Source organism: Cupressus sempervirens, chromosome 4 (assembly GCF_028749045.1).
Source record: "Cupressus sempervirens isolate cs-2001-9-10 chromosome 4, ASM2874904v1, whole genome shotgun sequence".
NCBI lineage: Eukaryota > Viridiplantae > Streptophyta > Pinopsida > Cupressales > Cupressaceae > Cupressus > Cupressus sempervirens.
In genome coordinates, this window is record NC_143121.1 from 267,653,927 (window position 1) to 267,726,015 (window position 72,089).

A 72,089-nucleotide genomic window follows, 5' to 3' on the forward strand; every position below is an offset into this window, starting at 1 on the left:
TTATCATGGCTTTTTCTTCAATAGCTCTTTTCTTTTGTTCAGTCACTTCACAAAGCATTATGGCTAGTGATTCTTGTGCAATCTTCAGGGTTCTAATTTCTTCAGCTTGAGATCTATTCTTTTCCATCAATTCTACTATTGTTGCATCAAACTCTTTAGTATCACCATTGGCAAACACTTTTGTGGTATCAAACTCCTTGTAGTTTATATCATTTTTAGCTATGGCTATATCCTTCCTTCTTTTCAAAGATTTTTGTAATTCTTCTCTGGCTTCCTCCAATTTGTGTAGAGCAAGTTGAACATCAGTCACTTGATTTTCTATTATCTTCCCAAATTTGAAGACTTCCATCTTCTAACCTTTTTCTCCAAGCTGTTAGGCTTCTCCTTGTGAGAACCTAGGCTCTGATACCAATTATTGGAATAGTCAAATGGGAAGAATGCGGGTTGGGGGGGTGAATCAGAACTATTACACTTTATCCATTAAAACTTTTAACTAGAAGTATATTGTATGCATGTAAACATATGAAATAAACATTAATTAAACACATGCATCAACAACACATAACACTAGATTTTGGTAACCCAAAAACCCTCTAGGAATAAGAAGGTAAAACTAGGGTGGGAATGATACCCACAAAATCACTACAACAATAATTGGTTTGACCACTTTTGATGTTTTGCCCTATGAAAGGCCTGCCCTGTTAAAGGCTTTACACTATATCAATAGTGACTTGGTTAAAGGATTTACAAACAATTTTCATTAAGTGTCACCTTGTTAAAGGATTTAATCACCTCTTCAAAGGATCTACAACCTAGTTGTTAAGCTAACCTATCAACATAGGATTTCCATTCTAATACAATTGCTAGAGAGTATTACGTATGATAAACCTGATAGCTTAAAATCCTTGATTGCTGAATTTAGGCACTTGATCTACTGTCTCTAATCTTGATTCTCTAAAATTTGATATCTATTCATATCCCTTGCTTTGTTCTGATCAATTGAATATGTAATTTCTGCTCTCTTCCTCTAAGTCCTTTCACTCTTCACTCTAAATTTTACTATATTTTCCTCACACACTTCTTTTTCTCATTTGCACAATGAGATTTTGTCTTCCTTATAAATACTTTTGAAGAATTAAGGTTAGGTATGGATCTATGATCCATATTGAATCTTTATTTTCCACTCATTCCTTGCACTTTTATTATTGGTTGCATGCCTTTTCCATTTTTCTTATTGGCTGCATGCAAATTGCATAGGAAGTAGAAAATATTTGATCTTATCACTTAGATCCTTCAAGATTCATCATATATCGGCCATAAAAATGGTTTACACCTGAGTTTGTGCCTTCTCAAATTCATATGTGTATTTTGTGTTACTCGGCACTTTCTAATTCTTGATGATTGACACATATAAGAAAACTAGCTCACTTAGCTCTTGTAGTAATTCTATCCTACTCAACATCATCCATGACTCGACACTTAAATATTACTCAACACTTGAATTGTTCTCGACACCTAAATTTACTCGGCACTTGATCTTCACTCGGCACCTAAAGATCACTCAACACCTATTGGAATTTTGACTTGGCATACATAGTGTACTTGGCTTTAATGTAGAAAGTGGTTAAGTGTGTTGGAACTCAAATGTCAAAACAATTCTGAGACTAATAGATTTTTAGTTTGATTCTATTTTATATAAGCATATTGATTCACCTTTTTATAGTAAGCATGATGTTGAAGTAGATTTTGATTGGTATATGCACTATGAGACTTAAGGGAGTTATTTTGCTTTTCCTAGTAAACTAATGTAGAATATTGATTTTTTTGGTGAAACTAATGAGAATTATGTTTGTAGCTTACCTCATGAAAGTGGAAATGAGAATTAGGTGTATGAAGGAGGTAATTTTTTTGTTGAAGTTTGGTGGCCTAGGGCCATTGTCGATATAGTTTAGGAGTCATTTTCTTGTTTACAATAAAGTTGTTTGAGAGATTTGTTGAAGTGATTTTCTTCTTCTAGATATTTCAATCTATTCCATGCCTACAAGAGACATTCATCACCAAATATAGCCACTGGCGGACTCAAAATTGTATCACTTCTTTTGAGTACCATTCTAAATTTTGTGTCAAATTGAACCCCTATAAGAGCTTTTTGTGCATATGTGTTGTTTGTCACTTTGATTCCTATGAAGTTTTTTATGTTTCTAACGCATTTTATTCAGCATATACATGGATCTCATGATGATAAATTTCCATTATGAATTATTTTGTGAAGCATCATTCTGAGCATTGTTGATATTTGCATTTTACGTTTGTCAAATAGCGACATGAGGCCTAGTTTACATTTGTATATGTTGCACCCAATTATGTTTCATGAATCAACACTCTGGGAGTTTTCAAGTCATTTCAATATGTTTTGACTATGTTTTGAATCCCTCAAAGTTGGTTGTTTATTGTTGTCATGCTAATGCATATTTCTCAGAATTCTAGGAAGCCTTGTTTGTCTGATTATAACTTTGACCCATTTGACCTTAATGATAAAATTTCTTTTTCATTGCATTCTAGGGTTTAGAAACTTTTTATTTTTAAGATTTAAGCCTATGATTAATTTTTTGGACTAGTTTTCAAATATGATTCCAAATGCAAGTTATGAAATTTTACTGGTGTCTAAAAGTGCAGATTGATTGGTAGCCCTGTTTAGGATGTCATGATTCTGAATTCATAATAAATCAGACCAAATGGATTATAACACTATGTTATACTATGAAAATAATTTAAGTGTGCCAATTTTCAAGTCTTCAAGAATCTATTAGCGCACTTTCCTAAGTCCTTTCCATTTGTGAAAATCACTATTTTTCCAATGTTCCCAGTTCTATAATTCTTAGTACCTAACTTTGAACACATGCCAAATGCACCTAGTTATTCTTCATGAGCACAAAGAAAATATTTATACTCTTCTCATGACATTGAACTAGTGCCCCAATTTTCGTGCCTCTAAGTGACAGCTTGACCTGTTTCCAAAGCCAAAACCAAACACACTTTATCATTTTTTGACATGTTTGTTTGCAAGTAGTTTAGAGGTCACTTTGATAGTCAATATCTTCTAACCTAGGTGTTTTCATTACAAAAATTTTTGACAAGGTACAAGAATGTGGAGTAGAGAATGCTAATGTCATATCTCATGGTTCGGTTGCTGGTTTTGGTCAGTTTTTAAAGATGGCTTAGAGGCCTTCCTAGTAGAGATTTGCAATTTTTAGAAAGTGGTAAAGTGAATTTTAAATGATTAATTAATGGTTTCTTTTAATCTAGATCAAATCCAGTTATTTTAGGGAGTCAAATCAGTGGATTCCAGGAGTTAGGCATTTCGGTTGGAAATATTTTTTAGCCAAACCCACTTTGGGGCCTAAATGGTTCTATCAAGCACTTTACCTTTCATCATGATTGTAAGCATATGCCGCATCTAATAGAAAATGAATTTCTTGAGTATTATGGTCTAAAGGAACATGAAGTAAGCATTATTGAATTCCAGAGGTGACTCAAGCTTAATGGAGTTGAGATTGAAAAGTATAATATAAAAATATTTTTTTTGGAAGCCCTAAAGAAGAAAATTAAAGAGGAATTAGTAGAAGCTTATTTAGTTAACAAAGAGTTTGGAAGTGCTCAATCAATCATTGAGGAGCTCCAAAGATAGATACAAATAGACGGTAAAGAGTCAAATAGACAACTTCATTTTCTTCAACAAAGAATCATGATACTTGAAGATAAGAAGAAACATGTTTTTGAAAATAATTTTAAATTGGAGAAAAATTACAAAAATTGAAAGAACTAGAAGTGGAAGTAGTTGAACTAAGAAGGGCCAATAGGGAGCTAGAACAAGAAAATTAGGAGTTGATAGTGAAACTAGACTATATAGAAGCAAAAATAATTTCCTTTCTAAAAATTACTAATACAAAGCTTATTGAGAAGGTAGAACAACTTATGTTTGAATATGTTGGGCCAAATTTTTTTATATTGCATGAAAAAGAGTTCATAGATAATGACTTTGAGAGTGCATCATCTAGGAAATCAACACCTTCTGAGAGTGTTGATTTTGATGACTTTTCTTTGGATACTATATCTAGTAGGCAAACCAAATTAAAAACGTTTAGCTTGATCCACAAACTTAAAAGATGGGGAAGAAGTAAGGATGACTCTCTAGGATCTCTAGGTGGATCAATAGGGAAAAAATAAGGAAATGGTTCTATAAACTAGAAAAAGATCCCACAACATAGATATTCAATGTCGAATGTCAGTTTGAAATGGGAATTACTGAGAGGGTGGGGGGGTGAATCAATAATCGACATACTTTAGTCACCAAATAGATAATATTTGTTACTTTAAACCATACATAAGAAAGTAATAATGTAATCCTAAATAATAATAGTAACCATGCACAAAGCTAACTCATAACACCATATTTTATTAACTAAGGAAACCCTAACAAAGGGAAAACCCTAGTGGAGATGATACCCACTAGATAATATATTGATAGATAAGTTCCTTATTAGAGGATGGATCTCATTAGGAGTCAATGAGAAAATTTACTATAGAGAGTCCATGTTAGGAGACATTGAATCCCTATTAGGAGATTCCAACCCTGTTAGGAGTTTTAGTATAGTAGATGCAAGATGAGCCAACTACCCAAACATGCACTTCTAATTACACGAATATCTCACTGCCAAAACAATTAATTAGACTTCTAAAATAAAGATTCTATAGCTTCTTTCTTTTCTAATCTCTAATCTTCAGCATGATCTCAGATCACAAAAATAGCTTCACAAAACTTCACATATATCACTTCCACAAAAGTTCGCATATCACAAAAGTTACACTCTTCATTGTAAGATGTCTTTTTCATAAATACCATTCCTTTTCACAATTTTTTTTTGGGTTTGCTAAGACCACAATATAATTTTCCAACTTAGAGTAAACATTTGGGATGTTAGCCCTAATTGGTCAATTAATTATTTTCCGAACAAAATAATTCCTTTCTTTCAATTTTGCTATCCTATTTTATTGGTAAAACACAAATATCTCTTTTCTGTATAGTTTGTACTAACTTCCAAGGTTACAATTGTCATCATCAACATGTATACTATCTCCATCTAAATTTATTAATCATAATATGACATCAGTAACAAGTTACATACAAAACTATATACTGATGTAATCCAAATTCATACTTAGACAATTTTCTAAGTACCAAAAGCTAAGTATAATTATTTTTGAGGTTTCCTATAAGCATGTACATCATGTGTTTCATAAATTGCAAAAATTACATATCTTCATTAGCCAATTGTCAATAATCTCCCATTTTGTATTGATGGCAACAAAATACGAAAAATTGGCTAAGTATCAAAAACTTGAAAAAAAATAACACAGTAACATTACACCTATTACAAATTGTCCATCTTACATATGATCCCCCTTACAAAATGATTTCATAATTTAAAATTTTATCTTTTCTTTACCTGATTTACAATTTTCCTATGCATCCCCATTTGACATCAATGACAAAGGTTAAAATGTCAAAAAACTATTAAAAATTTGCTATTAAAAATGTTGTTCTGTTGCCTTTAACCTAAGAGTATCTTCATGCAATCACCAAAGCTTGCCTTAAGATTTCTCTTAAGTTTTGTCCATGTATCCTTCGCTGATTTATTAGAGGTGAGTATTGAACATAGGGCATATAATGCAATCTCAACTACATTACAATTAGAGTATAGAAAGTTGGAATAAGTGTCCTTGGCCTTGACACATTCCTCCAACTATTTCTCAAAAAAAGATATTTTTAGAGAAATAGACTCTCTAAAATCTAATACTCTCTTCAAAATTTGTTCCTTTTGATGTTCAAGTTTCCTGATATAATTATGAATACTGGCCACTTGTCCTTCAAAATCATCAATTTTACTAGCTAGATAGAGCCTCTAGCTCACTCATCTTTCCTCCAATCTAACTGTCAATATTGTTAGTCAGCTTGTGAGATAGAGTAAACTTGATTTAAATATCTTACCATCCTATTGAAACTTTCAAATTTCTTTGATACAAGTATAAAGACTTATCAAATCATTCTTAATATTCTAACAAATAGTGCTAAACAAGTTAGCATCATGTGTGATTTGTGCCTTTGTTTCTGCAACATTCAACAAATTTTTGAATTCTTCATCAAAAGATTTTAGCACTCCTTGTGCCCTCTATTTAGGATCTACCTCTATGTGCTAGACTACTAGAGTACTATGTAATTTATTAGTAACCTCCATCAAGGTTCTATGTAGGCTGTTCACTATCTTGTTTTTCTCCATAAGTTTTGACAAAGATGAGATCAAGTCAATTCAATCATCATCATTAGTTGTCAGGCTAGAAAGAAAAAGAAAATTAGATGAACTAGAAGGTTTAGTGTCATCTTCCCTTTACTTATTTTTAGTTGGCTCTTTGATTGCTCTCTCTTCTATCTCTTTTTCTTGTCTTTCTTTTCTTTCTTTTTCTCTCTTTTCTTCCTTATCTAATCTCTTTTTCTTATCTTCCTCTATTTTTCTTTTCATTTCTTCTATTATCGTTTTGTCCTCTTCAATTTGTCTTAATTATTTTTTAAATATCCTTAGTGTGAGGTTCATTTTGTTCAGAACTTTCAAATGCATTAGTATCATCAATGTTAATGGTAATATTGGTTTGATCTATCTGTATTATATCACCACTTATTGACACTTCTGATGTTTTGGGTGCTAGTGAAGATGCTTTGTTGGACTCTGTCATCATCTAACTTATGGTTGCCACTATTTCACTTCTTAGTTTATCTTTCTCACTCATCATAAACATGAATGTTCTTAACTTTTTTAACACTTAAGGTGCTAGATTTTTCAACAATCTCTTCACTTCTTCTTCATCATCAATCTTGCATATTGTTCTTATCATAGACTTTCAAAGTTTTATGTCATCTTCTCATGTAAGTGCTTTCTTTTCTATGAGTCTATCATATACTTTCTAGTTTACCATTCCTTCAATATCATTGGATTTCATATTGTTATCTATTATGTATCTCATAGTATAGATATCAATCTGATCTTTCTCAAAATTATTATACAATTCATAAAAAAATTTCATTTGGAAAAAGTTTCCTTCACTAGCAATAGTTGAATTTATCTTTTCTATCTTCAACTTCTAGGGTTGTTGAGTTTTTCTTGTTAACTTTTTAGAAGTAGTTACCTTCTTTATCTATTTAGCTTCTTCTTCTTCTTCTTCTTCTTTACTAGACTCAACAATTTTCAACAATTTATTTTTTCTCTTTTCTTGTCCAATGGCTTATTGCTTGACCCTTATCTTCTTGGTGGTCACAACTTCCACTAATCCTTCTGATTTCCTCTTTAGCGCACTTGTCTTTACATCTGATAGTGCTACATAAGGAATTCTCTATTCTAAAGATGTCTCTACAATAGACAATGAGAAAGGTTACACATTCAATATACCTTGTTTCACAGTTTGTTTGACTACTTGTAACCCACTCTCAGTCATACCAGCCTCTAATAAGGTTTTTTTCATTATTGTTTCAATATTCTTGTGAGATGCCTTCTCCAAGGATTCCTAATGAGATGATTGGGTAATCTCATCATAAGTTCCAAATCTATACTCAACTTGGTCCTTCTCTAATTTCAACAATCAATGTATCCAACTACTATTTCATCACTCAATTCATAACCTAAGGGATCAAGAAATGTTTCCCAAGGTTCTACTACTTGAATATAAGTAAAATCTCTTTTGATTTCTCTATGCTTTAGATGTAATCACAATGAAGTGGTAATTGAGTTTGTACTCCATGTTATTCCTTCAACTTGAGCTTAGATTAATTGCATACATTGCAGATACAAAAAGTTGTCAATTGCATTCTAAAATCAAATATCTTCTATCAGATCTTCAAATGTTACCCTAAGTTTACCATAGCTTACTGCCATCATGACAACACTCCACAAAACTTCACTTCACAAAATTCTCAGTAAGAACATGTAGATCTTCTACTACAAAATTTACTTACTCTTTAATAATAGTAACTCTTAATTCCTTCATAACTAGTTTAGATAAGCTCCAAATTATAAGAAAGCTTAGATATAGTCTAAACGTATCTTGATACACCTTTTCCCAACTTCACTACCCATAATTAGATATCTGAGTGAAGTTTCAAATTCAAGTTCTATGAACAAGCTTAATTCAAGTTGATTGAATCAAACTCAATTACTAACTTTGATATTCCAATTTCATCATTTTCTAACTTTTCTATTGTGATGTCTAATGCTTTTAAAAATGCTTCATTAAGTTCTTTTAAATGTTCACTTACTAGATTTCTTTGTTCCTCATTGTCTTTGTTAGTTCTAGAGTTCCTCTCATGGTTCCTTTTGTCATTTTTGACATTTCTTCCATCATTTCTTCTATTCATGAAGTTTCTTCCATTGTTCCTTCTATCTCTAAAGTTTCTATTCATTTTGCAATACTTTGATGTATGTTTGAAGTTGTTGTATAACTGACATATTGGAGTTCTGCTTCTAGGGTTCTACTAATCATCAGGTGCATGACAATTATGAGTTGTGTGTCCAAAGTTGTTACACTTATAACACATGATCTATCATCTTTCTTCATAAGCTCTTCCTTCTCTTGATCTCCTTTCAATAGATATTCTTCTATTTGTAGGGTTAGTATTTCTATATATTCTACAATTCCTTCTATCATTATCATATTTAGGTTTCATACAATCAAATGCTTTATGACACATACCATAACAATTATGCAAATAAAAGTCCTTAAGATGATTAAATATTGACTTTTTTGTACAATTCCTTTTCATATGACCTATTTCGTTACATGAAAACATACTTACCTCTAAATTCATACCTATTTTCCTTAGGAGATTCCACTTGCTTTGGTTCATCCAATATCTCAACTTCCTTGTCTTGTCCAACTTCTTTAGGTTTATCAAAAGATTGACTAGATTCAATATTATCATCAGATTTATCTTTTTCTTTTGGATATTCTTGGGCATTCATTTTGCACGAGATCAATGGCAAGAATCCATAGTGTAATTCCTCTCTTGAAAAGAAAATCTTTTTGAGGATCCACTCCAAGGTTCAGTGTTTGTCTTGTGACATACCAAAATTTTCTCAATAGAAGATAAATGTGAATGTTCATAAGGAGGCCTTTGCTAGTTCCAAAAACTCTTTTACCTTCCAAGTTAAATCTGTTCATTGTCTCAAAATATCACACCAAAAGAACAATATTTTTGTATTTTCTATTTTTCAATGAATGCAACTCTAACAATACAGCTACTATGAGGTCCTATTCTAATAGAGAGGTTAGCAAAGAAAATACCAAAACTGAAAGCAAATAACATGAAATCAAATAACTTGAAAGTGAAATTCCTAAATGGACATAAGCTACAGAACACAACATGTTGTGAGTTAAACTTTTGAAGAAATCGGTAGGAAACCAATGAAAACAACTCTTCCTAGAATCCACTGATGCAATTGTCGGTGAGAATCTATAACAAATCGAATGATGTTTCACTCTTCATCAAATTGCAAGGCCACGAAAAGTGTGCTCATGCAAGACAAGAGCTATGTAAACACAATTGGGTGATCTCTTCTCAAGCTCGTTACTTCAACGAAATTCATATATCTGTAGCAAACACTAGAACTAAAAGATCGCACAACCAAAAACAACACAATAAACCTTTGGCTCAATCACAATCTCATGAATAAAATCCATAAAACAATGACACATCCAGGCAAGAATAACCACACTCTAAATGCTAGTACCAAAAGCATAATTTTATTGCATAATAATGGCAGCCCTTGTTATATTTTACAATGGGGTATTTATAAGAAATCATCCCCTCAATTTGTGTTGAGAGTGAGAGATATCTCAATGCAATAAAATTCTTTAAACCATTAAAAAAAACTAAATATATACAAATTGACCATCTAACTGGTGCTCAGAGGAACTCCATCCATATTTTATTCATTAATTGGATGCATGAGCCCTTTACATGTCAAAAACAATGAAAGCATGAGAGAGAAAGTAGGAAGAAGCCATCAGTCGAAGTAGAAGTGCATGGAGACACCCAAAAATAGAAGCTAGCCCTTCACTTGATGTGTGTCAGAGTTAACTTTCCATCAAAATGCATTTCCAATGCATGGAAAGTGTTATTTTTGAAACTGGTAGTCAACTATCGGTGACCCTTTGAATTGCGGAGCTGCGTGAAAATGCGGAGCTACAGACTTGTAGACCTGTAGACTTGTAGAGCTATGGAGCTATTGAGCTACAGACCTATGGATCTATGGAGCTATAGACCTGCAGAGCTACGAACCTTGACTGAGTCAAAAACCTCAAAATTTTCTAAGTGTCAAAATTGAAATTCTGGCATCTGGGTTTTGTTCATCTTCATCCTAAAGATATGTTTGGATATTTTCCCTTGAATTTCTCTATAATCTTAGTAATCTTCGTAGAATCAGGAAGATCCGAATACTCATACTTATCTTTAACCTTATGTCTGTAGTTTTCCACCTCAATTCGAGTTTTTACAAAATCTCCAAGTTTAGTATCCAACTCTAAAAATGCTTCTTCTGTCCTGAAGGCTTGTCTAATGTCTTCATCACTGGATGCTTCCTCTAATGTCTTTTTTAAGTTTTCTACAACTACCTCAACTGGTAAAAGCTTCTCTCATTCTTCATCTTCAAAAATATCAAAGCATGCATCAATATATAACTTTTCTACTTCCAAAATTCGCTCTCAAGCTTGGTCCTTGAGCCTATGTATCTCATCATGCAATGTTTCCATCACTTTATTTCCTTCTGCAATCTTTTCTATCCAATCATCTATCATGTCTAGCTCTTCACCATTATATACATCAATCAGAATGTGATACCTTTGTCCTTTTATGGCCTATAGAATTTGCAAATCCTTGCTCCAAACTCGTACCTCATCCATAATGCTGAAGTCCTACCTCAAAATTGCCACGATCTTATCAACATTGTCGTGTGTAGCATGCAATAATTTTAGGCTTCCTATAATTATAGTGATACCCATATCTTTAAGGTTGTCTCGCCAATCCTGACAAGCTCTCAAAAATGGATTGAGCTATACACCTTCCCCTTCTTTAAGAATGGTAGTCAAAGTCTCCTCAGGGCGTTCAGAATCAAGAGGACCAATAACTTCAGCTAGATATCCTTTCAAGATCTCAACTTGCCTTCAAAGTGCTGTGATTTCAATCTCATCATGTTCCATGTGGTTAAGAAACACTTTGACTCCAATAATCATCATTTGTTGAGAAGTATCCCATGTAGGTTTCCATAATGTGATATCCTTTACTTCATAGTCCTGAAGGTGGACAGCTTCTTCATCTGTACCTTTCAGGGGATGAGCCAATTGTGCAAATAAGTCATGATTTTGAGTAGTGGTAATGAATGCAAATGGTGTTGCATCCTGTAATGGAGAGTCAGGCTTGTTCAAAATCTCTGCAATGTTACAGATATCATCCTTTGAAGCAAGGAATTGATGCTTAGCACTTCTCATTATTTCCTTCAAGAACCATCTCAGGATATGTCTTTCTATAACCCTGGCTCTAGATGATGAAGGGATGTGTTCAACTATCTCCTTCCCTATGCTGCTCTTACTTGGAGTCTCCTATTGTGAGGGTTCTTCTTCTATAGTCTCAATTTTCATAGATCCCATAGTTTGATCCTCGATTTCCAGGGACGGCCGTTGTATACATTCCATTCCCTGTGCCTCTTTTGATGGCTCATCAGTAACCCTTGGTTTTGGTTCTTCTTGTAATGATGATTCCTTCTGAACATGTTCCTCTAAGCTCAGAGGTAGAAGTGTCACTAAAACCTTATCTACCATCATAAACTGAGGTGAAGATGGGGGACATTGGATGAGGACCTTGTGTCTTAGGTGGCATCTGCGTCCAATCTTGCTGTTGAAATTCACCTATAGGAGTATCTCTAATCTTATCTCCAACCAATTCTATACTTACTAGCATGAAATCAAAATTTGGAATGGAGAGAATATCATCACCTAGCTCTCTTTTCTCATTAACCCATCATTGTACTTCATCTTCTAATGAAGAGAGCTCTACTATTTTAGCTTGGGTGGGTGGTGGGGTATTTGTGACATTCTTCTTTCTTCCCAATTCTATAGCTTTGGCAAGTTAGGTTCTCCCTTGTAGAGGCACTTTCTCTTCCTCCCCATCTATTTCATCCTCATTTGATTCTTCCTCGGGAATGGTTTTAGGAACAGATGAATTAGGCACTAATATTTTATGAACTCTATATCTCTTGTTCATTCTAACCTTGACCCTCCTTTGCTTCTGTGGAACCATAGGAGAAATGAGCTCTTGATGCATCAGAGGAATGGATGTCTTTGGAATCTCTTCCTCCTCTTGCTAGCTTGACAAAATAGGAGGTAATGGAAAATCAACCTGGACATGAGAAATCCCAGATTCTTGGGGGTCCTGGGGAGTAGATTCATGTTACTGCAAAGGGGCCTATTCTTCAGCATGCTCTATCTGGATCCTCTAAGGAGAGGCTCTCTTCCTCTTTTCTTTCTTCTTCTTGGTGCATGTTAATATCCCACTAGATGATCTAGCTAGTAGACTGTATCTAGCCTGATAGAAGACTAGAGTGCAAAGATAGGAACTGTGACTTTCCTCCCCTTTACCTTTTTTGGGTGAGCATGTATATGGAATATCATTGTATCCAGAATTGGATCAAGTGGAAAGGGTTTCTTGATCCAACTCTTTGTCATTTTGATGAAATTATCTATATTGAATAAGGGATCTAGTAGCTCCTATGAATCTTGTAGCCTTATCTCATTCGAGATGGTCAAATGCAGAGCCTTCTCTACTAAGTACAAAGTCATTCTACAATAGTCCCTAATACTGACATCATAGTCATTTGTGGCATTCACCCAATGATCTTCAATGGCATCCTCGTGGTAGAACTCTTTTCATGCCAAATTTTCCACTTTACCAACACTATCAAAGAATGGTTGGGGAGAGTTATATTCCTCAAGAGGATAGTTCTCCCACTCCCACTCGAAAATTAGGATATCCTAATTTCTCTTTACTTGATATGCCCCTATTACAAAAGGCCAATCCCAACAAGGCCTTCGTTGTTTCTTGATCCTCTCATAGGCTGACTCAATCTGCCAAGAAATTTCCATCAGAACCAAGTTGTCACTTGGGTACCTTTGGAGCTTCTTTGGATGGATAGATGCACCACCAACCCGAATGTATGTGAATGTCTAGAACTGGATAAAATATGCACTGAGAGTTGTGATCTATGCCTTAGCCTCATCAGACAATCTCTTTCCATAGTCACCTTTGATGAATCGAATGATGGCAAAGATAAAGGCATCAATCACAATCTTGTACTCTTTTCTTTGTGGCGAGAGCCTCTTTCTTAACTAACTCAGGATAAACTATATATGGCCATGCATTAGGATCCTGCATACTACCCTTTTTATACAACCCGGGATAGTCAGTGGCTCTTGCTATAAGTAGATATATCACATAAGAAGTCATATAGAACTTCTTCTTATCCTTTACTGTCCACAACTAATCACACAAGTTCTCACTAAGTGGGGTAGCCCAATCCAGTGGCATCTTTGTGTGTCTAATGAATTCAATGAAATTAACCATGAATGGAGCAAGATGACCTGCTGCAGGAAATCCCATAACTTTTCTCAGTAGAATGATTGAATATCCAATGTCATCCCTCATGTATCCTTGAGCCATATCAACTTTGCTGATCGTCTTTCTCCGAGATGGCTTCTCAATGAAGTATGAGGAATATATGATGTCCATGGCCTCATGGTGATGATCCTTATGTCACCTCTCAGATGCTTCATATGAGAGCCTGATAAACTGATCAGCTCTAGGTAAGTGGAAGACTCTCTTGATATTATCAGGTCATTGATCCAAGACTACTTCCCCAGTGACACTCTTTACAACCCTTTCCTCGAGAACAAAATGTCGGGATAAGGTCATAATCAATTCAGCTGACTGAACAGTCTCAGGATGTGATGCTGCATTTACCAATCCAGACCGTATTAAGGCAGATCTCAAAGAAGATCTTTTAGTTGGGTTGTTACAAACCCTCAAAAATTCTCCCAAGTCCGAGTGTCCAAGTTTTGTGTCTTTGATCTCAGAGTGTTCATTGTGCAATCATGACTTCGGGGTCATGCCTTGGAACTTGTATACAACTGGCTTTGCTATTGATTTGGATGTGGATGTTATTTGATTGTATTACCTACACATCACAAAGAGAAAAAATGATTAATTACTAGATACATATAACACATTAAAAAAAAATGATATTCAAAGACCAATTTTATTTTACTTATGATTTTTTTAAATTTTTTTTAAAATTTTTATTTTATTTCACCCTAACTAATTCGAAGAAGACCTTCTCCTTCTTCTAATTCTCGAACTATGAGTCCAAGAATCGGAGGAAAGTAGGGGGTCCCCATTCCTAGTGAGGAATGGGGTGTGTGTTGTGGATACCGCAACAAATAGCCCCAAAAAAAGGAAGAAATGATCAAGGCATTTCTTCATCAGCAAACATTTCTCTGATGTGTGTCAAACACCAACCAAGCTTCGAACATTTCAAGCATCTTTTGGATGACTTCTTAGTCTAAATCTCAAAACTTGAAACCTTCCAGCTCAGTGTGTGCATTGTCTATTCATTCCTTTTGATGTGTTAGGCTGCAGTCAATCAGAGTTTTCTGACAACTTGAAATAATCTCCCACTCCTCCCAACTCATTCATTTAAAAATTCCATGAAGGCATTTCATCAATCAATTGCTTGACTAGATAAGAGAATTAGTTCAAGGGCTCTTGGCAAGATGTCACATTTTTTTAACTTTTTTTTTTTTTGGCCTTTTGCATAATTGCTCTATATCATTCAACACGTTACTTTTGATGAAACAATACTTTTGAATACAAGATACTTTGTTTTGCAACATATCTTTAGCCATTTAAGATCTTTAAAATCCTTCAGACTTAACACTTTCTTTCTTCTTCTTCTTCTTCTTTTTTTTTTAAATTTTGTATCCTGACTATGCTTAGACTATGTAGTCAGAACATTAGTGTCATTTCTTGGATTCGATCTCTTATGAGCATCCCTTGCATTCCTCTTTTAGAACTTTTTAAGAAACTCTTACACCAAACAACAATCTTAGCAACCCTCCAAGGAGACCCCTCCTGTTTGAACCAGTCAGAATTTGGATCATCTCTCGTCATCTTTAACTTGAAATTGAACAACACCTAACACCATGAAATCTTTAAATTTGCAAAGTGTTGAGAGCTTGTTAGTCTAGGCTTCTGATTTCCAAACTGAAAGTCCCTTTAATTCCATAAGAGATGTCTGTTGCTTGGTCTATATAAAACACATAATCATCCAAATGTTTTGACAAAGAAATACCTCCTCCTGAAATCAAGACCAAAGAGTGGTTAGTGAAATCTTGAGAAAAAAATTCCTAGTACACCTTACCCCCTAGGACTAACCTAACTTTAAAAGGAAACACACTTGTAGAATTAAACACTCTTGCCGAAATGAAAATTTAATCTACATGCAAAAATGAAACTTAACTAAATTTTTTTTTTTTTTTTCTTAAGGCTTCAAAATAATGTTTCAGAAATTTCCCATTTACAGGAAAAGGTAGAAACTCCCCTTGTAAGGAACTTAGCCTAAATGTTTTTTCTCCAAGAATTTTTGCAATCTGATATGGGCCTATCCACAAGCATTGAAACTTGGTATGGCTTCTCGACTTTTCTCTCACCTTATCCCAAAGTAGGACTAGGTCAGAAATCCTAAAGGATTTTATTGTGGCCCTCTTATTGAAACATCTCTTGATAAAGGCTTGATGTTTAGCCATGTGTTCTAATGTAGTTGTTCATTTCTCCTCGATTTCTAGAAGATTCATCAATTAGATTTGTACTTTGTCAGTTTCATTAGCATACCCACTCATGAATTTTATAACAGGAATCTTGAGATTGAGCGGGAATACCAGTTCTTGCCCATAAACAAGTAAATAGGGAGAAGCACCCAAGGCCTTTTTCACTCTGACTCAATCTATTCACAAGGTGTATTTTAATTGTGTATGCCAATCCCTAGGGTTCTCCTTCAATGGTCATTTTATTATAGTGATCAAATTTTTGTTTGTAGATTCTGCTACCCCATTTCCTTACGGGTAGTAATTTGAAGAGAATCTAATGATGACTTTGTTTTCAAATTCCCATTGTGTCAAAAATGTAGATGCAAATGTAGATCCATTGTCGCATACAAGAGAAAATAGCATTCCAAATCTGGTAACAATATGTTCTTCCGAAAAGTCTGTCACCACCTTAGTAGTGCAATTTCTGAAAGTCTCTACCTCTGTCCACCATGTGCAATAATCCATAGCTGTAAGGATAAATGCATATCTAGTTGATGATGGTGGATTTATTGGACCAATGAAATCTAGTCCCCACTTTGCGAAAGGGTGCACCTTGTATACCGATTGCAGTGGCATTGTTGGGTGCCTCTCTTTATTAGCACTAGTTTGGCATGTATGATAGGAACACACATGTTCAAACATATATTTCAATATGGTAGGCCAAAAATAACCCGATCTTAAAATCATGTGAGTTGTTGCTTCTGTTGAACTGTGTCCTATACCATACTTATCATGAAAATGTTCAAGGACATCCTTTGCTTCTTCCCGTCTGAAGCATTTCAAATAAATCCCTTCGTAGTTCCTTTTATACAACTTGTTACCAAGTAATTTGTAAGACTCACATTTCATCTTAAGTCCCCTACATTGTAGACTATTCATCCATTCAAGGCATTGATCTTTTGGAGATAATAGACAATATCCTGGTACCACACATCTGTCACTACACCTGGATTGATATCAACTTGTGATACAACCATCTTCTTTTGATCATCTTCATCAATTTCATCATCAAATTTGAATTCCTTTTGAGTTCCTTCTTAGTTGTCAGCGATCATTTTGGATAATCCTTGGCCTTTGACTAATCACATAGGTTGAATCTCTAGATCAAATTCTTGAAGTATTGCCATCCACTTTCCTCTTCTTTCGCCAAGTTCATTTTACATCAAAAGCATTTTTACTACTGGGTCAGGTACAATTGCATACACCTTACTTCTGAGTATGTAGTGACGGAACTTCTTTACTACCTTGATTAACACAAAGGACTGTTTATCAAGATTTGAATATTTTAACTCAGCATTCTTTAGAGGATAACTCAAGAAAGCAATGGGTCATTCATCCTCCTTTTCTCTTTTTTGTGTCAAGATCCCTGTGTAAGAATGTTTGGAAGCAAAGGAATAGATCTTGAAAGGTAACCCGTAATCTGGACTTACCAAAACTGGGGCTATGGAGATGGCAACCTTAATAGCTTGGAAGGATTTCTTTATCTCTGGTACCCATTCTGTTTTAGCCCCTTTTTTGAGTAAATCATTGAGGGGGCACACTATCTCTGCGAAACCACTTATGAATTTGCGTACAAAGTTTATCTTTCCAAAAAAAGATTTCAATTCCTTCTAGCTATGAGGAGGTGTTAACTTCAAAATAGACTAAACTCTATCTAGATCAATGGAAATTCAAACTTCAGAAATGACATGTCCTAGGAGCTTTCCTTTAGTAACACCGAACAAACATTTCTTGGGATTGAGTGATATGCCGTACCTACGACATCTATTGAATACCTGCCTTAGATCAGCAATATGAGTACTTCGATCCTTCAAAAAGATAGTCAAGTCATCCATGTAGATGACTATACACCTATTTATCAATCCTTTGAAGGTTTCATCCATTACTCGTTGAAATGTAGCTCCCGCATTAATCAACCCAAAAGGCATCCTTCTGTAGGCAAACATTCCCCACTTGGTTGTGAAAGCAGTCTTTAGCCTATCTTCTTCATCGACCATCACCTAGTTATACCCCAAGTAACCATCCAAAAATGACATCATCTTTGAACCATTAACAATTTGCAACACTTCATCTAATGAGGGTAGAGGGTAGTTATCCTTCTGAGATGCCAAGTTCAAGTTACGAAAGTCAACACAAAGGAAAATCTCTCCAGTCTTTTTCTGTGCAGGGACTAAATTTGCTACCTAGGTGGAATGACGAATAGGGAATATGATCTTAGCATCCAATAGTTTTTTGACTTCTTTCATGATCATTGGTTCAATTATCAGATTTATCGGTCGTTGTCTTTTTCAGAAAGGTTTAGAATCTAGCTTCAATGGGATGTCATGTGTGATAATATCAAGATCATAAGTTTTCAATTCTTCATAGCTCCAAGCAATGACATCTTTATACTCGATGAGTAACTTGAGCATGTCATCCCATTCCTTTTGGTTGCATGCTTTTCCTATTTGCACCATTTTTGGTTCTTCATCAGTGCCTAAATTGTACAAGTCACATTCTTCGATTCCTTTCTCTTGAGTTTCCCTTCTATGGAGTGTTGATTCTTTATGGTCAAAGATGTGTTCAAGTTCAACCATCCCTTTCAGAATGTTTTTGATTTTCAAATTAAGGATTCCATCATCATCCTCAAGCTCATCATCTTTGAGCTTGTCTTCAGGTGTATCATCAATCTCTTGTCGTTGGAAATGGTGACTGCACATAATAAACTCGAGTATATGTTGATCATCTTGAAAGACATGAAAGTTTGTGATATTTTCAGGAATGGTAGGAACAAAAACTAATTCAACTGAGAATCTTTTCAACTTTGTTCTTTCTACTGGTTGTAAAGTGCTAGCTGAAATTGCAAGGGCGTCTATTACCACATTCTTTTTTCTTGGAATGGATTTGATGTTCAGAGCTTCAAAGTCATCCATTATATCCCATACCCTTTCCCTATAAGTGATTAATCTTTTGTCATTGCATGAGTATATGGATTTTACTTGTCTTATCACTAGTTGAGAATACCCTTTGATTATAAGAGCAGTAAATCCTTTTTCCAATGCAAAGAGAAGTTCTCAAATCAAGGCTTCATATTCTGTGCCATTATTAATACATCTAAACTACAATCAATATGCAACATAGAAAGCCCTACCTTTTGGGTTGATTAGTTCAATACCTACACTGGCTCCTAATCTGCATCTGGACCCATCGAAGCGGAGTGTCCAAATTGTATTTCCCTTGGGTTTTCTGACTTTGTGCTTATTTGTCCTTAACTTTTCCTTTACTTGAGCTTTAAACGGCTGTTTCTTGGACACCCATTGTAACTTTTCTTTTGTAGGGCTTGATGAACCTCCTTCATACCCCATGGATAGAGGAAGAGTGTGTTTTTCTTGCTCCTCTTGAATTTCGTCCATTAGCTCAGTGATTTGTTCAACCTTAGGTTCTGGATGAATGACTATTGAGGTCCATCCTTTGCCTTTAACATATTGTCTTCTTCTCTAAAATTTAATCATTCCAGGAGGAGGAGAAGATAAGCCTCCACCATCCGAAGAGGTATTGTTGTATGATACATTTAAATCTTCACTTTCCTCTTCAACTTGCATAACAAGGTTGGATGAATTCACTGAATTTAGGATTTGGATAACTTCATCTCTTGAGGTCTTCATACTTTTGTTTCCCATTATTTGTGTCAAAACTTTTGCTACTACTTCTTGGCATGTTGAACATTCAAACTTTGAATGACTAACTTTATGCAACCGAAAAAATCCTGGAAGGAGGAGGATATTGGGGTCAGCTTCCTCCCCTAAACACTGTAGATTAGTCACCATACTTTGTATGAATTGTGTCACTATCTCATTTTTAGGTATCAACACCTTAGGTTCTTCATTTTGGTCTTGAGATGTCTTGTTAGGAACCATGTCTAATGCCATTAATTTGTATGAACCCAAATTAGATTGCAAGAATGCTACCTCATTTAGGGCATTGTAATCTGTGATCATTGTTTTCAATTTGGGCTGGACATCTATCTTGATTTGATTGTTCAGACCTTTCCATGGTAACCATAATTGAGTGAAATCTGTGGGGAACCATCCTCTAAGACATTTTTCCCATTCTCTTCTCAGGAGTAATCCATATGTTTTTGCGATGTCAACTGCATGTATGTCAACAATATCTTGGATCCGAGGATCAACTGTTAGCTGTATCCACACATCTTTCAACACTCCAATGACTTTTACCTCTATTTTATCCAATTGTATTACCACTCGGTTAGAGGGTTGAGGATTAACTCCTAGCCTTTGAGCTATTGATAATGGAATCACATTACAATAAGCTCCCAAATCAATAAGGCAATTGTGTAGATTCTTTCCATATATCCTTATGCTCAACAAAAATGTGGGTACCTTGACTTTGTCCTTGAACATAGTAGGCATCGCTTCTACAGTATTTACTTGTTGTGGCACTGTCTTTTGGGAAACATTATTCATATTATGGGAAACCTTTGTATTATCCAATGTCTTCATGAGTGCTTCTCTTTTTTGTGGACAATTCTGCAACATGTCAAACATGGACATATTAGCTTTTGTTTTCTTCAGGACTTCGACCGCATTATATTTTTCAGTAGACCAAACAAGGTTCTTCAATATTGTTGGTATGTTTACTTGGTTCTGATACTGTGGTCCTCCTTGGGCTGGCTTTACCGGTGGTGGATTGATGCTTGCTCTAGGATCAGGTGGGGTTGGTTGTAAACTAGGAGGAATTCCATCAGTCAAGGGATCCTTTTTATTTTTGAGATTATATTTGTTTCGATTATCATTTTGAAAGGCAAACATCTCATCATGTTGAAGATCGGGTTCTTGACTAAAAGGGAATGAGAATTCTTCATTTGCTTGTTGTTCCACTTGTACATTCTGGGTAGAATCGTAAGATTTTAATAGCATTGCATTGAATTGAATAGGAGGCAGATTATCATTCATTGGCGGGTTTTGATTCACATCCTAATTACCATTGTAGTATGCACCATCATTACTAGGCATATTTTGGCTATCATCATACTGATTAATGTCGGCATACTGAATGTTATTGTTATCGGCAAGAACGCTTCCATTATTTGGTCTAGTGTTCCATTGTTAGTTTTTTCTTTGAAAGCCATTGTTGTGATCAGGAGGATTGAAGTTGTTTCCTCCCTCGTTGTTTCCTGCATTGTTGTTACTATTATTGTTGAAGTTCCTGTTGTAATTCTGACCAAAATTGTTGTTGTAGGGGTTGATATTGTTTCTCTAGAAGTTGTTATTTTGTCCTTGGGACAATCTAAGATGAGTCAATTCATTGTTCATTTGTGAAATGGTTTTCTTCATCTAACCAAATTTCGACGGGAGATTGTTATCTGATTCCACAGGAACCGTCGCCTTTTGTTCAAAGAAGGCTGTTTTCGAGGGCTCATACCTTGGATACGTTATCGCTTGAGTTTGTGGAGCTGGTACCTATTGTAATGGAACTGGGTTCATAGCTATGAACTGACTAGGTACAGTGGGTGCTCCCACAGGAACCATTGGTATTGTAGGGATTGCTTGTGTAGAAAGCATCATTCCTCCTCCATTAGGATTAGCTTGCTTTGTGAATGTAATTGCTTCTGCAAAGACTTTGTCCAATGTGTCAATATTTGCTCCAGGGAGTCTCCTTAGAAAAATCATAGTAAGAGGATCCATGGCATTGAAATAAACTTGGATGGCAGCTTCAATCAAAATTGTGTACGATGTCTCCAACTTGCAATAGGCCATATGAAAATGATGATTGAAGCGTGAAACTGTTTCAGCTGGGTCCCTTTTTATTGATATGACTTGTTGATGTATCACTGTTGGATTGATGAATGTTTTGAATTGTTCCAAAAATGATTTTTTGAAAGTGTCCCAGTCTCCAATGCATCCTATTGGTAGGTTCATGTACTAATTGAAGGAAATTTCCCCAAAGACTAGGGGAATAAATGAAGAACCACATCTTCATTGGAAATTTGCTTTCGGTTGCAAATTTCCTTAAAAAGTTGGACATGATCTTTGGCAGTTCTTGTTTCTCCATAAATAAACCTTAGACAAAATTTCTTGGGATTCTTAGGGAAGTCATGGAGGGCACCTCTCAAGCTAAGGGGTGAATCAATGGCATTTGTGAAAAAGGCCATCCAAGGATTTTGTCGACCTAAAGGTGGGTGGAAAGGTGATGGGAGTGTTGGAATATATAGAGGTCCACTTGGTGGTTGAATGGGTGGTGGAGTAGAAGAAGATGATGACATGTCAAATGGAAGTGGTTGAATTTGGGGTATTCCTCTGTCACTACGTGGCTTATGAAAATGAGTAAGCTCTAGAAATTTTTGGGCACTTGGTGAAGATCTTAATGCTCGCTGGAATGGGGATCTAGGATCAATATCTTCCAGCTTGTATCAATTCTGGAAAAAGCACACCTTTGCTAAAGTACACTTAATCACTATTCTAAATTTTTAGATCACAGAGTTCTATGGACCTATGGACCTATAAATCTGTGGAGCTGCAGATCTACAGATCTACAGAGCTACAGAGCTGCAGAGCTACAGATCTGCAGACCTGCAGATTTGTGGACTTGCAGACCTGCAGATCTGCGAACCTGAATTTTTGAAAATTTTAGAAGTGATTTCTGAACCTTTTACGTAGTGTAGATTATTTCAAGGGTGCAAAATATTTGAAATTTGATCAAATCTTTCTTGTTTTCAATAGTATGTTCTTTGTAGGGGCCCTCCTTCTAGTGCCACTTCTATTGGGTATTCATTTTGCACGAGGTCAATGGTAGGAATCCATAGTGTAATTCCTCTCTTGAAAAGCAAATATTTTTGAGGATCCACTCCAAGGTTCATTGTTTGTCTTGTGATGTGCCAAAATTTGCTCAGTAGAAGATAAATGTGAATGTTCATGAGGAGGCCTTTGCTGGTTCCAAAAACTCTTTTACCTTGGAATCAAGTAAACTCTGTTCGTTGTCTCAAAATATCACACCAAAAGAACAATATTTTTGTATTTTCTATTTTTCAATGAATGCAACTCTAACAATGTAGCTACTATGAGGTCCTATTCTAACAACGGGTTTAGCAAAGAAAATAACAAAATTGAAAGCAAATAACATGAAATCAAATAACTTGAAAGTGAAATTCCTAAATAGACATAAGCTACAGAACACAACACACTGTGAGTTAAACCTTTGAAGAAATTGGTAGGAAACCAATGAAAATAGTAGCAAAACTTCCTAGAATCCATTGATGCAATCATCAGTGAGAATCTATAACAAATCGAATGATGTTTCACTCTACATCAAATCGCAAGGCCATGGAAAGTGTGCTCATGCGAGACAAAAAGATATGTAGACACAATCAGGTGATCTCTTCTCAAGCTCGTTACATCAAAAAAATTCATATATCTGTACCAAACACCAGAACTAAAAGATCCCACAACCAAAAACAAAACAATAAACCTTTGGCTCAATCAAAATCTCATGAATAAAATCCATAAAACAATGACGCATCTAGGCAAGAATAACTATATTCCGAATGCTAGCACCAAAAGCATAATTTTATTGCATAATAACAGTGGCCCTTGTTATATTTTACAATGGGGTATTTATAAGAAATCATCTCGTCAATTTGTGTTTGGAGTGAGAGATATCTCAATCCAATAAAATGCTTTAAAAAATTAAAACAAACTAAATATATACAAACTGACCATCTAACTGGTGCTTAGAGGGACTCCATCCATATTTTATTCATTAATTGGATGCTTGAGCTCTTTAGATTGTCAAAAAAAATGAAATCATGAGAGAGAAAGTAGGAGGAAGCCATCAGTCAAAGTAGAAGTGCATGGAGACAACCAAAAATAGAAGTTGGCCCTTCACTTGATGTTTGCCAGAGTTAACTTGCCATCAAAATGCATTTCCAATGCATGGAAAGTGCTATTTTTGAAACTAGTAGTCAACTGTCAGCGCACCTCTAAATTGTGGAGCTGCATGAAAATGTGAAGCTGCGGACCTATGGACCTATGGACCTACAGAGCTGTGGACCTCAACTGAGTCAAAAACCTCAAAATTTTCAAAGTGTCAAAATTGAAATTCTGGCATCTGGGTTTTGTTCATCTTCATCCTAAAGATATGTTTGCATATTTGCCCTTGAATTTCTCTATAATCTTAGCAATCTTAGCAGCATCAAGAAGATCCAAATCTTCATACTTATCTTTAACCTTCTATTTGTAGTTGTCCACCTCAATTCGAGTTTCTATAAAATCCCCAAGTTTAGTAGCCAACTCTAACAATGCTTCTTCTGTCCTGAAGGCTTGTCTAATGTCTTCATCACTATATGCTTCCTCTAATGTCTTTTTGAATTTTTCTACAACTACCTCAACTGGTAAAAGCTTCTCTCATTCTTCATCTTCAAGAATATCCGAGCATGCATCACTATATAACTTTTCTGCTTTCAAAATTTGCTCTCAAACTTAGTCCTTGAGCCTATGTATCTCATCATGAAATGTTTCCATCACTTTATTTCCTTCTGCAATATTTTCTATCCAATCATCTATCATGTCTAGCTCTTCACTAGTATATACATCAATCAGAATGTGGTACCTTTGTCATTTTATGGCCTGTAGAATTTGCAAATCCTTGCTCCAAACTCGTACCTCATCCATAATGCTGAAGTCCTGCCTCAAAATTGCCACAATCTTATCAACATTGTCTTGTGTAGCATGCAATAATTTTAGACTTCCTATAATTATAGTGATACCCGTATCCTCAAGGTTGTCTCGCCAATCCTGACTAGCTCTCAAAAATGGATTGAGTCGTACACCATTCCCCTCTTTAAGAATGGTAGTCAAAGCCTCCTCGGGGCATTCAGAATCAAGAGGACCAATAACTTCAGCTAGATATCCTTTCAAGATCTCAACTTGCCTTCAAAGTGCTTTAATTTCAATCTCATCACATTCCATGTGGTTAAGAACCTCTTTGACTCCCATAGTCATCATTTGTCGAGAAGTATCCCATGTAAGTATCCCTAATGTGATTTCCTTTACTCCATAGTCCTGAAGGTTGATAGCTTCTTCATCTATACCTTTCAGGGGATGAGCCAGTTGTGCAAATAAGTCCTAATTTTGAGTAGTGGTAATGAATGCAAATGGTGTTGCATCTTGTAATGGAGAGTCAAGCTTGCTCAAAATCTCTGCAATGTCATAGATATCATCCTCTAAAGCAAGGAATTGATGCTTAGCACTTCTCATTATTTCCTTCCGGAACCATCTTGGGATATTTCTTTCTATAACCTTGGTGCTATATGATGAAGAGATGTGTTCAACTATATCCTTCCCTTTGCCATGCTTACCCAAAGTCTCCTATTGTGAGGGTTCTTCTTCTTTAGTCTCAATTTTTGCAAATCCCATAGTTTAATCCTCGATTTCCTAGGAAGGCTATTATATACATTCCATTCCCTGTGCCTCTTTTGATGGCTCATCAATAACCCTTGGTTTTGGTTCTTCTTTTAATGATGATTCCTTCTGAACATGTTCCTCTGAACTCAGAGGTGGAGGTGTCACTAAAACCTTATCTACCATCATAGATTGAGGTGAAGATGGGGGCATTGGATGAGGACCTTGTGTCTCAGGTGGCATCTGCATCCAATCCTATTGTTGAAATTCACCTATAGGAGTATCTCTAATATTATCTCCAACCAATTTTGTACCTACTTGCATGAAATCAAAATTTGGAATGGAGAGAATAGCATCACCTAGTTGTCTTTGCTCATTCACCCATCATTGTACTTCATCTTTTGACGAAGAGAGTTCTACTATTTCAGCTTGGGTATGTGGTGGGGTATTTGTGACATTCTTCTTTCTTTCCAATTCTGTAGCTTTGGCAAGTCGGGTTCTCCCTTCTAGAGGCACTTGCTCTTCCTCCCCATCTAACTCTGTTTCATCCTCATCTGATTCTTCCTCAGGAATGGTTTCAGGAACAAATGGATTAGGCACTAATCTTTTATGAACTCTCTGCCTCTTGTTTATTCTAACCTTGACCCTCCTTTGCTTCTATGGAACCATAGGAGAAATGAGCTCTTGATGCATAAGAGGAATGAATGTCTCTAGAATCTCTCCCTCCTCTTACTGGCTTGACAAAATAGGAGGTAACGAAAAATCAACCTAGATATGAGGAATCCTAGAGTCTTGGGTGTCTTGGGGAGTAGATTCATATTGCTACAAAGGGGCTTGGTATTCAACATGCTCTGTCTAGATCCTCTAAGGAGAGGCTCTCTTCCTCTTTTCTTTCTTCTTCTCTAGTGGATGGTAATATACCACTGGACAATCAAGCTGGTAGACTGTTTCTAGCCTGATAGGAGACTAGACTGCAAAGATAGGAACTATGACTTTCCTCCCCTTTACCTTTTCTAGGCGACCATGTATAAGGAATATCACTATATCCAGAATTGGATCAAGTGGAAAGGGTTTCTTGATCCAACTCTATGTCATTCTGATGACATGTCTTGCTCGATGATTAATATCATCTCCTTCCACTCTATCAATTTTTGCATTCAGAATGGGCCTCTTGCCAACTTTATCTATATTGAATAAGGGATCTAGTAGCTCCTGTGAATCTTGTAGCCTTATCTCATCTAGGATGGTCAAATTGAGAGCCTTCTCTACTAAATATAAAGTCATTCTACAATAGTCCTTGATACGAACATCATAGTCATTTATGGCATTCATCCAATGATCTTCAATGGCATCCTCATGGTAGAACTCTTTTCCTGGAAAATTTTCCACTTTACCAACACTGTCAAAGAATGGTCAGGGAGAGTTATATTCCTCAAGAGGATAGTTCTCCCACTCCCACTCGAAAGTTGGGATATCCTGCTTTCTCTTTACTTGATATGCCCCTATTACAAAAGGTCAATCCTAATAAGGCCTTCATTGTTTCTTGATACTCTCATAGGCTGACTCAATCTACTAAGAAATTTATATCAGAACCAACTTGTCACTTGGGTACCTCAGGAGCTTCTTTGGATGAATAGATGGACCACCAACCCAAATGTATGTGAATGTCCAAAACTGGATAAAATATGCATCGAGAGCTATGATCTATTCCTTGGCCTCATCAGACAATCTCTTTCCATAGTCACCTTCGATGAATTGAATGATGGAAAAGATAAAGGCATCATTCAAAATCTTGTACTCTTTGCTTTGTGGCAAGAGCTTTTTCTTAACTAACTGAGGATAAACTATATATGACTATGCATTAGGATCCTGCATACTACCCTTTTTATACAACCTAGGATAGTCAGTGGCTCTTACTGCAAGTAGATATATCACATAAGAAGACATATAGAACTTCTTCTTGTCCTTTACTATCCGCAACTAATCACACAAGTTCTCACTAAGTGTGGTAGCCCAATCCAATGGCATCTTTGCATGTCTGATGGTTTCAATGAAATTAACCATGAATGAAGCAAGATGACCTACTGTAGGCAATCCCATAAGTCTGCTTAGTAGAATGATTGAATATCCAATGTCATCCCTCATGTATCCTTGAGCTATATCAACTTTTCTGATCGTCTTTCCCTGAAATAGCTTCTCAATGAGGTATGAGGAATATATGATGTCCATGGCCTCCTAGTGATGATCCTTATGCGACCTCTCATCTACTTCATATGAGAGTCTAATAAACTAATCATCTCTAGGTAAGTGGAAGACTCTATCGATATTATCAAGTTGTAGATCCAAGACTACTTCCTCAGTGATGCTCTTTACCACCCTTTCCTTAGGAACAAAATGTCAAGATAAGGTCATAATAAATTCAGCTGACTGAACAGTCTCAGGATGTGATGCTGCATTTACCAATCCAGACCATATTAAGGTAGATCTCAAAGATCTTTTAGTTGGGTTGTTACAAACCTTCAAAAATTCTCCCAAGTTTGTGTGTCCAAGTTCTGTGTCTTTGATCTCAGAGTGTTCATTGTGCAATCATGACTTCGGCGTTACACCTTGGAACTTGTATACAACTGGCTTTGCTATTGATCCAAATGTGGATGCCATTTGATTGTATTACCTGCATGTCACAAAGAGAAAAAAATGATTAATTACTGGATACATATAACACATTAAAAAAAAAACAATATTCAAAAACCAATTTTATTTTACTTATGATTTTTTTTTTTATTATTATTATTATTTTACCCTAACTAATTCAAAGAAGACCTTCTCCTTCTTTCAATTGTCGAACTATGAGTCCAAGAGTCGAATTAAAGTAGGGGGTCCCCATTCCTAGTGAAGAATGGGGTGTGTGTTGTGGATACCACAACAGATATGATCTAATGTTAGGTTTCTTTATAGACATATTAAATAGATAACCAAGCCTAGTCTTATCATAAGTAGGTCTCTATACTAACATTGAATCATCAATCTTTTCTCTACTAGAATAAAGCTTCTCAAGTTGTTTCTTTCACTAAGTTAATTCACCTTTCACAATAGTATTGTACTTATGAATTTGTTCATGATCTTATTTCAATGTTTCAAACTCAGATGTATTCTTTGCTAGACTTCCTCTAAGATCTGTATTCTCAATTTTTAGATCAAAATAAACTTTACTATGATCATTCCTCAAAGTTACCTTTAGATTCATAATCTTTATTTCATGCTTCAAGATCTTGTACTTTGTCTTTAGCTCTGAATAAGCATCATCACTAGTTTAAGTTTCAGTAGACTCAGGCTTGAATTTTAGATGTTCAATCTTTTCCTTTAATTATCCAATGTATACTTTGAAGTCTCCATATTTATCCTTCAGCTTATCTCTTTCTTCAACAAGGAGATCAATTTGTTTAGGCACCTCTTCAAGGTTCTTCATTAACTATTCTATATCCATAGGGATCCTACTCAAGCTATTAAGCCTCTTTTGAGTAATTTTACTCTAATACCAATTGTTAGAAATAAGAATTACTAAGAGGGGGGGTGAATCAGTAATCTACAAGCTTTAGTCACCAATTGGATATTATTTTTTATTTTAAACCATACATAAAAAAGTAATAAAGTAATGTTGAAAAGTAAAAATAACCATGCACAAAGTTAACTCATAACACCATATTTTGTTAACAAGGGAAACCCTAGCCAATGATAAACTCTAGTGGGGATGATACCCAATATATAATATATTGATATATAAGTTCCTTCTTATAGGATGGACCCTGTTAGGATTCAATGAGAAAATTTATTATAGAGAGTCCCCATTAGGAGACTTTGAATCCCTATTAGGAGATTCCAACCCTATTACAAGTTACACAAACCCTGTTAGGAGTTGTAGTACAATAGATGCAAGATGAGCCCACTACACAAACACACAATTTCAATCATAAGAAGAGCTCACTATCCAAACAAGTAATTAGACTTTTGGGATATAGATTCTAAAACTTCTTTCTTATCTGATATCTGATCTTTAGCATGACCTTGGATCAAAAAAATAGCTTTACAGAACTTTCCATATATCGCTTCCACAAAAGTTTACATATTACAATATATCGCAAAAGTTACACTTCTAATTACATGATGTCTTTTGCACAAATACCATGCCTTTTAACAAGTTTTTGTTGGGTTAGATAAGGTCATAATATACTTATCCAACTTAGAGTAAACATCTAGGATGTCAGCCCTAATTGGTCAAGTATTTATTTTGTAAACCAAATAGTTCCTTTCCTTCATTTCTATTGTCTTGTTTAATTGGTAATACACAAATATCTCTTTTTTGTACACTCCATACTGACTTCCAAGGTTTTTTGGACATTCATTTTGCATGAGATCAATGGTAGGAATCCATTGCGTAATTCCTCTCTTGAAAAGAAAATCCTTTTTAGGATCCACTCCAAGGTTCAGTATTTGTCTTGCGACGTACCAAAATCTACTCAGTAGAAGATAAATGTGAGTGTTCACAAGGAGGCCTTTGCTGGTTCTAAAAACCCTTTTATCTTGGAATTGAAATAAAATATGTTCGTTGTCTCAAAATATCGCACCAAAAGAACAATATTTTTCTATTTTCTATTTTTCAATGAATGCAATTTTAATAATGTAGCTAATATGAGGTCTTATTTTAATAGGGGGTTAGCATAGAAAATAATGAAACTAAAAGAAAAAAAACATGAAATCAAATGACTTGAAATTGAAATTCCTAAATGGACATAAGCTACAGAACATAACATGCTGCGAGTTAAACCTTCGAAGAAATTGGCAAGAAACCAATGAAAATAAGAGCAACACTTCCTAGAATCCATTGATGCAATCATCAATGAGAATCTTTAACAAATCAAATGATGTTTCACTCTTTATCAAATTGCAAGGCCATAGAAAGTGCACTCATGCGAGACAAAAAGCTATGTAGACACAATCGGGTGATCTCTTCTCAAGCTCATTATGTCTATGGAATTCATATATCAGTAGCAAACACTAGATCTAAAAGATCACACATTCAGAAAGAACATAATAAAACCTTTGACTCAATAACAATCTCATGAATTAAATTGACAAAATAATAACACATTCAAGCAAGAATAACTACACTCTGAATGCTAGCACCAAAAGCATAACTTTATTGCATAATAATGACAGCCCTTCTTACATTTTATAATGGGGTATTTATAAGAAATCCTCTCTTCAATTTTTGTTGAGAGTGAGAGATATCTTGATGTAATAAATTTATTTTAAAACATTTAAACAAACTAAATATATACAAACTGACAATCTAGCTGGTGCTTAGAGGGACTCCATCCATATTTTATTCATTAATTGGATGCATGAGCCCTTTACATGTCAAAAATAGATAAAACATGAGAGAGAAAGTAGGAGGAAGCCATCAGTCAAATTAGAAGTGCATGGAGGCATAAAAAATTGAAGTTGGCCCTTTACTTGATGTGTGTCATGGTAAACTTGTCATCAAAATGCGCACTCGATGACTGAAAAGTGCTATTTTTGGAACTAGAAGTTAACTGTCGATGCACCTCTAAATTGTGGAGCTACATGAAAATGTGGAGCTACAGACCTACATGAAAATGTAGAGCTATAGACCTATGGAGTTGTGGAGTTGTAGACCTGTGTACCTACAAACTTGTGTAGCTTTGGACCTGTGGAGCTACGGACCTCGAAAGCTCAATTTGCCAAAAAATAAAAGTTCTCAATTTTGAAAATGGTTTCTAGTTTTTTCTCAAATGGGGTTTTAGATCATTTTTTGTATACATTCTTTGCCCTTTTTTGATGATTTACACCCTCTTTATAGCCAATCACTTTCATAAACTTGCACCCCTGCTTTTTCAATCTAAAATCCCAAGGCACTTGCGTTGAATCTTATCATTAATAGCTACATAAGATGATGAGCCTATTTTGCATCATGTGTCCAACCTCTATATCTTCAAACTCCATTTTCTCTACAACTATCCTATCCTTCCCAGCTTGAAACCAAGTGATCTAGATGATCAAATGTTTGAAACTTTTTTTATATTTTTCACAAATTTTTCTAAGCATTTTAAAATGGATTTTTTGGACCTCTTCTGCTCAAAATTTCAAGCTAAAACTTTTATTGATCCCTAAAACTGGGCAGCCAAAGGCTCACTATTTTAGGGACTGAAATTAGATCTTCAGTTCTTCTTTCCAATGGTGTAAGTGGTTCTGAATTTTGAGGCTCGAGTCAAAAGTTATGACCTTGGGAAGTTAAGGATACCCTTTTTACCTACAAAAAGAAGCAAACATTAGTTTGGATAGTTGAAAATGCTTAATTAAGAAAAAGACCTCTGAAAGAAAAATGTTGGACCTTTTATTTTATTTATTTGTTTGCACCTTCATGGGGGGTGTGCGGGGTGCCACCATGGAGGGAATGCACGCAGTGCACCTCCATGAGGGGCAAACGGTGCCTCCATGGAAGGCACACATGTGGTGTACCTCAATATGTGGTGCGCAGTGCCACCATGGAGGGTGCACAGGACATGCCTCAATGGAGGGGTTGCACACCGCTAATGGAGGTGCATCATGCGCACCCTCCATGAGAGGCACAAATTTTTATTTTTATTTTTTTAATTTTTAATTTTTTCTTTTTTCTTTTTTTCTTTTCTTCTTTTTTTTTTTTTTTTTTTTGGATTTTTTAATCTAAAATTCTAACTTCTAACAAAATTTTCTTCTCTCGACTCTCTAATTGTGAGTCCAAGAGTCAAAAAAAAGTAAGGGGCCCCCATTCCTAGTGTGGAATGGGGCGTGTATTGTGGAAACCAAAACAAGGTTATACACATAATCATCAATGTGTATACAATCTCCATCTAACTTTGCTAGTCATAATACGACATTAGTAACAAGTTAGATAAAAAACAATACATTGTTGTAATCCAAATTCATACTTAGACAATTTTCTAAGTACCAAAAGCTAAGTATCTTTATTTCCAAGGTTTACTATAAGAATGTACATCATGTGTTGCCATAAATTTAAAAAAATTGCATATCTTCATTAGCAAAATGTCAACAGTGTCACGTTAGATGCTTTATTGTCAAGAAACTCAAGAAATGGTAGTTCCATTGATATTTTTTAGAAGGGAAGTTGATTCTGGCACAAGGACATAGTATAAATGAAGCACATTACTTGATGCCCATGATATATAAAAAAAATTTCTTAAGGAACATGGTCTATAGATTCCATCAGTTGGTTTGTCTAAAAGGGATATGAGGAACATGTTAGAAATATCTTCAGAAATGAAAGATTCATCAATCAGTGTGATAGTTTCCTTTAAACTCATGTCAAAGTCTATGAATAGGCATACACGAGGGAGAGAAGTCTGGCTCAAAAGATAGGCCCTATAAATCTACAACTAAAGGATATTATCAATCTTGAACTAGAACTAAATGATGTAGTTAGAAGATATACTCTGCCAAATGTGACTGGGATGTTTTCCTCATGTTTTCAGTCTTAAGTTGGGTGCTAGTGTTTCGATTGGTAGCAACTCTCCTACCCTACTCAATCTATCAAGAATGCAAATGATGTGGAATTACCTCCATAGCCCACATGTAGGTAGATGGAGAAATTTCACCAAAGAGTAGCAATGGATTAGGAAATAAATTTCTTATTCCCCTTGATGTGCAATACCTTTTCCAATCTAATGGAGTGAGCATAAGAGAAGTTGAGCTCAACGATGTAGCTAAGGGCTTTCTTGACACTTTATAGTTGAACAGGTTTATCTTTCCAAGGGCCTAAGGGTGATTTCAAGTTAAAACACGAGGGAGATTCTCTTGATGATGAAGTGAATAGAACAAGACCCCCCAATTGTATGGTTATAATGATTTTGAATCTGAGTGAAATGTATCTAGTAAGAGCTCCATAGATGCAATGCCATTTGATAGTACATGAAGGTGATCACCTCTGATCATTTTAGAGTCATGCATAGGAAGGAAGATGAGTAGAGGAGTTTCCATGTGTTTCAAAAGAGGCATGATTTTTGGTTGTGCAAAAGAGGCATTCAAAAAATTTAATCCCATATTGGGTTGACTAGGAGATTTTATAGTCTTTTTATACCCAAAGACACAAACCAAAGTTGTCTCAAAGGCATGAACCTTTTAAGAGACAAAGCTCACACATGGGGGCCCACCAAGATGGCCAGTTGGTAGTTCCAACCAAGCACAAATTTTCACTAGCCATGCAAATGAATTAGTGATGATGTCAACAACAAATTAGGATATGCCATGTGACATGGAAATAAGAGAAGCCCTAATTTTACTAGTGCACAGTGGTAAGTAGGAGGTTAGTGATAACCCCAATGAGGTACTAAAATGGTTAAACTTAACTACATTGAGGTTTTGCGAAATTTAATATTCAATTAGTGTAACCACTTGTGAGGGTGTGAAAGGGTCAAAGCTAAACACATCACAACTTTTCCCAATTTAAGCCACAATTACTATAAGCAGGTGCAATGGTGTGAAAGCAAGTTGATTGGATGGACACTTGGGTTAAGGTTTAGTTAAGAGTTAAGGTTTGGAGGATGTAAAATGATGATATGTGGTGGAAACTTGGTGATGAAGTGGTGAGATGGTTGATTTGAGCAATTAGGCAATGACACATGACATTCATATGGCAGTCAACTAGATGTTTGACCAAGATAAAAATGAGCAATATGTAAAATTAAAAATATTCAAATGTTGAAAATTCCTCCAAAGGGGTTTCATATGCATTCTAAGGATAAGAATTTAAAAATAAATTTGAAAGATAATATATAGTTCAGACTATATAAATTTGTAAATTTTTCAACTTTAAAAAGATTTTTCATGGTTGGCTTGGAATTTTCAAATGCACACTAGAGGGGTCATTTTTATCAAAAATATAGATTTTAGTATACCGTCAAGAAGGAGACAATGTGAATTTTTTATTTTTGTAGTCAAATTGTGTACACGTATTCAGCAATAAAATTTATAGGTAGTTTTGTGAAAATAGGGGAATTCTTAATAGAATGAGTGTATTTCATCATTGAGCTTTAGAATTAGTTAGGAAGTAGACAAGGGAATTTTTTGGCTCCAAACTTGGGGGAAAATGTTCTTGTAGTGTTATTTTACCTCTAAAAACCATATGGCATGAGTTTTACTGGTTGTTTTGAGTCTTCTTGCAAATCAATTATGTGTTTCCATTAGTATGAAGATATTTCAATTAGTTACTAGAGGTAGGAGGATAAGATCTAATTTTTAGTTACATGAAGAGAGTAGAGAGAAGTTTTTCATCAGTAGGTGGAAGTTCTTCAAGTGGAAAAATGGTAACATCATAATAAATCTTGGATTTCTTCCATTATTTTTAGTCTCTTCTTTTCTCTTTCTCTAGGGTTGGTTCCCAATTTTTTTGAGAAAGTTCTCAGCTTGGTTTCCACCATTCTCAACATTTCTCTCTTGTTATGAACAATAGTTAATGAAATTACAGAGATAGTTATAGTCTATTCAGTTATTTCTTAAGGTAACTTCATGCATCCTCATGTATTTGTTTCAAGGAAATAAATAAAAAGCACCGTGGTGTTCTAGTTTTATTCTGATTCTTCTCTCATATCTATCATGTCTATAGTGTTTTGTTGTTTCTGAATAAAATTCTTAAACCCAATTGTAACTCCTTAAAATTTCATGTCTCAATATATGTTATTGTTGGAGCAAAGAGCCAATTAAATGCTTGATGTATTTGATAGGGTTGCAGATTTCATAGAAGGATATTTGATGAGTATGAGGTTCAGTTTGAACAATGTTTTCTAATGCACAAAATGATAGGATAGATTTTGAGTCTTGATATATGAAATATATCACTAATGTCCAAGGATGTATGTTTGTGATTTGTGGAATTTCCCAATAGATAAGGCACTAATTCACTACAGGATATATATGTTTCTTGTTCATACCTTGGTTTTGTTGATAATCAACACATTAATAAAAGTCTTTTCCCTTTTATGTTGAAGAGCTAAAAGGATTTACCTACACTTAGCTTGTCAAGTTCATAGGTCATGTTATTGGTTATTTCATGTCTTTTTTACTTGCATAAGAAATCGAAGAATTGGGGTTTCAATCTTCTCTAGATTCCGATATATGTTTTAGAAATTGGTACCATATGAACAATTCCAAGATTCACCTACCTAGGTCTTGCAGATCTTAGAGAAGAAAAAGAAAAAGAAGAATAAGAAGTATAGCCTTATAGTTGGCCCCAATATTAGAATTGGTATGTTGAACATGGGAATTAGTTACCCCTAGATGTATTGTTCCTATCTATAGATGCTCAAAAATGGTTTACATCTATAGTTTCACCACATTCTCATACTAACTCATTCCAATTTATTATTCCACTAACTTTGATATTTTGGCTAGCTTGATCATATCTCAATAGTTTCTATCATCATTTGTATCCTTTTTTACATCAATTTGATGTCTTTTCATAATCATATCAAAACAACTTAGAATTACCCCAAATCAACTCAAAATCAGCCAAAATCAACCCTAAACCACTCAAAATAAATCTTAATCAACTTTGAACATGTCAAACATCCCAAATCTATCATCATCTATCCAATCTTAGGCCTTGTTGTGGCTTTTAGTGCCTTCGAAATCTATCAATCTATCAAATCTTATCAATCTCACCTTAGTACTATCGTGGCTCTCAGTGCGAGGTCAAACTGTCATTCACATCATATGATCTTTGACATTATTGTATCATGGCCTTATAAACCATCTAATAACATTGATAGTGTTTTTTGATGTTATTATGATAAACCCTATCGACCAATCTTGATCCTATAGCATTTTACAATGTCAGTTAAATGTTACATATCTTTAGTTCATGTCATCTGTCCTTGGTATGTTATCATTTTAATCAATCAATCAATTTGACCATGACTTTGGTCTATCCATCATCATCCTATTCAATCCCCATTATCATCTCATTTCATCAAAGGATACTGTTGCACTTATTTAATCAATTTGGCCGATCATCTACTAACTCTCTTTATAGCATTAAACAACCCATAGTTTAATCCTATGTCATTTTATTAATTATTCTTCCTAACTAAAAACCTCAATTAATTAATTTTATTAATTCATTGATCCATCATTAACAAACCATGGAAATTCTCAATTTCTCAATTAATACTTTCCTCCATTAATTCCATTTTCTCTAATTTATATTTGTGTGGAATAATGGATTTTTAATTCAAATATTCCACAAAATATTGACATCATTGTGACACATGTGTGTGATACCTCATGGATTCTCCATGGACATTTGGCTAAGATATGTCATACTCCATATATTCTTATTCTCTTAGGAACATTCATATTTGGCTTCCATTGTCATAGATTCATGGCTTTAAGTGGGTTTGAGGTGTCATATGATGCATCATAGATCCTTTTCCATCTTTAGCCAAGTTTGACTTCCAAGCATCATACAATCCTACACTTGGCATCTTGTGTCATATTTGTCATGGATTCTCAAAGGAATCCCTTTCCAAGTTGCATATCCAAGGTAAAAATTCCAATGCTCTCATCTTGTTAATTGATTATAAAATGGGCATTCTTCCTCTCATTTCTAGTCCCAATTGTTAAGCCTTTGCAAGTCCCTAGTTTTCTTAGTCTTTTTGCTCCATCTCTCATGCTAAAATCACATCTTCTAGTATTCTCATAGTATTATCACCATCTTAGGCTTTTTCTTCAACATTGTGTGCACTATAGGCAATTTGGAGCTACATCATATGGAGAAGAAAGGACATGGGAGCTACAAATGAAAGAAGGGGTTTCTAACCTTGTGTTGCTTCCTTTTTGTTTATTTGGCTTTCATGGTAGACTAGAGGGTGTCAACATATTATTATTGAGTTTCTAATTTTCTCATATTATGTTCGAAATTAGCCCATTTTCTAGTCCTACAATTGGTGAACCTGACATGAATATGCTTAACTAACTTGGGTTTCTTGTGTTTGTACTTGTAGGTGTAAGGAAGGAGCTCACTTGGAGGGGTATAAGGCTTATTCTCTCTCCTTGATCAAACCTAGTCTAATTAGAGGTCCCATTAATATGGTTGTATGATCTTGTTTCATGCATTCTAATAGTTTTCTTTCCTAGGGTGCACTATGCTCTGTCAAGGCACACTTGGGACCCCTAGGAGGTGGTTTTAGGAGTCTAGGAGCCACCATAATGCCTATCTATTGTTCCGAGCTAACCAACTATTCCCTTCTAGGTCCCAACTACACCATGGGTGTAGTCTACACTATCTAAGCACACTTGGGAGGGTAGAGTTTGAAAATCTAGTTTCTAGGTATTATTTAGGGCTCAATTCCCCAGAGTCTGCACTTGGTCTCCCAACTACGCCCATAAACTACCAACTGTGTCCTTCTAGGTAGCAAGTGCACCATGGGAATCATTAGCACTATCTAATAACACTTGGGGGCATTCTGGGTTATTTTGACCTTTTGGGGCATAGTCTACTCTATTAGAGTGCACTTGGTGCATAGAAAGCACACACGTAACTCAAAATCTACATCTAGGGTTTCTATTTCTTTCTAGGACCTAGGGTAGATTTATTTTGTGTTATTGATGGTCTATTTGTAGCATGTGGTGATTGTTGGATGAATACATAATCATTAAAAGCTACTAATGCTTGTTTACAAGACATGGTCAAAGACCTTATATGTTTGTCAAAACCATGTGTGTGGATTTCCTAGATTAGATAACATGTCATTTGGTGCATAAAATGAACTTTTTATTTTCTACTTGGAATTTATAGGATTTTTAAAACCCTATGGGTTACATGGATGTATCCTCTGTCATTATAGTTTGTGGATCTTGGGTGTAAGAGAAATCCATGTGACTTCTATAGGAAGCCTTCCTTGGACCAAGATACCTAATATTGGGTGTGCCAGTAGACAACTTTAGAGTGGCAATAGGACAAAACCCAAGTCAACATTCTAGCCACTATATAAAACTTGATTATAGTGAAAGCTATTTTGGCAGTATTGTTGTGTAATAGCTCTCCTCCAGTACCCTTATGGTGCACCAAACCCTAGTTCTCAGGGTTGGGAGACCTTCTAAGGAAGTTTATCATTCACTTGCATAACATAATGCCCTTACTAAAAATTGTATTTTAGTGGCCAAAATCCTTTCTATCCATTGGCTTAAGGGGTTTCCCATGCCCATGAAGACATCCTACATTCTTGCAATCATTAGTAGAGACATCAATCCTTTGGGAAGTCATGCTCCTTGGGAAGAGGATCTTGGTAGCCCTGAGAAGTGAGTACATTGTAAGGGGGAGCCTGTGGTGCCAAGATCCTAGGTTATCCACTTTGGATAAGCATGGCTAAACTTTTGTTCAAGTAGGAATTCAATGGATGCAATCCTAAAGCCTAAGTTGTGGTGTGTTTTTTCACTTTTAAAAATAGCTATTCTAGTCTTAATGTGTCTTGTGCATGTGTGTAAAACACTAATCAAGATAAAAGCCAATTTTCAAATTTACTCCTTGAAAATTGTTAAAACTTTGTCAAAACATCAAGAACTATCTAAACATTACAACTTTGGTCAAAAATTTGCAAACATTGGTACAATACATTAAAAACTTGGAAGACATGGAAACTTGTGATCCTAAACGTGCTTTTCATAACACAGATATCATCCTTGCATAGAACCCTCTTACATTCACCCTAGTTTGAGCATTATACTTGCATCATATAGGCTTCATCTTGCATCCTTTAGTCCTCACTTAGTATCCCTCATTTGTCATATTGCATTAACTAGGGTTAAGTGTGCATCCCTTATTCTTTGCATTTCAGCCTCAAAATCTATATTTTGCATCTTTGCATACCCAACCCTCATCTTGCACACTTTACCCATCATTCTAGGTGTCTTAACCTTTATTTTGACCCTTTATAAAGGTCTTAACATTGTCCTCTTTTATCTAACTCACTATTACATCAATTTGGAAACCCTAACACTTAAAATTGCCTTAGTTTTAGCCCATCTTCCCAACTATGCTTTGAAACTACCAACTACACCCAAACTAGCCTCAACTACACCATGGGCATAGTTCATACTAATTGAGTGCACTTGGTCATCTAAGAACCCAGTTTCAGCTTCCAGGTAGCATTTTGAGGCTTCAAAGGTGTCCATAAGTACCTAGATAGGTCCCCTTGTAGTAGCATGCCCTGATCTACATTCTTCACCTCTTAACCATTCATTTTCTCCACTTAGGACATCATTCCTTAGGTAGTAACCTTCATTCTACATGTCCTATTGCATCATAACATTATTCCCAACATCTTGGCTCTTTAGTAGAACAACTTGGTAACCACCCAACTTAGAAACAAAAAACATCAAACCCAATCTCCCAATTTCACCTAAATTAGCCCTAGCAGCACCATATGCATATTTGGTACTATTAGAGTGTAGTTGGGCACCTGTATGACCATTTTGGGCCTCCAAACTGCACGTTGGGACCCTAAAACTACATCTAGAAGCCTCTGTAGGACCTCATCTTGCACCCAAAACCTTATTTTTCATCATAGGACCTTTTACATATTACATACCCACTCAAAATAATTATCATTTTGAGCCCTCTAAATTTCATTTTGAACCCAAAACCTTTGAATTGAGTCAAAAATCTAAACAAAGTATGAGTCCTAGAGTATCTCCTAGTGTTGATGGATGATGAATCTTGACTAGTCCCTTTGTCATTTTTTAATGATTTTCTTTGGTCAAACTCTATCTATGCCTTGATAGATTTGACCTTGTCATCTTTATCAATTTGATTTTTTTTATCTTTTATCACTTTTTGGTCAAGATCCATAGTTCATCTTCACAATTTTAAACTCCTAGACCAAATACTTTCTTAAGATTTCACCTAAGTTCAAAACCTTCCATATACCCTTATCATTAGCATAATCATATTCCTAGTGTCCCTAAACATCATTTTGACTTACCCTAGTGGTATATCCCCTTCATCTTGCATTGTTCCAAAATCCTAGCATCATTTCCACTACCAAACTCTATCAACTCACATATCAACCAAATTGTCTCCTTGGTCACTTATCCTTATTTGCATATCCAAAATGTCATTATCAACCCTAGCACATCATATATTTCTTAGTCCACCTTGCATACATCAACCTGTAGCATCATTACCAAGTCCAAGGTCCAAACCTAACCTTCATTTTGCATACCCTAATCTTCATTTTCCATATCCCCAAAAAGCAACATTTTCTTTTGCATTTGCATACTTCCCTAGGACATTTTCACTTTGAATATCAAAACTCTAGTTCATTTGGCACCTCGTTAGGTTACATAACATCCCTAAAAACTTAAAAATATAGAAAACACTCATATCTTGCATACCAACTTCTAGATTTCCAAGTTTTAACTTATTTTACCAATTGCACACTTCAGTTGCATAGTTGGTATTTTTAGAGTGCACTTAGTAATTAGGGGTTTCATTCTAGGTTCCAGAAACCTAATATGCACTTCCATAGCTTTCATTGCATCCCAAAATCCTAGAAAACTCTCAAAATTACTCAAATCATTCATATTCTATATTTTAGGTACGCTAGCACCTCTGTTTACCAACTGCATACCATCTTCTTACCAAATGCTTACCTTTAGGCCCCAAGTGTACCAAGAATGCACTTGGTACTGTCTAAGAATAGTTTTTAGTTTAGGTGCACACTTGGGAGGCAAGGAGTCAATTTAGATTTTCCTCCACTACATTTGTATCCTTAGGTATCATGCCAACACTCACTAAGACACAATCAGCTCAAAGACACAAAGAACTTTACCAACCCTTGTTTTCTAAGGTGCCAACACAACTAATACCTCATCCAAGAAAAAATATGAGAAAGAAAACCCAACAAAAATTTGTCAAAGACCAAATCAAGGCATCACAACCTTTACTTGTAGACCCCTTAAACATGTATCTGCAAGATCACCATAACCAAGAGATGACACAACAAACCCTAAGAAACACACCTACTATGAGGTTTCCTTTAAACACTTCCCCTACACATGGGATGGTTTAATGGATTCCTAACATTGAACTTATATTCTTGTCGATACCACCCATAGGAGGAAGTGTACCAACCACACCCAAGGATGAACAAACACACTCCTTTGAATTCAACAAACCCAACACAAGTACCTTCAACTTTAATACATCAAACACACAACAAGGTAAGTGATGACTCTAACACTGATTGTGGCATCATTGATGAAGAAATGGCTAGGGCATGTCAAGACAATTTTTTTGGCAAGAACTTCAAACTTTTGGTAGCCTAAGAAATTTTCAAGTTTAATCCACACTTGGAGGGACCTAAGTCGAAACATCAAACCAACACAACAATTGAAAATGTACAACCCATGATAAATTTGGAATTACATAAGGGTAAACAAACTTTGGCATTTTCAAACAAAATAATGGCACCTATAAGGTCCCATCAAGAATCAAATCAAAATCCTCCAAAGTACATTTGAACACTTCAACATTAATCCCTTGTTTGATGAGCCACAACCAATGAAGGGAAACAAGACTCTTCCTAAGTGTAGGACTAGAAAAATGGGTTAGAAGCATAACACACTATGAGAAAATCACAAACTCAATCAACATGTATTAGCACACACTAGTCTACCATGAAAGCCAAACTAAAGAAAAGAAAGAAAACACAATAAAAAACACCCTTTTCCATTTGTAGCTCCCATGTCCTTCTTTCTTCTCCAAATGAGTGTAGCTCCAATTTGCCTCTAGTGCACACAAGATTGAAGCAAAAGCCTATGATAGGGATAAATCAATGAGAATAATTGAAGTGTGATTTTATTGTGAGAGTGAAAATGCAAAATGAAAATTAGTAGAGACTCAAAAACTCAAAGATTCAAGGACTCAAGACTTAAGCATTCTAGATTTGAAAATGAGAGGAAGGGTGTCCATTTTATAATTTTTATGTAGGGTGAGAGCATTAGATTTTTCACCCATAGACATGTGATGTGGCAAGAGATTCCTATGACACATATGACAAAATATGCCAAAAGTAGGATTCTATGACACATGAGAGTCAAATTTGGAAGAGAATTTCTCACGCGTCATAAGATTCCTCAATCCACTTAAAGCCAAGAATCTATGATGAATAAGCCAAATAGGGACATGCGCAAGAGGTAATAATATTTGATTATGACAAATCTCAGCCAAATTTTGAAGGAGAATCCACAAGGTGTCAAATCCAAGTGTCATGAGGATGCAATATTTTATGGAATATTTGAATTAAAAATCCTCTTATTCCACAAAATAAGAATTAGTAGAAAATGGATTTAATGATGAAAAATGGAACTTAGGAAATTAAGAATTTCCATGGTTTGCAGATAATGAATCAATTAATTAATGAAATTAATTAATTTAGGATGATAATTGGGAAGAATAATTTGAAGGAATAGGATTAAATTATGGGTTATTTAATCCTATAGAGAAAATTAGCAGATGATTGGCCAAATTGATTAAATGAATGCGACCGTATCCTTTGATGAAAATGTGATGATGATGGATATCGAATAAGATGATGAAAAGGTAGATCAAAACCATGGTCAAATTAATTGATAGATCAAAATTGATAACATGCCACGGACACATGACATGAATAAATTGAAATGTAACATTTAACCGACATTGTAAATGCTATAGGATTGAAATTGATTGATAAAGTTTGATCATATTAACACTAACAAACATTGTCAATATTATTAAAATGGTTGATGATGCCATGATCTAACATTCAAAGCCTCAACAATGTCAAATATTGAATGACATGAATGATATTTTTACCTAGCACTAAGAGCCATGACAGTACTAAGGTCAGATTGATAAGATTGATAAGTTGATAGGTTTCCAAGGCACTGAAAGCCACAACAATGCCTAGGAGCAGATAAATGATGATTGTTTTGAGATGTTTGATATGTTTTGGGTTGATTAGGACTGATTTTGAGTGATTCCAAGTTGATTTGGGGTGATTTCGAGTTGATTTGGGGTGATTTCGAGTTGATTTGATATGATTTTGAGTTGATATGAAATTGATGTGAAAGAGGATACAAATGACAAAATATGGTCAATCTGGCCAAAAGATCAAAGTTAGTAGAATGAGAAAAATGGGAAAAATTAGTATGAAGAAGTGATGAAGTCATAGATGTGAACCATTTTTGAGCGTCTACATTTTTCCCCTCTTTGATACAATGTGATTTAGAGCATTGTATCAAAGAATAATTGATGAGAAAGCCACAACATGCCCTAGTAGGGATGATATATATGGGTTCCCCCCTAAGAAATTGACTAAGATAAGCATATGATAAGTCAATTTATTGACAACAAGAAGACAATACCATAGCAACTGACGGAATGAAAATCAGAGCTAAAATGTGAAAGTTATGAGGCCTAGAGTGCAGAACAGGGTCAATCTGTAGCTCGAGAATAATTGAATGGGTTACCACTCAAGAAAGACACAAAATTATGAAAATGATAGTTCATGTTGTCTATAACAAAGATAGGAATCCAACGCAACTGATGGATTACAATTTTGAGTTAAAAATGCAAAAGTTATGGGCTCTGTAGTGCAACATAGGGGCTCCGAGAGCAGTTTTGGGTATCTTAGGTCCTCAAATGCGCCCAAAACTCAACCAAGTGCATAATTGACATACTTGGTAAGCCCAAGTGTGCCATGAAAGTACCAAGTGCATCAATGATTCACTTAGGAAGCCCAAGTGCTCTCAGAAAGTGAAAAATGTGCCCGAGAAGGCCCTGGGGGCCAAAATCAACATGACGGCGGGCAATGAGGAGCCCAAGAGTAATTGCAAGGATTAACATGACATATAGTGACCAAATAATGAAAATTATAGCTCATTTTTTTCACAAGAAAGATATGAGTCCAAGACAACTGACGGTTTGTAAATCAGAGTTGAAACACAAAAGTTATGGCTTTCGAAGTGCAACCTAAGGGTTCTGGGAGCAGTTCTGGATAACCTAGGTCCCCAAGTGCGCCCAAACTCTACCAAGTGTGTCAATGATGCAGTTGGAATGACCAAGTGCATCAATGACATAGTTGGGAACCTCAACTGTACCTTGATAGTGCAGATTGTGCCCTAAAAGGCTCTGGGGCCCATAATCAGCCCAATTGGACTTAGAATGACCTAAAACTGTGCATGCATGCCCAAAATGATTGAATGATGTCATAACATGAGGGAAATCATAAAAAATGGTCTTATTTGGTCAAAGATGATGAGACAAATGTCAAACTGAGGTTGAACTAGGTGGAAAGCCATAGAAAGTTGATTGACAGTGCAGGATGATGCAGGAATGCATAAACGCAAGATGAAGATGATTTGGTGAATCAGAAGACATGATCATGGTGATGGAGAATGAGATGAAGAAGAAAGATGAGATGAGGAGATGTTAGTACGATGGAAAGACTTTTGCTTCTAGAAATTGCACTATATGTCAAATGGAGCTTTATTTTGATATGGCAAAGGGAATGCAATGCATCATGGCATAAAGTGCCAAAGCGCAAATGCAAGCCTTTTGCATAAATAAGCACGATGCAAAGAGAGAATGACCTTGTCCTTCCTGAGGCATATGTACATGACCTAGACTCTCAAAGGTACATTGTAATAGACAGAAATAGAAAAAGATGACCATGAACCATCCCAGCCAGTCTTATAGATTAGTTTTATATCATCGAGTGGCATAGGAACATGATCAAAGAAAAACAAAGCAAAAAATAAATCACTCACTAAACAGCCTGAGCCAACAGCTATCCTTGTCCATTATTACTTGCTTTTTAGTGTTTTAGGTGTTTAGATGGTGTTTGATAGGTTAATAATGTGATAGCACTATTTGTGAATTTAGTTGATAGGTTCGTAGTGACATGTTGGATTTATTGTTGGTTCACATTGGTCAGATAGTTTAATTGTCTTGAAAGTGTAGTGCTTTGAGTTTTAATCTGCAAAGTGCAAGTGTGAATGCAAAAGGGGTGGTATATTTGATTTTTTTTCATGACTAGTTTCTTCAGGACATTTTATAATTTTTTAGGGTTTTTTTCAGGACATGTTATGATTTTTAGTGATTTTTTCAAGATTGTATTTGAATGTTTAGGATTTTTTTATGACATTATGCAATTTTTAGTGATTTTCTCAGGACATGTTATGATTTTTAGTGATTTTTTCAGGATCGTATGCGAATGTTTAGGATTTTTTCAGGACATTATGTGATTTTTAGTGATTTTCTCAGGACATTTTATGATTTTTAGGGATTTTTTCAGGATCGTATAAGCATAAACAAGTGTTAGGTCCAATCCGTTATGTGATAGGTCTAATAGATAAAAAGCACTTAGGGATATGCCCCCAGTTCCAATTCAAACTCATGCACCATGTAGGTAATATGCCCCCAGACAAGATTAAAACTATGTAAAAAGGCCAATGATAGAGTGTGTGTGCAAACTGGTGATGCTTAGGCAAGGTAACAAAGGACATTAACCAATTTGTGAGCCATGATAAGGGACCAAGGATGTCTTGTAACATGAAGGGTATGATCAAGGAATGATAGAGGGGAAAAAGTCTAGATGGAATCCCGATAGATGGAGGAGCAACACTAATTACACATGGTGCCTGTTTGCCAGGTTTTTACCATGTTACTTGCCCAAAGCACCTGTTTACCAAGTTTTCACTTTTGGACGAAATTTTTCTCTTGACTCAAATTTTTGTGCCAAGATTCCTGTTTGCTAGGTTTTCATTAAGGCATCCATTTTTTCATGACTTTTTTCACTTTTTTTTCTTTGCTTTTTTCATGACTTTTTACTATTTTTTTGATATTTTTTCAGGACTTTTAGATGAAATCAAGAATGTCACTGACAAATGCTAAGAAGATATCTATTGTTGGTGCTGCTAGTTGATGAGCTCTAGATCCATGACTAACCATAATTATGGAAGATTTGTTTCAAGTCTGTAGCTAATATCAAACCACTAGAAAGGCCTCGAGAGATACCATCATGTACCATATGTAAGACAATATCTATGTCTTGCAAATCAAGGCATCTAAGGATAATTGGGTCACTAGGAATGTCATGTGGGATGTCACTAATGATGACATAGGCAAATGCTTGTTGGAGAAGGAGTTGATCTTGGTTATTGGACAAATTAGGTAGCTAGATTTGGGGATAAACAAATGGATATAAGGGAGGGTTGGGAGGGTTGAGACCAATGACCTTCCACGTGAATGCTGATTGACAGAGCTCCAAAAGACTTTGTGGCATGTTGAACACTAGAACACTGATATTCGTGGCATCATATTTTTCATTTTGTATCCTTGGGATCTTCTTAGCTTTTGATTTCTTATGGTCTAATGGTGTCTTTTGGTTTTCACCAAGAGATCTATGCTTGTTATTTCTTTCTCTTTTTTCTTTGTAACTAGAAGGTGGAGTAGGCTCCCCAAAGTATGCCAATGTGTTCTCTTTAGAAGAAATTGCTTTTTTATGATCTTCAATCATAATTCCTTCAAAGTCTATTATGAGAGTGTCATCATCGTCAAATTGATCAAAAATTGGTGGTCCACATTAGTCCCAATCCAAAGGTTCAGGATAACTTGAGGAGATGTCATCATCAGTGTTGAATGGGCTTTGGTTGAAGGTAGATATATGGGTAACTGATTCAACTGGGTCATTGGGGTTATGCTCAGAGGCTAGGGAATTGTTGGTTTCAAGTGGGATATCCTCAGATGCCTCTACATCATTCAAAACATCCATAGTCTTACATGTAGGTACCATAGTACTAGGAGGACCTATTCGTAATGGTTTAAATCCAAGCCCCAAACTAGGAGGTTGTCCTTTTGTAGTGATAGGTTCAATGATTCCTTGTTTCTAAGATCCAAGACCACTATAGCCATCATAGCCTTTTTTCTGCATGATGGTAAACCAAGAGATATCAAAGTGGGTTCACATTCTTCTTTTGCTTTCTCAATACATATAGATGTATTCTCATTGATAGAAGTATCATTCTTTGTACTAATGGGAGAAAGTGGTGATTCCCTAATGTGAGAGACTTGAGACATAAAGTACTCTCCACACCCATTGTCTTCAATCTTCATCTTTTCCTTGGCTTTATTGAGTAGTATATCGGCATCCACATACTTAGAGGAATTTGTGAGTTGTGCTTCATTATTTTTTGGGATTTGGTAGGTAGTAGCATCTCTTAGATTAGCACAAAACTGGAAAGGATCTAGATCATCGGGGATGGTAACCTCTATGTTGTGATAGGAAAACTTCAAACATTGATGATATGTAGAAGGGATTGATTTCATAGCATGAAGCCAAGGGCGTCCTAGTATCATGTTGCAATTCATTTCGATGTCTAGGACATGGAACAATGTGTCTTCAGTAGCTAGACCAACTCTGATAGGTAATGTGATGATGCCCCTAGAGAAGTGTTCACCATCATCATAAGCTTTTATTGTGATTCTTCGAGAGGGATCCACATCATCTTCAGAATAACCCAAACTGTTGACAACCTTAAGAGTACAAATGTTCAGTCCTGCTCCTCCATCTATTAAGACACGTCTAACTTTGGCATCATGGATGAAGACTTCAAGATAAAGGGGATCATTATGGGTAGGTTTGTCCTTAGGAATATCTTGAGGGGAAAAGGTGATATGCTATGATGTGGATAGGTTCCCAACCATGGCTTGAAACTGGGCAACATCAATGTTATCTAGGACTACTAACTCTTTAAGGGCTTGATCCAAGATCTTCTGATGTTGGGGAGATGCACACAATAGGTCCAAAATGGATATTTGTGCAGGGGTTTTTCCAAGTTGTTCAACAAGGCTATAATCAGATGAAGTAGGAGCAGTAGGTCTACTTGGGGGTGTAGGTCTAGTAGAAGCAATAAGTCTAGATGGGGCTCCAAGCAGGGTGATCTTGCTACGGTGTGTAGTGACAACACAGCGAGGGTCTTCAACCTTCAATGTGAATGTGGATATGTGGAAGTCAGACTCATTAAATCAATTGATGGTGTAGTCATAGCCGGTGCATGTGTAATTCACATTACCTTGTGAGTTTGAGTTTGAACTTGAGGGTTTCTCTTTGTCATGATTACACAAAGGATCTTTGAAAATAGTATGATCAAAGTTGGATGCTAGTAGTGATGGATCAACTATGATTACACCATCATCAATAAGGTCTTGTATTGCATGTTTCAATTGGAAGCATGATGAAGTCTTGTGTCCTTTGGTTCGATGGTAATCACAATACTTTTTGCCATTCAACCAATCTACTTTAGTTAATGGTTCATCTTTGATTGGGGGTAGCTGCAGGAAGTTACTACTCAATAACTGTTGTAATGCAGTCTCAAGTGGTATTCCCAATGGTGTGAATTTTCTATCGTTGGTTCTAGGATGTCTTTTGTGTTGTGTGGAAGTCTCAGTTTTTTGTTGTTGAGGTGTTGTTTGATTAGGAGTTTGTGAATTTGTAGGGTTTACACCTTTCAAAGTAAGTTGAGGTTGTGTTGTGCTAATCGTGCGGGCATCCACAATGCCATCATTAGTCACATTCTTGTTTTTGGATAAAATTTTTGCCTTGTCATTAGACAAGTTGGTGTTTGTGTTTTCTTTGTTTATCTTGAGGATTCCCTTACGGATAAGAGCATCTTCAATACTAGCCCCTTTTTTCATCAGTTTAGAAATGGTGCTTAAACTCTTTATTTTGAGTTCATACATTAAGTCTGGGACTAAGTTTTCAATGCACAAGTTTACTTGTTGTTCTTCAAGAATGTCTAGTGAGCATTGACTAACTAAGCTTCTCCAACGTAGTAAGAATGTGATGAATGATTCTCCTATCTTCTATTTAGTTGAGCACAAATCAAAAAGTGTCACCTCATTTGTAATGTTAAAGGAAAAGTGGGAGATAAACTTGTCTGCTATCTCTAACCAAGATTTGATATTACCAAGAAGTTTCGAGTACCACTCAAGTGCAGGCCCACCTAAAGAATGAGGGAACAATCTCATAAGGTAAGTGGGCTCATCACTAAGTTAGGTATATGAAGCACAAAATTCTTGGATGTGATCAATAGGGTTTCCTTTTCCTCAGTATTTTTCAAACCTTGGAGCTTCAAAGTGTTTTGGGAATGGAGGCATATATAGACTTTTATTGAATGGGTTAGGACATAGGTCCCTTTTCGTATATAGAGCCTATTTCTTTTGGACTCCCTATGCCTCAACTTTTTTGGAAAGTTGTTTGAATTGTTGTAATAGTTCTTCATTGGGGTTTTGCATGATGGTCTTTCCTTCAAGTCTTTTGTGTCTATGAGTAGACCATTTGCTATGGCAAGAACTATGTCTACTTGGTTCTGACATTTCTGTGTTTGATGAGTCTAATGAAGTGTCACTAGGTGGTGGAGGTATGTTGGCACCTCGAAGACAGAAAGGTCCCTATTGTTGGGGAACTTGTTGTGGTATTTGATGTGGAACTTGTTGTGGGATTGAATATGATTTTTGTTCCATGTGTTGTTGTTGTGTTGTGTGTTGTGGTTGTTGTTGGGATACCTCTGTTGGTTGTATGTGAGACCATGTGTGTGCTTGTTGTTCTAGAGGTATCGATTGAGGTTGTTGTGGCACATGTTGTTGTTGTAACAAATGTTGCTGGTATGCGATTTGTTGCTCAAGGCGTCTTTGGTATTCCAACTATTTCTTGAGTCGCTCTTGTTGTTTAGCAAACATCATTTGCTATTGTTGGAATTCTTGCTGAAATTGTTGTTGATAAATTGTGCGTAAGTCAAGTGGGTCCACATGGGATTATGTGTTAAGAATGTTGGATGTTTGCCCCACTTGTGGTTGTTGTCATTGCATTTGATGTTGTTGTTGATATGGGGGATGTGTGTCAAGTGGATGTAGACTTGATTGTGCCTTGGAAGTGTTGAGTCCTTGTACCATTGTAGGTTGTTGTTGTTGTGGGGGTTGACTAAGTCCTTGAGAATTGAACGTCAAGTTTGTATTGTTGTTTTGGTACCTTTGTGTTTTAGATGTTCCTACTTGCAACATCATATTGACTTGACTATGAGATGTGTCCTTGTTAGGAATGGGCATAATGTCAATAAGACTTTTCCTTTGTGCATCTATAGGGATGGTTGTACTTGATGTTTCACATGTTGTATTTATGAGAGGCTCCATAGTGTTTGATGTTGTAGCACGGGGTAAAGTTAGAAGCAAAGGTGTACTTTGTTGATTTGCCTCCAAAGAAGTTATGTCTAGCATCCCTAGAGCACGGGTCCCTTTAGGTTCATCTTGTTGTTGCATCATGTGACTAAAACCAAGTCTTAATTTCCTTTTGGGGTGTTTAGGGATTGATGGTATTTCATCAAACAAGGGGTTAACATTGATTTGTTCAAATGTACTTTGGAGGATTTCAATTGTTGGTTCTTGATGGGACCTTATAGGTGCCATTATTGTGTTTGAAAACTCCAAAGGTTGTTTTCCCTTGTCTAAGTCCAAATTTATCGTGGGTTGGATGTTTTCAATTGTTGTGTTGGTTTGATTTTTGGACCTAGGACCTTCCAAGTTTGGGTTAAATTTGACAATTTCTTGTGCTACCAAACATTTGAAGTTCTTGTGAAAATTTTTGTCTTGACATGCCCTAGCCATTTCTTCATTAGTGATGCCATAATCAGTGTCAGAGTCATCACTTAGGTTTACAATACCTTGTTGTATGTTTGATGTGTTAGGTTGGCTGAATTCAAATGCATGTGATTGTTCATTTTCAGGTGAGGTCGATACACTTCCTCCTCCTGGTGGCATTGGCACAAATATAGGTTCAAAGTCAGGACTCTATTGAACCATTCCATGTGTGGGGGAAGTGTTTGGAGGAAATCTCATGGTAGGTGTATTGTTCAAGGTTTTTTGTGCCATAGCTTGATTATGAGGATCTTGCGGATACATATTCAAGGGGTCTGCTAGTAATGGTTGCGATGCCTCGATTTGGTCTTCGTCAAAGGTTTGTTGGATTTTCTTGCTCTTTATTTGTCTTGAATGAGATTTTGGTTGTTATTGTACCTCAAAAAAACAAATTTTGATAGAGTTCTCTAGGTTGCTAAGCTGATTGTGTCCTAGTAAGTGCTGGCATGATACCTAAGAATGCAGATACAATGGAAATTTTGAGTGTTTTGAGTGATTTAGAGTGGTGGGTATGAAAGATATGAGTGTTTTTGGAATTTTTAAGTGTTCAGGAATGTTATATAACATGAGGAAATTATACATGAATTATGGTTTTGATGTGCAAAGTGAAAATGTCCTAGGGATGTTATGCAAATGCAAATGCAAGGTGATGTTTTGAAGTTTGACTAGAGGGGATGAAAATGACTCTAAGGTATGCAAAATGACAATTTGGGTTATTTTTTGGACTTGCTAATGATACTAAAGGTAGGTGTATGCAAGGTAGGCTATGCAAAGGATGGTGTTCTAGGGTTCGTAATGATGTTTGGGACATGCAACATGAGGGTAAATGATCAAGAAGGTAATTTGGTTGATGGACAATTTGATAGGGTTTGGTGGTGAAAATGATACTAAGGAATTTGATCAATGCAATATGAAGGGGATATACCACTAGGGTAGGTCAAAATGAAATTTGGGGATGCTAGGGATATGATTATGCTATGACAAGGGTATATGGAAATTTTTGAACTTAGATAAAACCTTTTGAAAGTATTTTGCCTAAGAGTTTAACCTTGTGATAAAGGACTTTGGATCTTGACCAAAAACTGATAAAAGACAAAAAGATCAAATTGATAAAAGATGAAAAGGTCAAATATATCAAGACATAGATAAATTTTGACCAAAGAAAATGATAAGCAAAGATAAAAGGACTAGTCAAGATCCATTATCCATCAACACTAGGAGATACTCTAAGACTTATACTTTTTCTAGATTTTTGACTAAATTCAAAGGTTTTGGGGGCTCAAAATGATGTTTTGAGGACTCAAAATGATGGTGATGCTGAGAAGATATGTGATATGTAAAATGCCTATGATTTAAAAGGGGGTTTCGGTTGCAAGATGCAGTTTTGGGTCAAGTGCAAAACAGGGAGGTCTAGAGGCTCCTAGATGCAATTTTGGGGTCCTAAAGTGCAGTTCAGAGGCCCAAAATGGTCATGTAGGTATCCAAGTGTGCCCTAATAGTGCCAAGTGTGCCCTAATAGTACCAAATACATCAATGATGTATTTGGGGCCAGTTTGGGTGTAGTTGATAGTTTCTAGGCATAGTTGGTAAGCTGGGAAGAATGTTTGCTAATTCTGAGGGGTATGGTTACCAAACTGACATGCCAGGAAGCCAAGATGTTGGGGTTGATGTTAGGATGGGTTGGGAGATGTAAAATTAAGTTTATGATGTATAGAATGATTTATTAAGTGAAGGTTATGATGATTAGGTGTTGTAGAATGCAAATTCGAGCAAGCTAGTGCAAGGGGAGCTAACCAAGTACCTAAGGACACTGTTGAAGCCCCAAAATGTTATCTAGAACCCAAAACTAGATCTCAGGACCACCAAGTGTGCCCAAACAGTGCAAACTATGCCAATGGTTCAATTGGGGCCCAATTGGGCATAGTTGGTAGTTTCTAGGTGCAGTTGGTAAGCTGGGCTGAAACTGAGGCAATTCTGGAAGCTATGGTTTCAGGATTGATGTCACAAAGAGGTAAATGGTAGAGGATAGTGTTAGGGCTATTTTGGATGCTCAAAATGATGGTTAGGACACTTATAATGATGGATAAAGTGGTCAATATCATGAATAGGTATGCAAGGATGCAAGGTGATGAGTGCAAAGTGCTGATTTTGAGATGGGAATGCAAAAACTAAGGAAAGTAAATTGAACCTAAATGGATGCAATATGAAAGGTAATAGATAATAAATGAGAGCTAAAATGTGCAATATGAATTCTATATGATTCATGAATAAGGCCTATACTAGAGTGAATGCAAGTGAAGTCTATGCAAGTGTGAGATCTACATTTTGCCAAGCACATTTAGGAGCACAAGTCAACATGTTTTCCCAAGTTTGAGTGTGTTGAACCAATGTTTGCAAAGTTTGATAAAGGTTGAAATGTTTTGGCAATGTGTGGTGTTTTGAAAAGTTTAAATGATATCCAAGGTGTAAATTTAAAATTTTTTCTTTTATCTTGATTATGTTTTACACACACGCAAGACACACTAAGACAAAAATAGCTGTTGTAAAAAGTTAACAAACACACCACAACCTAGGCTTTTATGACTGTGTCCACTGAATTCCTACTTGAACTGAAGTTCAGCTATGCTTATCTAGAGTGGACAACCTAGGATCTTGGCACCACAGGCTCCCCCTTATAGCGCACTCACTTCTCGGGGCTACCAAGATCTGCTTCCTAAGGGGCATGTCTTCCCAAGGGACTTTTTCCTCTACTAAGGACTGCGAGAATGTAGGATGTCTTCATGGGCATGGGTAACCCCTTGAGCCAATGGATAGAAAGGATTTTGGCCACTAAAACCTAGTTTTTAGTAAGGGCATTCCATTCAACAAGTTAATGACAAACTTCCATAGAAGGTCTCCTAGCCCCGAGAACCGAGGTTTGACGCACCATAAGAGTACTAGAGGAGAGCTATCATGCAGCAATACCGCCGACATAGCTTTCACTATAATCAAGTTTTATATGGTGGCTAGAATGGTGACCTAGCTTTGGCCCATTACTCCTCTGAGGTCGTCCCCTGGCATACCCAATATCAAGTATCTTGGTCCAAGGTAGGCCTCCTATAGAAGTTACACGGATTTCTCTTACACCCAAGATCCACGAATTGAGAGGGGAGAGGATACGTCCAATGCAACTCCTAGGGATCTAACACTGTAGACATGCCAGGAAGAAAAGAAAAAGTTTCTTTTTAAGAACCAAACAAAATGTTATCTAATCTAGGAAATCCACACACATAGTTTTGAAAGACACACAAAGTCTTTAACAACGTCCTGCAAACAAAGCATTAGTAGTTTATGATCATGTCTTCATCCCATGATCAACACATGCTGAAAATAGATCATTAGTAACACAAAATCACCTAATCTATGTCCTAGAGATGACAAGAGCTTGAAATGTAGATTTTGATTGGTGCATGTGCTTACTATGAACCTAGGTGTGCTCCGATAGTGCAAATTGCTCCCCAGAAGGCCAAAATGGCTCTGAACATCCCCAAGTGCACCTAGACAGTGCCAACTATGTCAATGACATAGTTGGGGCCTAGTTGGGCATAGTTAGTAGTTTTAGGGCACAGTTGGGAAGTCAAGTGCAGGGTGTGGGGAAATGGGTGCCTAGTCAAGACCCAAAAACTAAGATTTTCAGAGCTACACTCCCAAGTGCACCCAAATAGTGCAAACTACATCAATGAAATAGTTAGGGCCTAGCTAAGTGTAGTTGGTAAGTTGGAAATAGCAAAAAGAGGCTTTGGTGTCTTTTGGGCTCCTAAAACTACTCCTAGGGGTCCCAAGTGCGCCCTGAAAGAGTAGAGTGCACCCTAGGATAGCAAGCTAACAGAATGTATGAAAAAATAGCATATAAGCATTTTACTAGACCCCCTAATTAATCTATGTGTGAAAAGGAAGAGCAGATAGCTGTTATACCCTTCCAAGTGAGCTCCTTCCTTGCACCTACAAGCACAAACAAGAAAACCCAAAGTTAGATATGCATGTTCACGTCGGGTTCACCAAATGTAGGACCAAAAAAAAGGGTTAGAAGCATAACACACTATGAGCAAATCACAAACTCAATCAACATGTATTAGCACCCACTAGTCTACCATGAAAGCCAAACTAAACAAAAGAAAGCAAACATAATCAAAAACTCCCTTTTCCATTTGTAGCTCCCATGTCCTTTCTTCTCCAAATGATTGTAGCTCCAATTTGCCTATAGTGCACACAATATTGAAGCAAAAGCCTATGATAGGGATAAAGCCATGAGAATACTTGAAGTGTGATTTTATTGTGAGAGTGAGAATGAACAATGAAAATTAGTAGAGACTCAAAAACTCAAATATTCAAGGACTCAAGACTTAAGCATTCTAGATTCAAATATGACAGGAAGGGTGTCCATTTTATAATTTTTATGTAGGCTGAGAGCATTGGATTTGTCACCCACAGACATACGATGTGGCAAGAGATTCCTATGATGCATATGATAGAATATGCCAAAAGTAGGATTCTATGACACATGAGAGTCAAATTTGGAAGAGAATCTATCATGCGTCATAAGATTCCTCAACCCACTTAAAGCCAAGAATCTATGACGAATAAGCCAAATAGGCACATGCGTAAAAGGAAATAATATTTGATTAATAAAAATCTTAGCCAAGTGTCAAAGGAGAATCCATGAGGTGTCACATCCAATTTTCATGAGGATGCAATATTTTATGGAATATTTGAATTAAAAATCCTCTTATTCCACAAAATAAGAATTAGTAGAAAATGGATTTAATGATGAAAAATGGAACTTAGGAAATTAAGAATTTCCATGGTTTGCAGATAATGAATCAATTAATTAATGAAATTAATTAATTGAGGATGATAATTGGGAAGAATAATTCGAAGGAATAGGATTAAATTATGGGTTATTTAATCCTATAGAGAAAATTAGTAGATGATTGGCCAAATTGATTAAATGAATGCGACCGTATCCTTTGATGAAAATGTGACGATGATGGATATCGAATAAGATGATGAAAAGGTAGACCAAAACCATGGTCAAATTAATTGATCGATCAAAATTGATAACATGCCAAGGACACATGACATGAATAAATTGAAATGTAACATTTAACCGACATTGTAAATGCTACAAGATTGAAATTGATTAATAAGGTTCGATCATAATAACACTTAAAAACATTGTCAATATTATTAAAATGGTTGATGATGCCATGATATGACATTGAAAGCCTCAACAATGTCAAATATTGAATGACATGAATGATATTTTGACCTAGCACTGAGAGCCATGACAGTACTAAGGTCAGATTGATAAGATTGATAAGTTGATAGGTTTCCAAGGCACCGAAAGCCACAACAATGCCTAGGAGTGGATAAATGATGATTGGTTTGAGATGATTGATATGTTTTGGGTTGATTAGGACCAATTTTTAGTGATTTTGAGTTGATTTGGGGTGATTCTGAGTTGATTTGGGGTGATTCCAAGTTGATTTGATATGATTTTGATTTGATATAAAATTGATGTGAAAGAGGATAGAAATGATGAAATATGGTCAATCTGGCCAAAAGATCAAAGTTAGTAGAATGAGAAAAATGGGACAAATTAGTATGAATAAGTGATGAAGTCATAGATGTGAACCATTTTTGAGCGTCTACTCTAAGTATCCCAAAAGGATGTTAAGACTTGATCTTAGTCACATGATGCAACAACAAGACATGCCTAAAGGGACTAATACTCTAGGTATGTCAAACATACCTCCTCTAGAGGAAAATCAACAAAGTGCACCTTTTCTCCTAACTCTACCAAGTGTTATGACATCAAATGCTATGGAGCCTCCCACGAGTACACTATGCGAAACATAAATTGTAACCATCCTTATTAACATAGAAAGAAAGAGTCCTATTGACATTACACCCATTTCCAAAAGGAACACATCACATTGTCAAGTCAATATGATGTCCCAATGAGAAACCTCTAACACACAAAGGTTCCAAAATAACAATACCAACATGATGATCAATTCTCAAGGACATAAACATCTACCTCAACAACATCAACCTACAATAGTCAATGGACTTAATGTTTCCAACACACATTTGACATATCAAAAACAACATCAACCAAAATAATAACAAAAACCTTAAGTGGTGCAATATTCTAACATCCCTAACACACACTCCTATGTAAATGCACTTGACTTCCATGGAATGTATCAACAACAGTTCCAACAACAACAAGCTATTCTTTCTAAACAACAAGAGAAACTCAAACAAGAATTGGAATATGAAAGATGCCTTGAGCAACAAATTTCATACCAATAACATTTTTAGCAACAACAACACATGCCACAAAAACCTCAACAGATAGCTCTACAACAATAGTCACATACATGGTCTCACATGCAACCAACAGAGGTATCTCAACAATAACCACAAAAAATGGCACAAAAACTATCAAAACAAATCGCACAATAGAAACACATGGTACAAAAATCACATTCAATACCACAAAAAGTGCCACAGATAATACCACAACAAGTACCCAAACATCTATCAAAATAGGGACCCTTTTGTCTTCAAGGTACTAACATACATCCACCACCTAGTGACACATCACTAGAATCATCAAACACAGAAATGTTAGAACTGAGTAGACATAGTTCTTACCATAGCAAATAGTCTACTCATAGACACAAAAGGCTTGAAGGGAAGACTATAATGCAAAACCCTAATGAAGAGCTATTACAACAATTCAAACAGCTTTCCAAATAAGTCAAGGCATTGGGAGTCCAAAAGAGACAAGCTCTGTATACAAAAAGGGACCTATGTCCTAATCCATTTGATGAAAGTCTATATATGCCTCCATTCACAAAACATTTTAATGCTCCAAGATTTGAAATATATTAAGGTAAAGGCAACCCTATTGATCACATCTGAGAATTATGTGGCTCTTTTACCAAACCTAGTAATGAGCCCAGCTACCTCATGAGATTGTTCCCTCATTCTCTAGGTGTGCCTACACTTGAATGGTATTCCAAACTTCCCTATACTATCAAATCTTGATCAAAGATGGTAGAAAAATTCATCTCCCACTTTGCCTTCAACATTACAAATGAGGTGACACTCTCTCATTGGTGCTCAACTAAAAAAAATATGGGAGAACCATTTATCACATTCTTAATATGTTGGAAAAGCTTAATTAGTCAATACTCACTAGACATTATTGAAGAATAAGTTAACTTGTGCTTTAAAAACTTAGTCCCTGATTTAATGTATGAACTCAAGATCAAAAGTCCAAGTGCCATTTCTAAACTGATGAAAAAATGGGCTAGTATTGAAGATGTTATTATTTGTAAGGGAATCCTCAAGGAAAACAAAGAAAACACAAACACCAATTCATCTAATGACAAGGAAAAAAATTTCTACAAAAAAAAGAATATGACCAATGATGGCATTATGGATGCACATACAATTAGCAAAGCACAACCTTGACTAACTTTGAAAGGTGCAAACCCTACAAATTCACAAAGTCCCAATCAAACATCACCTCCATAACAAAAAAATTAGACATCCATGTAGGATGGACCTCAGAGACATCCTAGAACAAAAGATAGAAAATTCACACCATTGGGGATGCCTCTTGAAACTGCACTTCAACAATTACATAGTAATAACTTCCTACAATTACCTCCATTCAAATATGAGCCACTAACTAAAGCATCATGGTGGGATGAGAAGAAATTTTGTGATTACCATTGCACCAAAGGAAATAGAACCTCATCATGTTTCCAACTGAAATATGCAATAAAAGACCTTATTGATGATAGTATAATCACAGTTGATCCATCACTACTGGCATTCAACTATAATTACACTATCTTCAAAGATCCTTTGGGCAATCATCACAAAGAGAAACCCTCAAGTTCAAACTCAAAATAATAAGGTAATGTGAATTATACATGCACTAGATATGACTACACAATCAACTATTTGAATGAGTCTGATTCCCACATATCCACATTCACCTTAAAGGCTGAAGATGCTTGTTGCACTATCACCACATGCCATACCAAGATGCCTCTACAACACCTACACCCCCTCGTAGGCTGTCTACTCCTACTTCATCAAATTATAGCCTTGTTGAACAACTCAGCAAGACCGCTACACAAATATCCATCTTGGACCTACTATGTGGATCTCCCCAACATTAGAAGATCTTGGATCAAGCCCTTAAAGAGTCACTAGTCCTAGATAACATTGATGTTGCCCAGTTTGAGGCCATAGTGGGTAACCTATCTGCATCACAACATATTACCTTTTCCATTCAAGATATTCCTAATGATAGACCCAACCACAATGATCCTCTTCACCTTGAAGTCTTTATCCATAATGCTAAGGTCAAATGTGTCTTGCTAGATGGAGGAGCAATGCTAAATATCTATAAACTTATAGTAGTCAAAGGTTTGGGTTAGTTTTAAGATGATGTGGATCCCTCTCAAAGAATCACAATAAAAGCCTATGATGATGAATGCTTCTCTACAGGGGTCATCATCTTACTTATAAAACTTGGTCTAGCTATTAAGAACACTTTATTCCAAGTCCTAGCTATAGAAATGAACTGCAACATGATAATAGGTTGGCCATGGATCCATGCTATGGAAGTAGTGCCCTCTACATATCACTAGTGCTTAAAATTCTCCTATAACAATGTAGAGGTCACCATCCCTAGTGATCTAGATCCATTCCAATTTTGTGCCAATCTTAGAGGAACCATTGCATACTAGGTCTTGACAAGCCATGCAACAAATCCACTTGATTCCTCCAAGTATGCTGATCCTTCCACACTCATACCCACATTCAAAGGATAGCTCAAAATTGAAGACCAAGGTTGTGGTGAGTACTGCATGTCGCATGCCTTTCACATTAGGAAACTTCCTTTATCTCCCAAGTTATATGGTAAACCTTAGCTTATACAAAAAAAGCCTAAATTCACATTTCAAAAGAAACCTTCTATGACGTACACTAGTGGTGGTGGACTACATCAAGAACATGTCTATGAAAATACTTCTACATGGATTGAAAAGGCTAAAGCTAAACAAGAACCTGCTCCTATATCATTTGAAAAATATGGACCTAGATTCACCATCATGCAAAAAAAGAGATATAATGGATGTAGTGGCCTGGGACCTCAAAAGCAAGGCATTATTCAGCCCATCAGTACTTTAGGATGACCTTGTAACATGGGACTTGGATTTAAACAATTTTTTTTGGGTCTTCCTAATACTAAGTCATCCTCGTCTAAGGATATGAATTCTTCAACTGATAACAAGGCATCTAAGAACACCCAAACCAAACCCACCCAATCTATATCAAACATTGATGATCCTGATACCTCCCTCGGTCTTGATTATATGTTTGTTGACCCTAATAGCCTAGTTGTGGAAGGTAAACATGTAAATCCACCTATGACTCAAACCAATTCTTCACCTCAGATAAAAAAATTCTAGGATCCAAGATCTTTTGCTTCTAAATAGGATCTTGATGATATCATTGAAATGGATATCCATATATATGCCTTTGACCAAAGCTTATTCAACACCGATGATGGCATTTCCCTAGTTTTCCTTGAACTTATTGATTGGGACCAATAAGGACCACCAACATTTGATCGATTTGAAAATAATGATACTCTCACAAAAGACTTTGAAATATATAAAGGCATTAAAGTTGGTGATCATAAAGAATCAACTTCTCCTAAAGTGAACACATTGACATAGTTTGGGGAGATAACTCCACCTTCTAGTTTTAAAGACAAAAGAGAAAAAAATGACAAGAATAGGTCTCTTATTGAAAATAGAAAGGTGTCATTGGACCATGAAAAAGAAGAAGCTAAAAAGCTCCTAAGGATACAAAATACAAAATATGATGCCATGAATATTAGTGTTCCAGTGCTTAGCATGCTTCAAAATATTTTTGAGGTCTCTCGATCTACCTTTAAGTGGGAAATTGTTGGTTTCAATCCTCCCAATACTTCCTTATATCTAGTTGTTTATCCCTCAATCTTACTACCTAACTTGTCAAACAACCAAAATACAACCTCTATCCAACAAGCCTTTGAGCATGTCATCATCAGTGACATCCCACACAACATATCTGTTGACCCATTTATCCTCAAATGCCTTTATTTGTAAGATGCAGACATTGTCTTACATATGGTACACAATGGTATATCTAGAGGTCTTTCTAGTGGTCTGATCTTAGATACAAACTTGGAACAACTCATGCATAGTTATGGTCAGTTGTGGGTCTAGAGACTATCAGCTAGTAGCACCAACAACATATTTCTTCTTAGCATTTGTCAGCAACATTCATGATTCTATCTATAAATCCTGAAAATAAAATCAAAATAAAGAGAAAAAGTCATGAAAAAAATTTAAAAAAGTGAAAAAAATCATGAAAAATCAATGCCTTGATGAAAAACTAGAAAATAGGCATCTTGGCATGAAAATTTGAGTCAAGAGAAAAATTTTGTCCAAAAGTGAAAACCTGGAAAATAGGCGCCATGTGTAATTAGTTTTTTCCCCTCTATCTATTAGGATTCCATCTGGTTTTTCCCTTTTGTCATTGTCCTTGATCATGGCCCACAAACTAGTTAATATCCATTATTATCTTACCTAAAGCATCACCAGTCTATACATACTCTATCTCCGGCCTTTGAACATAGTATGCATCTTGTCTGGGGGCATATTACCTACATGGTGCACAAGTTTGAACTTCAACTAGGGGCATTGCCGTAAGAACTTTTTATCCATTAGACTTATCACATAACAAATGGGAGCTAACACTTGCATGTTCTTTTACAATCGTAAATTTTTTTTTAAAATTCAAATATGATCCTAAAATAATCCTAAAAATTGAAATACAATCCTAAAATAATCCTAAAAATTCAAATACAATCCTAAAAAGTCATAAAAATTCAAATATGATCTTGAAAAAATTCTAAAAATCATAAAATGCCCTTAAAATTCATTAAAAATCATAAAATGTCTTGAAAAAATCACTAAAAATTAGACAATGTCCTAAAGTAATTCCTAAAAATTGTAAAATGTGCTAAAGAAACTAGTCACACAAAAATATTAAATATCCTCAAAAAACCCTAAAAATCATAGAACCCATGAAGAATTTGTAATAAACCTTTTACATAATCAGCCTTGTTGCATAAACACTTACACTTTATAGACCGAAACTCAAAGCACTACACTTCAATGAAAATCGAACCTATCTGAGCAATGTGAATCAACGATCAATCCAACATGTCACTATTAACATATCAAATTAATCAAAAATTAGACTTATGACATGATCAACCTATCAAGCACTATCTAAAGACTTAGAACACTAAAAAGAAAGTAATAATGGACAATAATAGCTTTTATGTCATGTTGTTTAGTGAGTGATTTCTTTTTTCTTTGTTTTTTCTTTGATCATGTTCCTATGCTACTCGATGATATAAACTAATTTGTGAGAGTGGCCAAGATGGTTCATGGTCATTTTTATTTTTTGTCAGTTACAATGTACCTTTGAGAGTCTGGCCCATGTATATATGCTTTAGGAAGGACAAGGTTATTTTCTATCTGCAGCATGCTTGTTTATGCAAAAGGTTTGCATTTTGTGCTTTGGCCCTTTATTCCATGATGCATTGCAATCGATTTTCCATATCAAAATAAAGCTCCATTTGACATATAGTGCACTTTATAGAAGTAAAAGTCTTCCCATCATAATAGAAATTCCTCATCTCATATCATCCATCTTCTGTGTCTTCTTCATCTACTGCCTTGGTCTCATACTCTGATACATCAAAAGCATTGTTATCTTGCATTCTTTCTTATGTCAAAACTCCAAAATGATCCAAAGCAATACATATTTTAATAAACATGGAATTTATATTATTTTCACATTTCATTTGCATTCATTCCATATCATTTTACATTTCATTTGCATTCATTCCATATCATTTTACATTTCATTTGCATTCATTTCATATCATTTATATTTCATTAGGAATTCATTCATGATAAAAACATGTGGCAAACATAAAGATGTCATTTTCTAAACATAACACATGATAAACCAACACATGATATCATCATGTAAAAGACCACATAAAAAAGCATAAATTCATCCACATAAAACATATAGAACATATGCATAAACCATCTCATATGGTCATCATAACATAGTTGCATCTCATAAATGTCTCAAAAAGTATCAAAATTTGTGATCATAGTTTACATCAATAACTGATCACCCGTAGGCATGAACCATGAAAGATCATAATAGAAAACTAAAAAAGAAAAATAGAGAGGCCCCTCCATGCATGAGCATGTCAGTGTCACCCTATGTTGTCCCTAGCCTCATGGCCTTTGTCTAGCCTCAAAGATGATTCCTCTACTTTTTGTGGTCACCTCATAGGTCCCATCACCCCTACACTGCTTTATGCTATATGTGTCTGATGCGAGTGAGATCTCAATGCAAAAAAACTCTCTCATGCTACTCCCTCTAATAATGTGTCTCCATATGAGCCCTAGTCATCATCATAGCCATCTCTCAAAAGTTTTCATCTATGATGTTGCTAATGAACTCCTAAGACTCATGCATTACCATCTCTAACCTATGCACTGTGACATCCCTCTCAACCATAGCCTAATCTCTCTTTGCTATCACTACATTCCTCTCTCCTATAACCCCATTCCTCTCTACTAAAACCTAGTCCAACTGACTTTGGAGACCTCTTATCACTTCCATCAACTCTAACTATCTAGGCCCTACCTGTACTGATACTAATGTCCTCATAGTGTAATCCACTGGATATCCCTCCACATCCACCATAGCTGCACCCACACCACTATCAACCCCAACCTCCTTATATTCATCCCCATCCTCTCCCCCATCACCACCTCCATCACCATACCCACCCCCACTTTCTCCACCCTCCTCATCATCATCCCTCACATCATCTTGAGCATCCTTTCCATCCTCATCTCCCTCCTCCCCATCATCATCCTCATTTCCCTGCTTCCCCCTCCTCCCTCCTCATCCTCTCCTGCATCCTCCTCCTCCTCCTCCTCCTCCTCATCCTCTTCATCATACTCTACCTAAGACCTTGCTCCTAGTATTGGTACTATCAGATCTATCAAGGGTCTCAGACAATGTTGCGCAAACCATCTTTCAGATGTAGTCATCCTGCCTACATCCACTACATTTACTGCTGCTCCCGATATCCTCAATTGTAACTCCTCTAGTTATGCATAACCTACCTAGGTCCCGATGGGTGCTCCCTACTCCCACACCTCTACTTTGGACTCGGTAAATAATGCTAGACCAGTTGGTACATCTATCTCACCGAACTATCTATGTACCCACTCTAGTAGGTACATCTCTATCAAAAAATGTCCAATCAATATGCACCTTATGAGATAGCACTCTTGCCTATAGTATGGTAGGTGAATATAATCATCATCCCATCCAAGACAATCCTTGTAAGGTCTCTAGATGAACTGTGTCATAGTGTCTAACTAATTTTGGGAGTACCTCGTATATCCTAACAGTCCCTGTGCTAGTATGCCTTTATAACTATATGCATATGGCATATCCTATACTAACTTTTTCTCAACAAGCGGCTGTAATACTGTAATGTGCTTGTAAGCCCTGATTTGTAACAATGTACCCCCAATACTAAATGTCAACCCACCTCTGTAGGCTATCTAATATATAGATAGTAATATAACATCCCTAACATGCATGGGCCCTAGGCAAACATGGTCCTCTCTATAATCATCTGCTCTAACACCCAGTCCCATTAGATAAAAAATCCATGTCCCCACCTATCTAGTATCAATAGCCCATTGATCACCTAGCAAATCATTTCTACCAACTGCTCATGGTGTGCCACTAATAGGTCCCATCCAGTCTCATAATTATAGATACCAAGTTCTACATCTTTACATCTAAACAATCAATATAATGTTGCTCATCTAGTCATCGGGTCATACACTACTAACTCCCCATGAATTGGTATCCTCAAGATGTGCCATATAGCCTCTAGGGTCACTATAGACTCTCATGTTGGTAAATGGAATCAACTCATCTCTGAGTGCCATCTCTTAGTCAATGTTGTCAATAGGGCTCTACTATCGCTCACCTCTGGCATAAAAGCAATATGATATAAACCAATACAAACCAAGATCCCCCACCCACCACCTATCATCTAGTGACATAACATAAGACTCCGTGGTCTATGCCCCCTCATCCATAGTAGGGGTAGCTCCTCCTACATAACCATATAGCTTATGTCAAGCTTGTATGGTTTTGTATCCAATTTATCCTACTTTAGACCCAAGTTTCACCTAGTTTGACTCTAATTTGACTAATTTTGACTTTTTCTAAGAATTTTTGAGTAAGTTGACTTAACTTTTGAAATCTTTCTGGGGTTTTGAACAAGTTTAGCATGTTTTGGGTCATTTTAAGCTCATTTTCATCATTTTGACCCTATCCTTATCCATCCATTCACCTTTTTCCTCCATTTGAGCTAAGTTTGAGTAGGTTTGACTTTTTTTTGAGCATCCTAGCCTTAGTTAACTTATGTTTTCAACTCTTCCTATAGTTTTGAACATGTGGTCTAACTTTTAGCTCATTTTGGCTCTGTTTGCACCCTTTTGAGCCCTTTGCACTATTCTCTATCATCATTTCCCTGAGTTTGACCTACATCTACCCTAAGTTTCACCAAGTTTGATCACTTTGACCACCTTTGACTAAATCTTAACACTTTTTTTACATTTTCTTAAGGTTATGCTAGTACACCCCAAGTTTTAGGTAAATCCAGGCTCATCCCGACCATGTTCAGAGCCCTAAAGCATTTTAGGGTGCAATTGGGGGCGATGCACTTGATCATACAAAGTGCACTCAATGCATACTTGGGCATGCCAAGTCTTCCCACTATGTAGTTGTTTGTGTTTTGGGTGTAGTTTGGATGTTTGGATGCCCTAACCTAACTGAGGGACCCCCATTTGATCTTGTTTGACCCTGACTGACCCCTAAGTGCCTAGAAAAGCATGAAAAATCATATAAAAGTATAGAAATGAACAAAAAACACAAAGAAAGCATTGATTTATTCACTAGAGGTCCTATATTTTCCCATCTTTGGAAGGTATAGACTCGTTCACCATGGTGTTGCTCCTTGGGTAGCTGATCCATTTTCCTTGCTCCAGAGCTATTTTCTTCCAAAAGTGAAGGTGAAAATGACTTTTAAAACCCTTTTTGAGCCCTTTTATAGTTTTTTTTTTCCTAGATGGATGTGCAAGAGGCCTTTTTTGTATTGGTTGCAATGCCCGTTTTGCATTCTAGAGCCTATAACTTTCATGTTTTATCTCCAATTTTTGATATGTCAATTGTTATGGTTTTGTTTTCTCATTGTCAATGAAATTGACCTATCATATTCCTATGTTGGTCAATTTCTTGAGGGAGCATAAATATATACCACCATTAATGGTGCATGCTTTTATGACTTTTTGTCAGCATTCTTTGACAAAATGCTCTAAATCGCATTCTCTCAAAGAGGGGAAAAATGTAGATGCTCAAAAATGGTTGGCATCTAGAGTTTCACCACATTCTCATACTAACTCATTCCAATAACTTTGATCTTTTGGGCAACTTGATCATATCTCAACAGTGTCTATATTCATCTCCTCTTTTACATCAATTTCATGTCATATCAAAATCATATCAAATCAACTCAAAATCACCCAAAATCAGTCCTAATCAACCCAAAATGTGTCAAACATCCCAAATCTATCATCATTTTTCCAATTCTAGGCATTTTCATCACTTTTAGTGCCTTGGAAGCCTATCAATCTATTACACCTTATCAATCTGACCTTAGTACTATTATGGCTCTCAGTGCTAGGTCAGACTATCTTTTACGTCATCTGATCTTTGACATTTTTGAGTCTTCAACTATTGGACCATGGCCTTATCAACCATTTAATAATATTGATAGTGTCTATGAATGTTATTATAATCAACCCTATTAACCAATCTTGATCCTATAGCATTTTACAATCTCAGTTAAATGTTACATATTTTTAGTTCATGTCACATGTCCTTGGCATTTTACCATTTTAATCAATCAATCAATTTGACCATGGCTTTGGTCTATTCATCATCATCCTAGTTAATCCTCATTATCATCACATTTCATCAAAGGCTATTGTCACACTTATTTAATCAGTTTGGCCAATTATCTACTAACTCTCTTTATAGGATTAAACAACACATAATTTAATCCTATATCATTTTACTAATTATTCTTCCTAACTAACATCCTTAATTAATTAATTATGTTGATTAATTGATCCATCATTAACAAACCATGGAAATTCTCAATTTCCTAAGTCATATTTTCCTCCATTAATTCCATTTTTACTAACTTCTAGTTATGTGGACTAATGGATTTTTAATTCAAATATTCCACAAAATATTGACATCATTGTGATACATGGGTTTGACTCCTTGTGGATTATCGTTTGGCATTTTGCTAAGATATGTCATACTCCATACATTCTTATTCTCTTATGCACACACATATTTGGATTCCATTGTCATACATTCTTGGCTTTAAGTGGGTTTGAGCTATCATATGATGCATCATAGATCCTCTTTCATCTTTAGCCAAGTTTGACTTCCAAGTGTCATACAATCCTACACTTGGCATCTTGTGTCATATGTGTCATGTATTCTCAAAGGAATCTCCTACTGAGTCACATATCCAAGGTGACAATTCCAATGCTCTCATCTTGTGAATTGATTATAAAATGGCCATTTCTCCTCTCGTTTCTAATCCCAATCCTTAATTCTATTCAAGTCCCTAGTTTTCGTAGTCTTTTTTCACCATCTCTCATGCTAAAATAACATCTTCTAGTATTCTCATAGCATTATCACCATCTTAGGCTTTTTCTTCAAGACTCTGTGCACTATAGGTAATTTGCAGCTATATCATATGGAGAAGAAAGAGGAACATGGGAGCTACAAATGAAAGAGGAGGTTTCTAACCTTGTGTTGCTTCTATTTTGTTTATTTGGTTTTCATGGTAGACTAGAGGGTGTCAATGTATGTTTAATGAGATTGTGATTTGCTCATAGTATGTTAGACATTAACCCATTTTCTAATCCTACACTATCATTGGGTTATTCAAAAGCTATTAATTTAGGAGCCAAAAAGTTGCTCTAAGATATGCTTATTGGAAAATCAATCGTAAATATCAAAAGAATCTACAAAACATCTCTCATATCATGTAGAGAATTTTTTTAATGCTCCCTTCTCAAGATTTCTTGCCTTGATTTCCTCTAGAAATCTTCTTGAGCAATAACCATTTCTTCAAGTGTGATTATTGTTGGATCAAACTAGAGTAGAACAATCACCTCTTCTAAACACACATCCTCAAATGATGTAGTCTCATAACCTTTAGGTGTAGTAGTACTTGGCCTTGATATCTACAATAGTGATGCTTGAGTACTTGGCCTTTGAAAAGTCTTGTTGTTGGGAGGAGGTTTAGTGGTTGGTAAAGTTATGAGTATCTATATGGCTACCTATTCCTCTATCTAAGTAATCATCTTATTCTCTTATTCAACCTTTGTCTAATCTTCAATGGGTTTTATCAATGTGAATGTAGGATTTTCTTCCTTGTCCTCTTTCTCTTTGTTTCCCTTATTGTCAATCATGAAAAATATTGGGAACCCTAAGCCATGTAGACTTGATAGTAATGTAGGTGATGTATCTTCCTCCTTCTCTTTTATTTCAATGATAACATTAGGCATTGAAAATGATGTTTGATTAATTTCACCTTGCTATTCAACTATTACACTATGATCTTTTGGTTGTTGATTAGAATCCTTCTCCTTTACTTCTACATGTGGGGGCACAATAGATGTTTCTTTATGTGTCTTAGTGGATGCAATCTCAACCTTTTAAGATTTATCAATTATTACCAATACATTATTTGTTCAAGGAACAATACTATTTGTGGATTCCTTTTGTCATTTCTTCAAATCTTCCTCACTCAATGAATTTATATTATGTGTAGAGTGATCAAGAATGTCCTCAATGGTCATTGAATTCTATTGACTCTCTTTCTCTCCATGTGTAGGATTGGTGATCACCACAATAACATCCTATGCATGTTATACATCTTCCTAAATTGTCTCATGCTGAGTAGTCTCAACTTTTCCTATTTCATGCTTCTCTATCTCTATCCCTTTCTTCTCCTCTACAGCTTATGTGGTAAACTCATAATTTTTTTTCAAATTAATTTACATTGGGTGACCACCTCTTCAACTCTACTTATCAAAATATGAAAGACTATATTTAGGAGAAAATCTCAGGTTGTATTTCTTTGCAACCTTTGCGATTTTTTTCTTATCAAATTTAGGCATAACTTGAGCTAAGTTAGCCTCCCCAATTTTCTTTTCAATCTCCATACTAAGCATTCATTTCTAATCAACTCTCTCATATAAGATTTTTGGTAATGAGTTAGCATTCTCTAGTGGAGTGATTTTAAAAGTAGTTATCATATCATAGATAACGTCTTCAATATTGTGCCTATCTCCATTATCTAACTTATAAAACTCAACCTGTTGAAAAATGAAAAATTTGCATTACTCTTTATATTTTCACATAGGTTTTCAATATTGAATGAAGGATTGTAGCTTACCAGTATGAACTAAATATTATCATATGATTTTATCATTTCTTCATCTAATTCATCCTAAACTTTCAAACTTCTCTTCAATCTCTAAGCAAGCATAGTCGGCTTTGTTGTATCATTCTTATTTTTCTCTTTTGCTAATTTTTCTTTCTTGGCTTGTATAGTGGCAACCCTTGTGCTTGACCTTGTCAAAGGTGCAATTGGCTTTTGTTGTTCCTTCTTTTCCACTTTCTTTGGTTTCTCAATCTTCTTTTGTAGTGCCTTTCTCTTATTCTTAGTTTTCTTAGGTTCTAGCTCAACTTCCTCTTCATCCTATGAAGCTCGATCTTGACCTTGTCATTTTGTAAGATATAAATGTCCTTGACCTTAATCTTCTTCTTGTTCTTCTTCTATTTCTTATTCTTCTTCACCAAGATTTTCTTTCAGATTCTTCACCATCTTGTTATTCTTTCTAATGACACTGGTAGTTTTAAAATTAAAAGTTATACTTGAATTTTCTTCATCATAATTTTGAAAGGATGTAGCATCCTTTTCAATCCGTTTTGCCAAAAATGTAGTGATGGTTGTTGATGTCATATTTATCTCATATGGTAGTGGTCTCAACCATCTAACCCTTGGAATTGCAACTTGGACATAGGTATAGTCAACATCCACTAGAAAAAACATTATTATAATATTGTTTGACTAGAGATACAAGAATTATTGACCTCTACTTCATATATTTCAGGAAAATTTAAAAAAAACTAGTCATACTGAAACAAAAGTTTCTCCTATTTTCTCAATGAATTCACTTATCTATTGGGTAATAGACATATTGAACTTCTATACAACCTTGCCAAATGTAGGAAATGTGTTTTACATGAAAAGGAATGTATAGATAAGGAGTGAACCAAACTTACATGAAGAACTCTTTTCACTTCTTATAGGTTCTAGGTTTTCTAATAGTTGTTGAAGTTGTAACTCGGCTAGGTCATAAGAATGATCTTTCTTTATGATCTTGTAACCTAGGTCAACCATAATTCATGACACATCATTAGGTAAGATCTACTAATAGAGTCTATGTTCTATCATTCTCACTATTAATGCAATAATAGGGTCTTCAATTGTGTCAATTGACATTCTACTCTTGTTCTATACAGCTCCATTATTTTTTCTCAATTACTTCTTTTACATCACTCCTCAATGTCTTTGGCCTATCTAGGGTAAGATATATTATCACTTTGTGAATGATCCTCTTTGATATTCTAATAGGTCCATTCTCTAACCATAGTTGATTATTGTGTGTCTAGCTCAATATGATCTTTATCCATTTTGTTTTGAAAACTTGCAAAAAATATAGGGTGGAACAGTTGATAACACACCAGATGGATCACCTTTGTATGGAATCTCTATAATAACACAAAATAGTGGCTATAAAATATAATTGTTAATTAATTATACATTGGTAACCTCTTTACCTTCCTTCTATAATCCTGTTGATGAACTTGATGCCATATTTCACTTTCTAGGGTTTAGAAAATGTGAAATAGTATAACTCAATATAAGTAAAATACCTTTCAAATTGATGTTAAATTTCACGTAGTAGTTGAATCTGATGTGTAGTTGTTGGAATCACTTTCTCAAATTGCTTTCCTACTCTTTGACTTCAAGTAAACACAAATAACTCATAAAATCAAGTATACAACCTTCAAAACCCTTAAATTAATGCATAGTGCATATACAACTATAAGCTTGGCCGCTATAGGATTTTTAATGCACTCAACTATCATAGCTATTTCAATGGTCACTATAGTAACTCATTACTCAAGGCTTACTGTAATATTTCAAATACTTGACAACACAAAATATAACATAATGATAGATTGTTTATTTTTTCTAATCACTTCATTGCATTTTAATATATGTTGATAGATCCTATTCACTACTTGAATGCTTGGAACTAATTCAAATATATCATTTTATATGTTAGTTCCACACATACCTTTAGTTTCCTAGTTGGGGGTGATGTGATCACTTGATCCATTGGATAAAGTGACCTCATCTTGGCCTGATTTGATGCAATCTTTGTTCTTTCTCCATGTCT

The 72,089-nt window shown here is 35.7% G+C and overlaps 1 pseudogene; it reads left to right on the plus strand.

Moving 5' to 3' along the window:
- The first annotated feature begins 3,448 nt into the window (after positions 1–3,448).
- LOC149561050 (protein CHUP1, chloroplastic-like) lies at positions 3,449–32,883 on the plus strand (annotated as a pseudogene).
- The last annotated feature ends 39,206 nt before the right edge of the window (positions 32,884–72,089 follow it).